At 38.0% G+C, this 62505-nt stretch overlaps 1 protein-coding gene across 6 annotated transcripts; it reads left to right on the top strand.

The window, feature by feature from the left end:
- Positions 1 to 18569: 18569 nt before the first annotated feature.
- Positions 18570 to 50880, top strand: HMGN3 (high mobility group nucleosomal binding domain 3). 6 transcript variants are annotated; one of them, XM_011977616.1, is made up of 7 exons: positions 18570 to 18864; positions 37109 to 37159; positions 43539 to 43568; positions 48479 to 48529; positions 49724 to 49837; positions 49958 to 50044; positions 50398 to 50880. In XM_011977616.1, exons 1-7 carry the CDS (start codon positions 18850 to 18852, stop codon positions 50434 to 50436), a joined length of 387 nt encoding a protein of 128 aa, XP_011833006.1. In that variant the 5' UTR covers positions 18570 to 18849; the 3' UTR covers positions 50437 to 50880. The 6 variants fall into 6 exon arrangements, 5 of the variants coding, with proteins under 5 accessions (XP_011833006.1, XP_011833005.1, XP_011833007.1 ...); XM_011977615.1 differs by having other exon boundaries at positions 49958 to 50050; XM_011977617.1 differs by having other exon boundaries at positions 49958 to 50057.
- Positions 50881 to 62505: the final 11625 nt, after the last annotated feature.

The following is a 62505-nucleotide window of genomic DNA, read 5'->3' as shown; positions in this document are numbered from 1 at the left end:
CCAGGAGCTCCAAGTTATCTTGGGACCCCGAGAGGAAAGGAATTTACCCAGTTCATAGGTATTTGACAATAGAAACTCATGGCTAGGCTCAGGTTTAAAAACCATTTTATCTGAGATTCCTTTTATGGAACAAAGTTCCATCAAAGTCAATGTAAAAAGCCTATGTGAAAAATAATTATTCTTGCTGCACTTTATACCAATAATCAGGCCAAGTATAATAAAGCAAATTGGTCTTACTATGATATGTCTTTAGTAAAAATGGGAAACTGGAAAGAGGAAAATTATATTTCAAGAACTAAGGTATACCTGTTATTTGATTCTAGTCTCATCAGTTGTTTTTGAGGGTTTTTTTTTCCCAGCAATTTAGACTAACCCTGCTTATTCCTGTGAACCAACCAGTGATCTCTGGCCAGTGCTCAAAAGAAACAGGAGGAATGGGTAATGTAAAAATCTGGATTCATATTCTAATTCGGGTTATGTATTGGTATCAGCTAGCAACCTCACATCAGCTTGTTGACAACAGTTGCCCAGTTCATAGAAAGCCTTGTTATTTAATTTACTTGGGATAATTTTACTTACTTTGCTTTACTGTTGTGGAATATATTCCTGTTGTACTTGTTGTGCAGGAATGCAGGATAAGCTTACCAAACATTTTCTTAAATCGAACACTTATTAATCTTCCAGATGTCAACTTTTGTTGGAACTTGGAATTATAAATGGCCATACTGATACTTTCTGACTGAGTTCCTCTCTACCCCAAATATAAAAGACCCTAATAGTTAAGCAAGAATATCATCACCCCTATTCGGCCTGAAGAAGTTACAGAAGATAGATCTTTGCCGCTCTGCAACCCTTAGGATTAAGGGTTCTCTTGTAAAAAGGAAGGAGGAAATATGTCAGAGGCGTTCGAACCAGAGCTACTCCATCTTGAATAGGGGCTGGGTAAAAATAAGGCTGAGACTTATTGGGCTGCATTCCCAGGAGGTTAAGTAATTCTTAGTCACTAGATGAGATAAGAGGTCAAATTATATTTTCCAGCAAAAGTAAAACTATTAATAACATTAAATCAGAGTGAACAGGCAACCTACAGGAAGGTCACAAAGACCTTGCCAATAAAACAGCATATAGTAAAGAAGCTGGCCAAATCCCACCAAAGCCAAGATGGCAACGAAAGTGACCTCTGGTCATCCTTACTGCTCATTACATGCTAATTATAATGTATTAGCATGCTAAAAGACATGCCCAGCAGTGCCATGACAGTTTACAAATGCCATGGTAATATCAGGAAGTTACACTACGTGGTCTAAAAAAGGGAGGAACCCTCAGTTCTGGGAATTGCCCACCCCTTTCCTGGGAAACTCATAAATAATCTACCCCTTGTTTAGGATATAATCAAGAAATAACAATAAAAATGGCAGCTGAGCAGCCCACACTGCTGCTCTCCCTATGGAGTAGCAATTCTTTTATTCCTTTACTTTCTTAATAAACATGCTTTCACTTAAAAAAAAAAATAGACAAACAGAAAGCCAAGTCATGAGTGAACTCCCATTCACAATTGCTACTAAGAGAATAAAATACCTAGGAATACAACTTACAAGGGATGTGATGGACCTCTTCAAGGAAAACTACAAACCACTGCTCAAGGAAATAAGAGAGGACACAAACAAATGGAAAAACATTACATGTTCATGGATAGGAAGAATCAATATTGTGAAAATGGCCATATTGCCCAAAGTAATTTATAGATTCAATGCTATCCCCATCAAGCTACCATTGACTTTCTTTGCAGAATTAGAAAAAACTACTTTAAATTTCATATGGAACCAAAAAAGAGCCCGAATAGCCAAGACAATCTTAAGCAAAAAGAACAAAGCTAGAGGCATCACGCTACCTGACTTCAAACTATACTACAAGGCTACAGTAACCAAAACAGCATGGTACTGGTACCAAAACAGATACATAGACCAATGGAACAGAACAGAGGACTCAGAAATAACACCACACATCTACAACCATCTGATCTTTGACAAACCTGACAAAAACAAGCAATAGGGAGAGGATTCCCTATTTAATAAATGGTGCTGGGAAAACTGGCTAGCCATATGCAGAAAATTGAAACTGGATCCCTTCCTTATACCTTATAAAAAAATTAACTCAAGATGGATTAAAGATTTAAACATAAGACCTAAAACCATAAAAACCCTAGAAGAAAACCTAGGCAATATCATTCAAGACATAAGCATGGGCAAAGACTTCATGACTGAAACACCAAAAGCAATGGCAACAAAAGCCAAAACAGACAAATGGGATCTAATTAAGCTAAAGAGTTTCTGCACACCAAAAGAAATTATCACCAGAGTGAACAGGCAACCTACAGAACGGGACAAAATTTTTGCAATCTATCCATCTGACAAAGGGCTAATATCCAGAATCTACAAGGAACTTAAACAAATTTACAAGAGAAAACAAATAACCCCATCAAAAAGTGGGTGGAGGATATGAACAGACACTTCTCAAAAGAAGACATTTATGTGACCAACAAACATGAAAAAAAGCTCATCATCACTGGTCATTAGAGAAACGCAAATCAAAACCACAATGAGATACAATCTAACACCAGTTAGAGTGGCAATCATTAAAAAGTCAAGAAACAACAGATACTGACAAGAAATAGGAATGCTTTTACACTGTTGGTGGGAGTGTAAACTAGTTCAACCACTGTGGAAGACAGTGTGGCAGTTCCTCAAGGATCTAGAACTAGAAATACCATTTGACCTAGCCATTCCATTACTGGATATATAATCAAAAGATTATAAATCATTCTACTATAAAGACACATGCACACGTATGCTTATTGTGGCACTATTCACAATAGCAAAGACTTGGAACCAACTCAAATGCCCTTCAATGATAGACTGGATAAAGAAAATGTGGTACATATACACCATGGGATACTATGCAGCCATAAAAAAGGATGAGGTCACGTCCTTTGCAGGGACATGGATGAAGCTGGAAACCGTCATTCTCAGCAAACTAACACAGGAACAGAAAACCAAACACCACATGTTCTCACTCATAAGTGGGAGTTGAACAATGAGAACAAGTGGACACAGGGAGGGGAACATCACACACCGGGGCCTGTCGGCAGGTAGGGGGCTGGGTGGGGGGCTAGGAGAGGGATAGCATTAGGAGAAATACCTAATGTAGATGATGGGTTGATGGGTGCAGCAAACCACCATGGCATGTGTCTACCTACATAAGAAACCTGTAGGTTCTGCACATGTATCCCAGAACTTAAAGTATAATTAAAAAAAAAAAAAAAGAGTAAGCTTTTTATATATGATGCAGAATGAGAAGTAAAGTTTTCAAGTTAAAGTAAATTAAAAATAAAAAAAATTAAAAAGGTATTAATATTTAACTCAACTGTAAAACTGAATATGCTGAGTAGCTTCAAATATAATTTATATGCTTAAATAAATTATAGATGCAAATGGTTAATATATAGAATTACACAATAATAATAGCAATAGGATCAATTTAAAAAAATTTCAAAGCATATTTTCCAGCAAAAGTACAACTACTAATAACATTAAATTAATTTCTTAAAAATTATTTTTAGTAAACTTTTTTAGTAGGCTTTTACTTAATATGAGAACATCTTTTAGCTTATTTGGCTGCTAGATATCCATTCAGATATTGTTGGCATTTTTTTCCTTTTAACATTTGACAAAATGAATGATGAATTGATTAACTTTTGTCAAATTAAACAATGCAATATAAAATATTTTAGTTTAATTCTGAAAGCCCAATGCGCACAAAAAGCATGAGGATCAAATATAAACAACATCCACAATGTGGCCTATAGCAGCCCATAGCCATGCTTGGGCCATCTCTTGCAATATGACTTTAAGATGGAATAATCATGCATTAGAAAGTTCTTTAATCACAGTCATCTATTCCACATAGTTTTGTAACACTGATCTTCCATACATTTTGCATATTTTCCAATTATTCAATTTCTATACTGCTAATGTGATACCCCAAAACAACAGCAAAATCCAGTAATAGAAATTAAATACTAAGGAATAAGGTTTTATTATTTAGGGTTGAGATTTGTAGGGCTACAAATCATTGTAATAGCTAAGATTTTTTTTTTCCCTCCATGAACCAATTTTAGCTCTGTTGGGGGTGATATCACCCCTGTTGAGAGGTCATGGTCTAAATAAGTATCATTTGTCACTCCTGTTTCTAAAATAATCTCCTGGTAGGCCTCAATACCTCCTTTCTGCCTCTCTGCTCTGTTCTGCACAATGCTGTCACATGATTTCTCTAAACATAAATCTGATCACCCCACCTCCTTCAATGCTTTCAGTGCTTTCAGAATGAAGCCACAATGCCCAATGCTCCTTACAAATCATGCATAACTTGGTCCTAACTCTGGTTTCATCTCATACAACATTCTCCAACCCTCTCTGCACTTCACCAGCACTAGGCTTCATTTCACTGAACCAATTCATGCCACGGGGACTTCATACATGCTGCTCTTCTGCCTGGAAGCCGCATCTCTGCCTTTTTTGTTTAGTTAAAGGCTACTTCTTCAGATTGTTGCTTAATTATTCCTTCTTCAAGGAATCCTTTACTATTATCTTCAATTTCATCAAATCTGCCTTTAATAAACTGTGATACAGGCATACCTTCCCTTCAATAGCACTCATCACAGTTGTAATTTTATATTTATTGTGCTATAAGTGTTATAGTTGCTATACTTTATAGTTTTTTTCCCATCAGTATCTCCCCAGTATCTAGCACAAGTGTGGTACATGGTAGATGCACAACGAATTTATTGAATGAATGCATAATTGATGAATTAATTATGTTTTAATGAACTTGAGTAATTCAAAGAGGTAAAAAGTGAATGACATCCATACCATAATATTCAGCAAAGGCTTAATGAGGCAAAAGTAAAACTATTACAATAAGTATAAACTATAATAACAAGTAATATGACTCTATGCCTTGCGTCTTCTACTAAATTACATGCCAGAAATCTTATTTTCAAGTCCAATTAAATAAATTGTGTAGGTTGCCATATTATCACCTTAGAATGCCATCATATGTAGTGAATGCTAAGACTGTTCTAAATATAACTACTTTTTGATACGTCAGATCACATCCTAAAAACTTGTAGTGCCTTAGGGACATCATTGTGAACCACAATTATCGTAGCACAACTCAGTAGTCACAGACAACACAGGCTTGCTTTCAGGATCTATCAAAAATGCTGCACCAGCATTTTGCACTTCAGCCTTTTGCTGTGCTCTGGGCTGAAGACAGTACCCTGGCATACACCAAGCAGGCAAAATTAGCTCTCACAAGCCTTATCCATGGGAAATGGATAAGGCAACCACTAACATCTATCCATAGAAAATGGCCTTCATGCCATTTATGGTACAAGTGTTCAGCGTTGTTCCTGCTGAGGACAGCAATAATGTAGTGAAACGTATAACAGGTTTTAGTCAGAAATTTGGGACTTAATCCTGCCTCCATTATCAACCAGTTGGATGATCTTGGAAAATGCATTTGACCTCTTTATACCTCAGTAGAAAGTTAGGATAAATCAGTAGTTGAAACATTTTCACTGCTAAGCTCTCCTGTTAATAACTTTTAGCCTATAAACCTTGTGCTTCAAAATATTATATTTAGAAAAATTCACTTACTGAGCAGTAAATTTTGTTTTGTTAAAAATTCTGACAAATATCTAAGGGGGTTAGGAATGGCGGCAAACAAAAAAGGGGAGCTGTGGGAGGCAGAAGGCAGGGTACATGAATGGGCTGGAAGGAGATCTCAGGGAATTAATGTCCTGTTTTTATAGAACAAAGACCTATATGACTGAGTACATTAGGGAAACAAACTCCAGCAAGAGTAGGATTTTCTCTAGGTATTTTGACATGTTAAAATTAGCTTATAACACCCATTATTACCTTTGTAATTATCCAAAGATCTGGGGCTAGACACTATAGCACAAGATGATTCCTGAGGTGCCTAGGAAAAGTGTGCTTCAAAATGAATTTCTATTAAATGAGTTTTGAGTCACTGACTTCTGTAATCAAATTAGGGAAATTTGGGGTGGGGGGGGCAGACAAGGGGAGTTATCTCTTGTAAAAGTTAAGTTACATGTTTAAAAAAAAGTCATACAATTCAAGGGAAAATATTTCTGTCTTGCAAATACACATTCAAAATATTGTATTAATATGTCCTATCACTGGTTCAAATTCATTTACATTATACATTCCCAGTGAGTACACTATTACACTCAATTGGGCAAAAACTATTTATTGGGGGATGCTCAAAAAATCTTAATATTGCAATGGAATATGGGCTGCCAAAGCTCAACCCTACCTGGTAAAATCTCATTTCTTAATTCTATTTAATTCCTCTCATTGGGTTTTGGATTTGAGAGAGGTATCACATGAGCAGCATGGGCACTGAATTCACCGAAGGTACACATAATACATGCCAGATCAATGCTGCAAAACTATACACGTAGACAGCTGCGAATTGAAGACTTTCTCTCACTCGATGGCTCAATCTCAGACTCCTATTTCAAGAAGTGGCCTGCTCATGGCTATGGGTTGCTGTTGGCCTGTGGATATTGTTTATATTTGTTCCTCATGCTTTTGTGTGTGAGTTGGGCTTTGAGAATTAAACAAGAATAATTTACATTTTATTATTTAAGCTGAAAAATATCATGTGATCCATTATCAGTTATGTCAAGTGCTAAAAAAATCAGTATCTGAATAAAATCTAGCAACTACATTATATTCTTATATCAAGCATAAGCCTAAAGTTAACTTATTAAGAATAGTTTTTAAGAAATCAATTTAATATTTTTATTTTGGCTGGAAAAATAACACCTTGGAATGATTTTTCAAAAATTTGATTATATTTCTATCATTCTTACATATTTATATAAATTTCTGGGATTTGACACCTCTTTCGAATTTAGTTCCTTTAGAATTTTTTGTATTTAACAGCTGTCATTTTAAAAATTATTTTCTTTGTTTATCCAATTTTTTTCCAGTTAAAAGTGAGAGTGACTATCATAACTTTCTACATTCTAACTGGAGCAGAATGTTATTTATTTTATTGTTGCCATATTGATAGAGGAGAAAAATTAACAGGATACGGGGATCCTATATATTTGAGAAAGAAGAAGGGGTATATCAGTATCTGAGGTGAAGATTATGTCTCCAGGCTAAAGATACAGACACACTAGGCACTTTATTCTGAAGGGGGTCTCTATATAGGGGAAAGGAGCAAATGTATTTCTTACAAATGGGCTCCAACACTGGGGATGACGCTGATTCTCAAATTGTGGGGCTTAAGCTCTTTAAACTCTTCTTATGTAAAGTCAGTTGATCCACGCCTTTGAACTAAAATTTCTTATAGTTTCATTTTAGGGTCAAAAGCAGATGTGAAACCTCATTCAAGACTTTTCTCTTTGGTCCAGAAAGAGATGTTAGCCAAAATGCTAGATGAGATCAAAGATCTAGGAAGAAGCTCTAGTTTCTAATGTCCATGTATAGTCACCCTGTGTGGGGCACAGGTTGCAGATGCCTGAAGCTAGGCAGAGTATGTATCTTTCTGAAGTTGCATATTCTGATAAATAATGGTTTTCCGTAGCTAATCACCCCGAAGAGGAAAACCTGTCATCAAGTCTGCTAAATGAGCCAGTCAAGGAACTTTGTGCTAGAGAATGAGTTTTTGGCTGGGCACAGTGGCTCATGCCTCTAATTCCAACATTTTGGGAGACCCAGTTGGAAAGATAACTTGAGTCTGGAAGTTCAAGAACAGCCTGGGCAACATGGCAAGACCCTGTCTCTATCTTTAAAAAAAAAGTTACCAAAAAGAGAGCGAATGAATCTTTCTACTTCGTTGCAGTATATTAGGTATTTGGGGAGCAGATAACTTAGCTACATCCAGACGTGATGGAAAGGACTAAATATTTCCTGGAGGTGTTAGACCTTGAGCTGAACACTGTAACTGGAAGATGTGGATGGGTTTCTCCTTTGGACAGAAGGATGTTCTATGTGTCAAAAAAAGAGTATGAATATTTGGGTGGCCAAAGTGGAGGGCATTGTGGCTGAAGCTGCTAACGTATTATTTTTTGATTGCTGTCATAACAAATTGCCATAAACTTAGTGACTTAAACCAGTGGTCCCCAACTGTTTAGGCATCAGGGATTGGTTTTGTGGAAGACAATTTTTTCACAGACTCAAGGGTGGGGTGGGAGATGTTTCAAGATGAAACTGTTCCACCTCAGATCATCAGGCATTAGATTCTCATAAGGAGGGTGCAACCTAGATCCCTCACATATGCAGTTCACAATAGGGCTCATGCTCCTATGAGAATCTAATGTCAACACTCATCTGACAGGAGGTGGAGCTCAGGCAGTAATACTCACCTGCCCCTCAGCTCCTGCTGTGCAACCCAGTTCCTAACAGATAACAGATGAATGAACAGATAACAGGCCATGGATCCATGGCCCAAGGATTGGGGACACCTGGCTTAAACAACAAGAATTTATTATCTTTCAGTTTTATAGACTAGAAGTTTGACATGGACCTCACTGGGCTAAGGTTAGGGGTTAGCTGGGCTGAGTTCCTTTCTGGAGATCCTAGGAGAAAATCTATATCCTTGCATTTTCCAGTTTCTAAAGGCCATCTTCAAAGCCAGCAATGGTGGGTTGAGTCCTTTTTACATGGAATCTCTGACCCTCATCTTAGCTCCCTTCTTGCCATAGCTTGGACAAATTATCTGCTTTTAAGAATCTATGTGATTAGATTGGGCCTATTGGGATAATCCTGGATAATCTGCCTGTCTAAAGGTCCTTACCTTAATCACATGTGAAAAATCCTTTTTCCCATGAAATATAATATATTTACAGAAACATTCTAGTATTAGGATGTAGACATCTTTGGGGGACAATTATTCTACCTACCATAGCTAAGTACACTTCAATACTAATGTTCTTCTTCGTCAAAAGTATTTACTAAAAACTGGGAATATCACTATAAATGTCCATGTCATTTACTAAAAACTGGGAATATCATTGCCCAGAATAAAGACCATGTTTCTCCACTTCTTTTGATGTGACTAAATTCTATGATGGGATATAAATGGAAGCGATATATGCAGCTTCTGGAAGTTGCCTTAAAGAGGGAGGGCATTTCTTTATCTTTTATCCTTCCTGTTGGCCAAAATGAACATATGAGGAATGAAGGTGGATTAGACATCTTTGGCCAAGATATAGAAGGTGCATAATGAAGGTGAAAGAGTAATGAGACAGAAGAGTATGTCTCAGTTAGCTATGGAATCACTGTATCAACCCTGTGTTCTTAATGTGAGGGAAAATATTAAGTCTATTTTCCTACCCACTGTTACTTGGGAGTTTTGATACTCACAGCCAAAGCTACTCCTATCAAATACAGAGTACGATAAAGTTGCCAGTCCAGTGTACAGAAAGTGAGATAAATGGATGAGGAACGAGAAAACAGGATTTGAGATTTCTCCAGATGTTGGCCAGTTAAAGAAGGAGAAGCTATGGGTATGACCATCTTCCCTACCCTCCTACCCCCACAAACTCAAGAAGAAGGTGTAACTGCAGGACACAAGAGAATTACAGGGCTCAAATAAATCAGCCTTCTCCATTATGGGAGTCCTTCATCAAAGTTCTTCTCTGCAAAATTTGGAAGAGTCAAGTTTTAATTTTAAACCTTATCAGTTTTCACTAGGAAAAGAAGAAGGATGCCCAAATCTCTGTGACTTCAAAACAGCAAAGGCTTATTTCTCATTCACTCTACATGTTCATCTTGGGTCAGTTGGGAGCTCTGCTCATTTTAATAATTCAAAAGCCCAGGCAGAGAGAAGCCCATCTTTGCATGTGCTTCCTTGCTCATGGCAGCGAAAAAAAGGGGCAGTATGGTGAATCATGCACTGGCTCTTAATGATGGTGCTCAGCACAGCAACACTATTCACAATAGCCAAGAGGTAGACGCAATCCAAATGTCCACTGATGGATGAGCAGATGAATAAAGTATGGTATATTTATACAATGGAATATTACCCAGCCTCAAAAAAGGGAGGAAATTCTGTCACATACTACCACATGAATGGACTTTAAGGACATTACGCTAAGTGAAAGAAGCCAGTCAATAAAAAGACAAATACTGTATGATTTAACTTATGTGAGGGACATAGAGTAGTAAAATGCATACACAGTAAGTAGATGGTGGTTTCCAGGGGCTGGAGGAGGTGGAAAAGGGAAGTTGTTTGATGGGTATAGAGTTTTAAGTTTTGCAAGATGAAAAGGTTTTGGAGATTGGCTTCACAACAATGGGAATTTACTTAACACTACTGAACTAAAAATGGCTAAGATGGTCAATTTTATGTTATATGTTTTTTTGCCACAATAAAAAAAAATGATACTCAGAAAAGACATAGATCACTTCTGTTCACATTTAGTTAGCCAAAGCAAGTTACATAGTTATGCCTACCTTTAAAACATGGGGAGGTGAAGTACAATCCTGTCATGAGGTAGTAAAGCAGAAATATTTGGTGAATAGTACTAATGATAATTGCAGTCTTCACTTCAAGGCATGAAATATTTCCTTCATCTTTCTTCCCACATACAAAATGCATTCATTTACTTGCCTCCAAGGGAAGAAAACTCAAAAGTCTCAGTGATGGTATAAACTTCAAAACCCCAGATCCCTGGAAGATGCATGGCAGTCTTTACATCAGGAGATAATGTGAAGGAGCCTGTAAAATAGGTCTGTGTATATCTCCTTTTGATCCAGAGACCTGACCCTCCCACCTCCCACTCACACATTATCCAGTGGTAGAACAGAGTCAAGATACCTTCAACAAATACTCACATTAAAAAGCAGAAGAATGGGAAACATATGGCAGTCATTGGCCTGTCATTGGCAGTCATTGGCCTTTTAATATTAGACTGGGCAGATGTTTTAAACCTCCTACCCAGAGGATGGGAAATGTTCCTTGAACAGGCTGGCTTTCCTGAAAGGAGCTCCCCTGTCCACTGATCTCTGTGATTCTTGGATTCTCCCTTTGGGAAAGTCCTCTTTCAGCTTTCTCTGAACAGGCACCCTGCTTCCTGCCTATAAATGGTGGAGAGTCCAAGAGCCATGTTAAGTCTCAAATTGCAACAATCACATTTAATCCAGGTTAGAGACTTTGTTTAGCAGTAAAATTGTCTTACAAAATTAACCTTGGTTGTCTTCTGACTTACTCGCATGATTCTTTCCAGACATATTTATTTGCCATATTTCTGTGTTTTCTTGCTCCAGCAGTTCTGTTTTCCCTCCCTGTCCCTTTTCTCCCTCTGTCCCCTCTCCCCTAGTTATAGATTCCTTGAACCTAGCAGTGACAGCTACAGCTTTTCCCATGAACCAATGTAAGTCATTCTGGGCCATTTGGTCTAATTGAAGGAATGACTGGGCACCACACCTTAATTCATGATCAGTGATCTGATCCTTGCCACAAAGCTGAGTTTTAATGTGCTTTTGTTGCTCAAAGGATCGATTTTACTTTTCATTATTTAGACTGAGAGGCAGTTGCCTTTTCCAACCTTATAAGTTCTTGACTTTGTAGATTCTCTAAATCTCTTTCATCTATCCTTACAAACTGACCAAGTCTTTTCTGAACATATCTTTTTCTTATAATATCTTATTAAATACAATTAATAATAGGCAATAAACAGTAATGATAATCTGTTTTCAACCTCTTCCCCAAAATTAGATATGCCTTTTGCCTTCAAATTACTGTAGGCAATAGTCTTACGAAAGTTTTCTTCACTAGAAAAATAATTTCCATTCTTCCAGGCTTCAGTAATAGTTTGCTTGATTCCCTCTGACCAGCTGTTAAGCCAATGCCACTCATTTTAGGGTTTGTTTTATTATTAAAGCAGAACCTTTCTCTTAGGATCTAAGTTTTATATCATTTCAGGATAAGATAGAAAATCCTGCAGAAACAAATTTCCCTCAAATCTCAGCAGCTTAAATAACAGGTTCATTTTTAGCTTTGACAGCTCTATGTCCATTGGAAGGGGGTCTTCGAAGGGTTCTGTTCACTGTGATCACTGAAAGAAACACATGGGCAATCTCCATATCAATATCTGTTTCCATAATCAGCTCCAGTGAGAGTGTGACTCTTTTTTTTGTTTTCGTTGTTGTCGTTCTTTGATTTTTTTTTTTCTTTTTTTCTTTTTAGACAGGGTTAGGCTCTGTCACCCAAGCTGGAGTGCACTGGCACAATCTCATCTCACTGCAACCTCCACAACCTCTCTGGCTCAAGCAATTCTCCCACCTCAGCCTTCTGAGTAGCTGGGACTACAGGCACATGCCACCATGCCCGGCTAATATTTGTGGGTTTTTTATTTTTGGTAGAGATGGGGTTTCACCACGTTTCCCAGGTTGGTCTCGAATTCCTGGGATCAAGCAATCCACCTGTCTTGGCCTCCCAAAGTGCTGGATTACAAGCATGAGCCATTGAGCCCAGCCAAGTATGTCTCTGAAAGCCGGAAATATTTGGTAAGCAACACTAAAGGAAGCACCGTGGTTCTGGATTCAGTTGTACAGAACAGAACCCACTCTATCTAATTTAAGGAGAAAAGGTTTCAAAGATTCAATAGCCTATGGGATAGCTCAGAAGATGAAAGAGACAGACTGTAGGTTGAGCTTTCAGAAAAGTCTATCTGCCAGGAGCTGGAGGAACTAAAGACTGTTTTGTTTTGTTTTGACCAGGCCTATTGCCAAAATCAGAATTCTGTTAGTAGGAAGAAAGATAGTGTGAATATTGGGCAGGTAACTAGCAGTATCTGCCTTGAATAGACATTATTTTTCTCATTTTACAATAAGGAAACCAGGGTTCAAAGACGTTAAGTAATGTAATGCTAGCTCAATAGCTTGAGGTTTGAATTCATGCCTATGACTGCAAATTCCAAACTTTTTGATAAACATTTATTTTTAAAATGGTTAAAACTTAATATTTTTTTGACATGTTAAGAGGTAAATTGGATTATTTAGGGGAAAAAAAAAAAGAAAAAACAACGCATTTGCTTAAGATTCCAGAGAGCAGAAGTAGGAGTGGGAATGAGAAGGCGGAAAAGGATGAGAGATTTTCTGTGAGAGTAGCACAATTCCATGTTTTAAAAACAACAAAAACCCTATGCAGATAAGCAGCCTTGAAAATTATGGCATATTTCCAGGCTAGTTTTCCACTGCTGGGCAAAAATTTATTACCTTGTGGCTAGAATTCATTCTGACCTGGCCAAACTCATTTTATTGGATAACTCTTTCTTAGTGCTTGAGAATTATAAGAGTTATTAACCAAGCTAACCCGAAAATCGTCTCCAGTTGCTACATAGTATTTTTCAGAATGATTCATTCGACTCTTATTTCCCTCAAACTAGCATTTTCTTGCTTTCATTGAGAAAAGGAAAATGGTATGATATCTCTGAAAGGCAAGACCACTGGGAGTAGTGACAGAGATGGGGTTACTGGATGTTCCTTACAAGCTCCCAGGGATTCTGAGATTTGAAGGACATGCAGAAGACACCAAAAATAGGTAGTCAAAATCACTAGCTTAAAGAAGAGGGTGTGGTCCTATCTGAGAGCGTACTGGCACTGACAGTAGTTTACGAGAATGTGCAATTCAGTCAGAGAGCTCTGCAACAACCACTAATTGGTCTTTGGCACCTTGAAGCTTGTGGCTTTTTACCTAAGGGGATGGGATGGAGTCCTTACTTTGCTGTGAAGTCCTTACACCATGAACTTTGGGGATTTCCTTCCCTTAACTTTCTCACCTCCTTGAGCCCGGATGGCTCTTGGCACCAGCCATGCTAACAATCTGACAAAAAGGAATGGCTAAACCAATGTAGCCCAATCCCTGGTTGTATCTGAGCATATCTATACTGAGCATATCTAATTCATCCCCAAATTGTCATTTGGGAACTACAAAAAGCAAATTAATCACACTCCTGTGAGTTTAAGCAGCAGGAGCAAGAAGGAGAGGTAAATAGCACAGAGATTGAACTTGAAAAGTACCAGGGGTAGGAAAACTGTGTAAAACATACCTGGGGTAAAGAATCTGCACAAATATTAAATTTGATTGAAGGTTGGGAAAACAAAGAGTGGTTTTCTTGGAAGGTCACAGAATGCCCTGGTTCCTCTTGCTATTAATGCAGTTGTGAGTTATGCTTACGCAATCATTGACATTTAGCCTTGAAAGGGTGTGGCTTATAGGGCTTTGGCCAAGGTAAGTTCCCTTTGAGGATTTGGGGTCAGGGATTTTCATCTCCCAGGGGCCCAAGGAGCTGCCTAGAGGGCTGCCTGGGGAAAAGACACTTCTAGGTATCTGGATGTGTGCAGTTTTTAATCACTCTTCAGGTTCCTTGCAACTAGAGAAAAGGAAGAATGTGAAATCAACAGGTTGTGCCCAGCAAAACTGAGATGGAGCAAAAGCACAAAGTGAGGTCTGTGGGGCAAGTTTCACCCACAGAATTATGCTCCTGCTTTGGAAGTGTGTTGAGAACTCCACAGGCTTTTATAGATCTCTGTCATCAGAATCCAGGTACTGGCATTCAGCAAATATTTGTTGAGAGCAAGGGCCTAGTCTATTAATTACTCTAGTCCTCAAATTATAGTGTAAGCAACATGTGAAAAGCTCCTTTGAAAATGCAGATTTCCAAGCCTAGCCATTCAATACCTTGGGGTTGGGGCCTGGGGATCTGCACTATTATCAGGCAGCTCATTTGATTTGGGACCATTGGTTCTTGGACTCTTCTTGTTGCTTTGTAAAAACTAACCTTGGTCTCTTCAAAAGTTAGCACCCAATCAAAGTAGAGACTTGACTGGAAAATACAAACAAAATATTCTTTTGCCATCTCGTATTTGTTGTTTTTGATGTTGTTTTATTACATACCTGAATTCTTCACTGCATATTTTTTTGGCCTATTTATGGAAGAATAGTAACTTAATCTGGAATTACAAACTATCAGAAGCAACACATTATCATTTTCACTTTTCCCCTTCCTTCCTTTCTCCCTTTGTCTGTCTGTCTGTCTCTCTCTCTCTCTCTGTGTGTGTGTGTGTGTGTGTGTGTGTCTGTCTATGTCTCTGTCTCTTTCTTTGCCTTAATGATAGTCATGACTATCATTTGTTTTGCCCTGCTGTCTGAAAAATGCAAAGTAGGTGTTCAGTTGCAACTATCAGAAGCAATAATGTGTAGATTCTGAATCTGACTTCTCCAGTAATTTGTCATTACTTACAGCAAAAGCCTAAGGGACCCTGCCTGTGTCTGCCTGAAAGAGGGAAAGAGGAAAAGAGGGAAAGTTCAAGAGGAAGGTGATTTGGAAGTCATTCTTTCCTTTGAAAACTTCCTCTAAGTCTGGTGTGGTGGCCTGCACCTATATAACTACTCAGGAGGCTGAGGCAGGAGGATCGCTTTAGCCCAACAGTCTGAGATGCAGTGAGCTATGATTGTGCCACGGCATGCCAGCCTGGGCAACAGAGTGAGATCCTACCTCTAAAAAAAAAAAATATTAAGCATTTGTTTTGGAACGTCAAAGAGTCACAATATTCATTAGCAGTGGCATTAAATTTTTTTGACCAAGACCATACTAAAAATATATTTCATGTCACAATTCAGCATACACACATACATATGTGTGTGGTGTATGTGTTATATGAGCACATATGGAAAATGGAAACAATTATCTTATGAAACATTACTTACCTTTACGATGTGAAATACACTCTGCTATTGTCTATGCTTGGCCCTTTCTTTGCTTTTCTTATCCTTCCCTTCTCCCTTCCTTCTCTCTCTCTATTTCTCTGTGTGTGTGTGTGTGTGTGTGTGTGTGTGTGTGTGTGTGTGTGTCTGTCAATGTCTCTATCTCTTTCTTTTCCTTAATGATAGTCATGACACCATAAATGGTTTTGCCCTGCTGTTTGAAAAATCTGAAGTAGGTGTACAGTTCCAACAGTTTTGAGTAAGAAAAAAGAGGAGAGGAGCTGGAATTGGAAAACAAGTTTGTTCACTATTTTTTTTTTCTTTCTTTCTTAGTCAGTAACTCCCGTTAATTTATCCAGGTCTACCTTAGTTACGATAGCTAAGATAGCTAAGATGCATCCTACTTTTACTGTCTTAGAGGCTGATATTCCAAAGTAGTAGAAATGCTCAGTGGAATATATTGATAAACAAATGAGTCTGTACTTCTTACCAGCTTGATCTCCTCACTGTCTTATATGTGACATGCTCATTTCTGCCCAGATGTCTTTATCTCTTAACCTAGAATTCTAGCTACGCACCAAATCATTCTCTTTGCCTACTCCTCTTACCTCCAGGGCCACCAGTAGAGGCTTGCTCTGACATTCCTAGATCTTGAAGGCTACCAAAGGTATAAGGGAGAACACTTCATTTCCTAGAGTAGTGCTCAGTCAGGTGCAATCTACATCAAAGGAAAGATAAGCGATGCTGTTGTTTTTCAACCAGAGCTGTTATTTTCATAACTTGTAAATGAACTGAAGATTCCAAGGACTCAAGGTCCTCACAGTCAGCTTTCCTTATCCAACAAGCAAGCTTCAGTTTCACTGTAGCATTTTTATTGTGTGCAGTAAAAACATTCACAATTTTGTTTGCTGTTGTTGATCTGTTTGGTTTTGAAAAAAAAATTAACAAAGAAGCCAATTTTCTGAGTTATTTTTCATGTTAACACTACCTTTGTTGTGGCACCTTTCCATCTCCCTGAAGAAAAATAGCCGTCCGGTCCAGATTGCAAGTGCTACTCAATATCCTTCTCACACATATCTTACTAAAAATGTTTTCACTGACTTTTTCTTTATTTAACTATCAAGCACTTAGCAAATTAATCTCTTGCAAGACATCTTCATTAAAATATTATTTTAAGGATAAAATTATTAACCTGTAAATTTTTATCTAGCTGTAAGTAATTAGTTTTTATCTTAGTTCATTTCAGTATACTATTCTCATTCACTGAATGCCCGAGAACAGGGAATCTATCAAAAATAATTCAGATCATGTCAAAAGGACACAAGCACTAATTTGAAAGGGCATGCATTGGCTAAGATGTGGTAAAGGAGCATTAAAAAGGTAATAATAATGATAGCAATACACTGATGCACACCAAATATGTAAAAATCCATGAGTTCATAAAGATGTTCCAAAAAAGAAAGTAATTAACCACCTCTGGAGTATGCTAGATCAATTAATGTATTCTGAAAATCACTAAAGAAAAAGTGAAATATTAAACTTCATTGCTTGATGATATTTTTGATACATATTTGCAGCCTCTTGTTACCAAAGTGGATTTGGCCATATTCATAATGTAAGGCTTCAACACATTTTCCTACGATGTGAGCTTTGCCTGCTAAGATGATTCTGAAACTAACTTTGTCCAATTTTGCTTTTTCTATAATTTCATATGAATGAAATCATTCAGTGTGGTCTTTTTTATTTGGCTTCTTTCATACAGCACTTTGTTTTTGATATTCGTCCATGTAGGAAAATTTATTCCTTTTTATTGCTGAGTAGTATTCCACTGTATGTGCTCATCACAATTTGCTTACCCATTCACTAGCACTTTTCCTGTATCTGCTGAAAGGATTGTTTTTGCCCTTTATTCTATTAATTCTGCCAATTACATTGATTGATTCTCAGATTTTAAAAAAGCAGCTTTGCATTCCCAAGATAAGCCCCACAGGTCATGATGTATTGTCCCTTTAAATGTTGAGTTTCATTTACTAAAATTTTGTTCATGACTTTTGTGTCTGTTTATGAGCGATATTGGTCTGTAAGTCTCTTTTCTTTTGAAGTCTTTCACTGGTTTTGGTATCAGAGTAAATCTGTTCTCATAAAATGAATTCAGAAATACCTTTGTAATGCTCATTTTATGCCTTGCAGAACTTTGAGAAACATTATGCATAACGTGTAACATGACAGGTGTCATTCAAATATATGTTTCAAATATAAAATAATCAGTTTTTACCTTATTTCTTTTCTTAATTTCCATAACAAGCATGTCCTATTTGTCTTCACATCTAATTTGAAGTTGGTTGAATTAGTGAGTGATTTATAATCACAGATTTTAGAAAATTAGAGCTAAGTGATTTTAGGGACTATTGTCACTATATATCTAGAGGGGGAAACTGAGGCCTTTAGAGGTTGCCACGCTCTTCCAGAAGAGAGTACCTTCCCACGCTTTACAGGTTCCCATCATGTAACAGTCACTAAAAGCCTTTATGGGTAGGAAATGTATGAAGTAACTGCTTTGTATATATTTACATTATAAAGTTTACGTATTCATTCTTACTTTTTCCTTCCTATGAAGGCACACACTGTTCTTATTCTTACAATCTCAAAGAGAGAGCAGCGAAACAATGAAACTTCAGGATTGTGTGGCCTGGAGGCTACTAGTTGAACTGGGCATGCTCAGTCGCCAGGCAGATTTTTTCGGTGAAGTGGAAACTACAACAGCGCGTACCGCGCGCGGAGGTGGGCGTGCCCTCGTGGAATTTAGAACGTTGCCTCAGCCAATGGGGCCTCGCGGCTGGCTGGCGGGGCTCCTCATTGGAGCAGCAGGGAGGCTAGCAGAGGGCCCCCGGAGGGAGCCGCGGAGGTGCAGGTCGAAGAGGCCGGGCTACGTCGTGCCCTGCGCGTGAGCAGCTGCAGCGGCAGAGGCAGCATCCAGCGGCGGCGCCAGCAGTTCCAGCCCGTTGCTTTACTTTTTGCTTCACCGACATAGTCATTATGCCGAAGAGAAAGGTAAGTCTTACCAAAAAAGATTTCAAAAGCCTTCAAATTGTGCTTACAGTAAATCCTGGCATTGCAATGGCTCGCGCAGAACGCGCGCGGTGGTAACCCGGGGATTGGGAATCTCTTTGCTCCTCCACGCTTGTTTTTAGATGCCTGTTGCAGACGTTCCTCTCTCCCTCTCTCCCCCGCCCCCCCCGCCCCGTCCTCATCGATCTCTTAATGTTACTTTCTCTCCAGTGACGCGGTTTCCCCTCTTTTTGAACTCATTCACGCTGGAATGTTTTCCACCCCCAACAACAAGAAGCAAAAGCGGCTTTCTATTCCAAAAGGGAGTTTCCTCTTTGCAAACTGCCAGGTTGCGAATTAGTGTGAAGGGAAAACAGCGAGAGGAGAAAAACAAGTACAAGCGTATGGAGAGGGAAGAAAATAAATCAGGCAAATGTTGAGATTATTCCCATGCGGCTGTGCCCGTGGGCTAGGTGCGCCGCGGTGGCTTCGAGGCTAAGGGAGAGAGAAAGCCATGTTTAAAATAGCGCTCACCCTCCTGCTCGCCTCCGCGGCAGACCCGTATGTACCAACTCCAGTGTCAATCAGGGCTGGGGCCAGCGAGGCGGGGCCTGGCGGCCTGGACCTACCCGCAGTTCGGGGCGGGAGCAGCGGAGTTGGCAGCGTGGAAGACGGGACGGCGCTGGGGCGTCCAGTATGGCTCGTCCAAGGTCGGGGGGCCACCAGGTCCTCCCCAGCGACTGGAACTCACGCTCGGTTGGGGAAGGCGGGGTCCGCGCGCTATCCGCCTCTCTGCGCGTATAGCGAACTGGAGTCATTTTTGTCTTGTCTTCCGCCCCTTGCGGACTGTCCCCTTCTGCGCAGGCCCCGGACACCAACTACCACATTCGGGGACTCAGATCTCCCTCGGGGTGGGGCTTCGACTTGTCCCAGGGAGGGGAGAGAAGGCTTTCCTCCTCCCTGAGAAACCAGTGTGTGATGGCTGGTTCCTAAGTAAGTGCTTTGCACCCTCCCACTGCCAGCCTCAGTGTTTCCAACAGTGTCAACCAGTGCGGGTATTAAATTTGAAGCAAAATTACACCTAGTATCCTGCTTTATCGAAGAACATGGACTAATTTGTGTGTAAGAGTGACTGCATTATTTTAAAATGCTGAAGTTTTAAAAATTCAAAAGCTTTTCCCTTCTTATACGTTATTACTAAGAATTGGGTGGAAACTTGTCTCCTACCCCACTTTTTAAAAATGATAATAATTGGAAGTGTTCAAAAGCCTTAGAGTTTGTTGTGCACATACTGTGTGCCTCACGCTGTGCACAATTTGACTTGCATTATCTCATTTAATCCTGAAAACAGCTTGAGCGGTGTTACCCGCATTCAGCTGGAACTTAAAGACATAAATTGCCCCGCATCTCACCAACCAATAACTACTAGTAAAGATTTAATCAGATGCTATAGATGCCAAAGTCTTATTCTCACCCATATCGTACTCATTTACGAAAGGGTGGGTCAAGAGGAATTAAGGAAATCCAAAGGTACTCCCAGTTTAAGAAGACAGATGGCATATTAAGAGCACTAATACTTGAGATTTATTATTTAAACTTAAATTTTATGAAGGTATTTTCTAGCCCTGTTTTATTAGAATTAGGATATTAAGTGATGTCACCATTTTCAGCATTTTGACTGATGGTTAATGATGGGTTGGAAATTCTAGTAGAGACAAAGGAACTAATCATCAAGATATGGGTTACAGAGTAAGTGAGCTGGGGGCCATCCTTTTTTCCTGGGAATTTTAAACAAATGTTTACATAAACAGTAGGTTAGGTGTGCACATGTGCACACTTTATGTATAATGGACCCTGACTATGGAACCCTTCCTTGCTGTTTATCCAAGGGCCAGAGTTGCTGAAACCATTATTCTTACTTCGCCTGTCTACCTCTCTCAAGCAGACAGAGGGGAGGAAAAAACAAACAAAGAAAAAACAGTAAAATAACAATTATGGTTTTGTTTCCCTGGAAGGCAGGGAACCCCCATACATAAGCTAGCCAGTGGTCCTGAGACTAGGGGCAAAACTGTACAGGCACCTGTGTATCATCCCTCAAGACATCAGAGTGTTCTCCGGTGATGGAAAATCTCTCCTTGATTAATAGGAAGACTTTCCATCTATACCTGAAGCCTAACGACCAGGTTGTACCTGGGCAGGAACAACCTCAGATTAAACACAGCTATCATGGCCATCCCATCTATCAGTCAAATCTTAGAGCAGCCTCATGGAATCCTGAAGTTCACTGGAACTTATGTGAGGAACCCTTGTCATTAGGTAAAGCCTGCTTAGATACAAAAAAGAACTGGAGACAATCCATGCATAGCTCTTCAAGATCTTTAAAGCTGGGGTAACTGCCAAAGCATTTACATACTACACAGTATTTTTCTTGATTTCTTGTAGAGCAGACAGTTCTTTAGAAACTGTCTAAAGAAACAATGTAATAAGCCTTAAAAATGTCTCCATAGTACTTTTTTTGCCTTCTTAGCCCCCTGTATCAACTTTCCCTAGAAATCAAGAAATGTTATTTAATGAACATCTGAGTAAGTTGTTCTGCAGAGCAAGAAGTGGTACAGATAAAGTCAGTGAAAACATCTGGAATCTTGCCCTGTTGTAATGCTGTAGGGACATTACAGTTTTTGCCCTCTTGGAACTTGTGTTTAATTCAATGAGGTGATAAGACTAGCAGCACAAAACAGTTGAATAACATTAGAACTGTGTCTATGTTCCAGAATGTGTAGTTACAGATTCCACAACCGGTAGGATAGATAAGGAAAGTTCACTTTAGGCTGGTCTTAAAGTGTGGGCAGGACTCAAATATACAAAGTAGAAGTCAGAGTCATTTTTTGTTACCAGGTATTCAAATGTGTCTCCTGATTGTATCTTAACATGACCAGGCCTCAGTTTTGCAGCTTCAGGGCTGCAATATCATTTCAATTAATATTAAAATGTTCTTATGACATTTCTTTGTAAGTTTTATGTGTATCTTTGTGTGTGATAGTCATAGCTACATTAAGCCAAGTGGTTTTTTAATAAATGCTATAGTATTTTGTGAAGTAATAAGCACTTAGTGAAGAGTTCTTCAGTGCATATTAATCTGTAAGTTTTTGAGATATAGATGTCAGTTTCCTGTATTTATTAGGTAATGGGTGGTGGGTGAGTGGAATTACAGGAGAATTGATAACATTCATGGACTCAGTGGTGAAACAATGAGTGATGGAGTTCTAGACTGTTCTGGCCAGACATCCACAAATGCCCGCAGTGGTCATGTTGTTATGTGATGATTTGATGTTCTACGGAGACACGAGCCAGCGAGGCCTAGAATCACAGTCCTGGCATGATTAGCAACAGGAGACATGTTTACATCTTTCTTTTTATTAATATTTTCCTGTTCCTTATCACTAGAACTATTTTAAATGTCTAGTGTATCACATCAGAAATTCTCTAATGAGGCAGTTTTCCATGAATGGAGCATGTAAACAGTCATGTCTCTTGACACTTAAAATAAAGGTTTAAGGAAGGAAAGCCCATCTGCCTGTAGCTTTGAAATTCAAAATTAGGTTTTTATCTGTTTCTTTAAAATGGAAGGCCCAGTAGCAGTAGCATTGGGCTTATTAGCACAGTGGATGCTTAACTAACCATGATCAAGGTTTGTGATAGTTAATTTTGAAATTAGTATTACTTGTCATAACACCAAAAACAGAAACTGTAAATGAAAACACAGACAAATTTGGCTACATGAAAATGAATATTTCAATATGAAAAAACTTAACTAAATTTTTAAATTTATGAAAAACTGGGAAAAAATATTTGTACCACATATCACTGAAAAATGTTTGCTATTTTAAAAAGATAGTATTTCACATTTCCTTATAGAAAAGATGTATACCTTTATAGGAAAATAATGAAGACTCAAGTAGACAAAAATGTTTAGTTTTACTAGAAATCAAAGAAACGTACATTATTAAGAATAATGAGATATAATTTTAAAAATAACCAATCTGGTTTAAAAAAAAGATTAAAAGTACCTACTGGCCGGTGCTGAGGGATAAAGACACTCAGCACTCTCAATTATGAGAGTATAATTTCCTTTAAAACATTTGTTGAGTATAATCTACTTACTATAAAGTCCATTCATCCATTGAAAGTATACAATTCGGTGATTTTTAGTAAAGTATAGAGTTGTGCAACCATTATCATAATCCAGTTTTGAGACATTTCCATCATTCCACAAAGGTCCCTCATGGAGTTTTTAGCCAATCCCCACTCCCAGCCTGGCCCCAGGCACTAATGTACTTTTGCTGTGTCTAGATTTGCCTTTTCTGGAAATTTTATATGAAAGAAATGATACAATATGTAGTCTTTTTGACTGATTTTTTCACTCAGCATGATGTTTTTGAGATCATTTTGTGTTGTAGCATGTATCAGTACATCATCCTTTTTTATTGTCCAATAGTATTCCATTGTATGGATATACTAGTGTTTGTTTATCCTTTCACAAGTTGGTGGACATTTGGATTGTTCCGGGTTTGGATTATTATAAATAATGCTGCTGTGGATATTTGTAAATAAGTTATTGCATAGATATATATTTTCATTTTTCTTGGGAAGATTTCTAAGAGTTGAAGTGGCAGTTGGTTTGAAAGTCTATGTTTAACATTTTAAGGAACCTCCAAACTGTTTTCCAAAGTGCATGAGTTTTAGTTTCAACATACTTGTTCATACTTGGTATTGTTGATTTTTTGCTTATAGAGATTCTGATGAATTTTAATTTGTATTTCTGTAATAACTACTGACAAGCATCTTTTCATGTGTTTGCTAGCATAACATGTATCATATGTGAAATGTCTATTCAGATATTTTGCCCATTTTTAATTGGGTTGTCTTATTATTGAAAGAGTTCTTTATAAGTCTGAGATACAAGTCTCTTATCAGATATATGATTCATAGATATATTCTCCCAGTTTGTGACTTTAAAATATTTTTTTTTCTTAATGATGTCTTTTGAAGAACAAAAGTTTTTACTTTTGATGAAATCCATTTAGTGTTATATCTAATAAATCTTTGCCTAATTCAAGCTTACGGATATTTTCTCCTAGAGGTTTTATACTTTTCACTGTTATATTTAGGTGTGTTACCCATTTTGAGTTAATTTTGTGTATCGTATGACATAAGGTTTTAAATTCTTTTTTTGCTGGTAGAAATCCAATTATCTCAGCACCATTTGTTGAAAAGACCATCCTTTCTCCACTGAATTGCCTACGTACCTTTGTTGAAGCTCCTTCGTAAATGTAAAACTTTATTTCTGGACACTCAATTGTGTTCTATGGCCTGTATGTCTTTTCTTATACCAATGCTACACTATCTTGGCTAGGTGCAGTGACTCACACCTGTAATCCCAACAGCTTGAGAGGCTGAGGCAGAAGGATCACTTGAGGTCAGGAGTTTGAGACCAGCTTGGGCAACATAGTGAGATGTCATCTCTACAAAAAATTTAAAAACTACGCTATCTTAGTATCTTGATTATTTAGTTTTATAGTAAGATTTTAAATCTGGTAATGTCAGTCCTTCACTTTTTGTTATTTTTTCCCCAAATTGTTTCTAGCTATTTGGTCTTTTATGTTTTCATGTAAATTTTAGAATCACCTTATACATTTCTACTAAAAAAAAAAAAAAAAAAGCCTGCCATTATTTTGATAGAGATTGAATTGAATCTATAAATCAGTTAGGAAAGAATTGCTTTCTTAGCAATATTGAGTTTCCCAGTCTGAATATGAAAGAGCCTGACATCCATAAATGCTTGCTGCATTTGATTGAGTTAAATATTGATATGGAATCTATATTTGAGTAAAGGCTCCAAAATGGTAGGGTTGTACATTTACTTATTCATTCAGTCCATGTTAAACATTCATTGGGCATCACCTTTATGCAAGATACCATCACCTTGGGAAATTAAATAAAAAAATTACTGTTTTTTTCAACCCGAATGAGTAAATGCCCTTGTATTTAAGGATTTTTCAGTCTGATGGGATACGTAGAGCACATACACAAGTATTTGTAATTCATGCCAGAAAGTGATAATGAGCCACAAAAGAAGCTATGAGCATTCAAAGGTTTGTCCAGGCTGAATGTCCAAAGTAGAAACACTGAGAAAGAGTGTTGTTTGGTTAAAAAGGTTGGGGGTTACATCTTTTAACCACCCTATTGTGTTTAAGAAGTTGTCTGGAGCCATGTGTCTAAATCAGCACAAGTTATTTGATTAGTTACCTATTTGTGAATTAATTTGGTTTTGTAATCCTAATTTGACTTTACCGTGAAGTCATTCATGGCTCTGATCTTCTTTTCATCCCCCATAGCACCCAGCACAGGTAGTGTAGATATTTGTAGAACAAATGGATGAATAAATTGTTTTCAAAGGAAGGAAGTAATAAATTTAATCATTTTATAGTAAGTAGGTTTAATATTTCATATAGTGGGAGCAGCTCCAGTATGGTTCTGGCATTCGCTGTGTTTTATTAGCTGTATGATCTAAGGTGGGTTCCTTAACCTCTGCCTAAGCTGCTAAATTCCTAATTCTCTAATTATTAGATTCAGTTTCCTCATCTGTAAAATGGGAATAATTGTATGCTGTATTTCATTGCATTATTATGAGAATTAATTGAGATGGTGAATACAAAGAACTTAGCCCAGTGCCTGATAGGTGTAAAACAGTCAATGGATGTTTGTTGTGATGATGAGAATTTTAATTATTAAGAGAATCACAGGCTTCTAACAAGCACTAGGCCTCCACTTTGTGGGATGACAAATGGTGCACACAGTGAGTAGTGGGGAGCAAGCAGATCCCACCCTGATGTCAAATTCACTGCAATTATAGGAATACATGTTTAATCACCAAATAACAAATGGAGTGTTTTTGAAAGAACATAAGCTTTAATCTTGTGCATTTTTACATGGTTGATTTGTCTCACGGAAAAAAGTATGTTTAAAAATATCTTCATATAACATTAAAATTCCCTTGGAAGATCAGTTACCAAGTGATCCTCTTTTCCTATATTTTTCTCCTAAAACATTGCTTTTGTTTACAACAGAGTTAAATATATTCCACTTTCCTGCAGGGTACAATTTGGAAATGGTGACTGAAATAAACAGCATTTAAGCTGTCTGCTTTCACAGTACCTAGTGTGTTGAAATATGATGTTAGTCTCCTGAATAATTTAAAAATCACTGTCGAAGTTAACAAACCAAATCAAAATGTTGAATTCCTTTTCACTGGTTACTTACTTATTGTACATTTCACTGTCTTCTTAGAAGAATTCAGTCAAATCACGTAGGGGTTCTTTGTCAAGCTATTTATTGAATCTAGTATTCTTCTACCTTGTGGGCATAGCCAGAGACAGGGCTATTGAGATATGCCCAAGGCAAATACGTATTCAGTCACACATAAAGTAAATGATGTGCACATTCAGAAGTAGGAAGATAGAAAAATGGTTTTAAATTTCAAAATTGGCTCCGAAATTTAATATTTCAAGAGAAATGTATGTCAGTAATTAACACAAATATACTTACTACTATTAAAATTGAATGAATATCAAAATCGAGCTATTTCTTGAATACCTGGGTGTACTAGACCTGATATATGTGTTCTATATTCATAATGCACCTTAGTTTAAATAAAAATGTGAAATTATTAGAAATAAATGCAAGGGAAGTATTATTCATTTCATTTTTCATTTTATTCTCACAACAGTTTAATGAAGCGGTTTCATCTCACAGCTAAGAAGGTGGTCTCTTTCTATGAGTCAGACTGTTCTTAGCACTTTGCATTAATAATGTTAATTCTTCCAACCACCCAGTAAGGTGTGTCCTCTTCCGGTTCTCATTTTACATATGAGAAAATTGAAGCACCAAGAGGTTAACAGACTTCCCCCAAAGCACCTGTGATAAGGAATGGCTGAGTTGGGATTTCACTCCTGAAGTCTGGCTCCAGAGCCTGTGATCTTAACCAGTGAGCCCTGCAGCCTTTCTCAAACGCAGGGGAAAATATTGGGATTTAGTGAGATTAACAAATTTCCTCTGGGTAACACAGCTAGGAAGTGATAGAACCAGCATTCTAACCAAGCCCTCTTTTACTGAGGAATTTTGCTGTTAACTATCACACCATAATACTTTCTGCATATATTTATTTCTAATAACCACATGTATTTTTATTTTAACTACAGTGCCTAATGAATGAAACATGGAGGAATCAAGAGTTACGTAAACATGAGTGTTCATTTGTTTAAAATATCTTTATTACAATATAGGCTGGTGCCATGGTTTCTAAATGCCAGTCATAGAAAGAAAGTTACCCAACAAGTCATTATTATTTGTGATCCTGCCTTAAGGCTGGCCTCAGGGTCCACTTCTCTTCTTGGTAAGAGAGGAGCATTACCATGAAGTCTTCTAGGTATTTCAGTAACTAGTGGACTGTAGGGTTATATACAAGATACACATATGCAGTTTCCTCACCTAAGTATTGATTGTTTTGAGTATTAAAAGTCTGACTGTTTATAATTTTCTCAGATTCTACCGTGAACTGCTGGATTTGCTATTTCCATGATATATTGTCTTCATCAATTTGCTATATATGGAATAATGGGAATACTCCCTTGTGAACAGGAACATGTATTTACACTTACATATTATACAGTATATTGAGGGATTTTAATGTAAATATTAAGCTATCATTACTTAGGGACTGGGTTTAAAAAATCAGTAGATGCTTTTGTTTTTGGAACTCGTCAAGAATAAAAGCTTAATAGCTAGGAATATCTACTGGACCTAGGACTGGATGGATTTTTATTTAGGTGTTCTAGATTATCAATTGACTAATGTTTTATTATAGGTGTTATTTTTTAAATGTACAAGTGATATTTTAAAATTGTATCTTGATTATTTTGACCCCATGCAATGAAATACAAAATCTACACTGAGAGGTATTCGTTTCCTTATTTCTTTTACTTTTTGCTCTTTTTTTGTCTCTTAGGTGTAAACTGTGGATGTTTTTATAATATTGGACAGAATTAGTTAAGTTCTACATTGTAGAAATTCATGGTATGAAAAGTAAGGCATGATGTATATGGGAGATAAACGTACTAAAGACGAAGTGATCAAAATATGAAGCTTTAAAGACTCCTTAAGTTCCATATGTATTTTATTTAATACATTTTTTAACAAACTGCATTCTGACTACTCATTACTTTACCCCTTAATTACAATTTTTAATCTTATTTCCCCTTAAGCAACCATATGTAGATCACATTACAGCCAGCTGATTAGTTTTGCAAAAATACAAGGAACATTGTAACTGTGTTTACCATTTGCCAGAAGTTAATGTATGTCCGAGCAAACAGGAAAATAATAAAGTAACCATCTGGTAACATCTCTTTTAAGAGCCCCGGTATAACAATACAGAGACTTTGGTCTAGTGTGAATTCTGCCATTTTTTTACCTCGGGAAGGTCACTTGACCTCTTGGAAGCTCTACTCTTCATCTGTACAATGGAAATATTAAGACTGTGCTCCTGTTTATCTCAGAAATATTGAAAGCATCAAATTCAACAACCATATGGAAGCACGCTGCACATGTAAAGTACTACAAAAAATTATAGATGGTTTGGTGTATGTTTTTGGTTTTAATACGGAGATAAAAACAACCAGATCTGTGTCTGACTTTTTAAAAACCCAGAATAGTACTAAAATTTTGTTCAACTCAACATAAACTATTTTTAATAGGTTATTGTTCATTGTTATTTCAAGAGGCTCATGAATGATGGAGAATAGGAAGCACTCCTTTACATATCCTTTGCTCTTTGGCTAGGGCTACAGGTTAAAGCATTTCCCAAGCTGGAAGTCTTTTGCTCTTCTTAGAATCCCAGATCTGCACCCAGTTTTGAAATTAAGACCACTAACACAAACCACTTTGAATGGTGGAGTGGATAAGAGTATGAACTCTGAGCCAGCCTAGAAGAGCTGAATTCCAGCTCTTCTGTTAATACTTACCAGCAAGATTACCAGCTGATTAATCTTGGGCAAGTTACTCAACCTCTCTGGCCACAATTTCTAGTTTATAAAATGGATATAATCATGTTTTACCAACCTCATAAGATTGTGGTGAAGATTAAATCATTTCAATCATTGCCTTGCACATAAGTGCAATAGCCGTCTTTATTTTTCCGTTGCACCCCTTTTCCCTTGCTTTCCCGATACCCCAGTGCTTGGCATTCCCACGATGTACACGTGGCACTTGTATAATGTGATAAGTACACAAGTAGCTAAGTCAGTCAGGTGAGTGAGATCTTAAGGTCCATCTTAACTAGTTTTACTGGTGAAGAAACTCAAGTCCAGAGAAGTCAGGTGTGAGCCAGACTGGAATTCAGGCTTCTGATTGAGCCACATGCTTTCTCCATGGCCATGTTTGTACAAAACCACAGCACATAAAAAAAGGTAACTCTAGTGAAAGGGACAGCTCAGACCAAAGAGGTTTAAAATATTTAAACTTCTTTCTTTTTTTTTTTCTTTTTTTGAGACAAGGCCTCGCTCGGTCACCCAGGCTAGAGTGCAGTGCAGCCTTCACCTCCCAGGCTCAAGTGATTCTCACACTTCAGCCTTCCAAGTATCTGGGATTACAGGCATGTGCCACCATGCCAAGCTAATTGTTTTCTGTGGGTTTTTGTTTGTTTGTTTGCTGAGATAGAGTCTCGCTGTCGCCCAGACTGGAGTGCAGTGGCGCGATCACCGCTCACTGCAACCTCTGCCTCCCGGGTTTAAGCGATTCTCCTGCCTCAGTCTCCTGAATAGCTAGGACTACAGGCACGTGCCAACAGGCCCAGCTAATTTTTTGTATTTTTAGTAGAGATGGGGTTTCACTGTGTTAGCCAGGATGATCTCTATCTCCCGACCTCGTGATCCGCCCACCTCAGCCTCCCAAAGTGCTAAGATTACAGACCCGAGCCACTGCACCTAGCCTTGTGTGCATTTTTAGTAGCGGCGGATTTTGCCATGTTGGGCAGGCTGGTCTGGAACTCCTGGGCTCAAGTGATCTACCTGCCTCAGCCTCCCAAAGTGCTGTGATTACAGATGTGAGCCACTGTGCCTGGCCTATATTTCCTTAATATTAAATATAAACCCTCATTATTGAATTGTGTGTATTTACACTAATAAAGTTTCACTGAACACACTGGCACATGACTTTTTCTTTATTTTTAGTTATCTTTTATATATGATTGCAAGAGAAATATTTTCCCTACAAAGTGGTCCTCAGAAAAGAGAGAGATGCTATTTATTTCAGTTCATTCAAAGTCTTCTAAAGAAGCGTTCTTTGTTACTACTTTTATCTTGAACAGTAAAATACCATTTACAAAAGACATAGTAGCCTGCAGTGACCTTAATCAATGTAATTTGAGTTTATAGAAATCACCTGTTGGAATTGACAAGCCAAGTAGGGGAGCATATGGAAAATAAATTTAACGTAAGTTTGATTATTAATCCCATGAAGGGACCTCTCAATTCCAAGTATTGGATATTTAAAGATTACTTTAAAAGCAGTGCAATAATAGAGGATCCCAGACATACAACTACAAGATCAATGAAAAACAACCAAGCCGTTGTTAAACATGGCTTGGTGGTTTTGAGTAAAACTTCCAGTGTCTGTTTCATGTGTCATAGAAGTATTTGAATTTCAGGAGACTACCTTTTAACTCAAGAACCTTATAAGAATTTCATGTACAGTGCCATCATTTGTGGAGAGAATTAACCTTGTGTTAAGTAGTTATGTGTTCGTTTTGGCTGAAGAGTGACAAGAGTTAGGTATAGGCACATTTCAGACCTTTCTCTTGGTGTGTTATTTGAATTTTTTGGTCCCAGAGTGGTTTTCTTGTTAACCAATTTAATACTGGACTGCTTTTTTCTCCTTCAAGAGTTCTGAGTCCAGTGCCTTCATTATCAGTACAAATGAAACAGTTATATTACATGTCTTGTTCAGAAGAGGTGGCAGTATAAACCAGATTGATAAAACATTGAAGAAATAGAAAAAATGCTGAGTAAACCTAGTTATGTAATTTGTGTTAGGGAATAGATATGGTACTATTTAACTGGGTTTAATAGAGCAGGTTTGCTTCTAGTCTTTTTCTTCCCCCCAGTATGGATAATATTTTTATTTGGAAAAAATGTAAATACAGAGAAATCCAGGAAATAATATAACATACCTATTTACCCATCACTGAGAATTCACAAGTTGGAATCTTTTAAAAATCATTGTTCATTTCAGGCCTTTCTAGAAAATAAAATAAATTATTAAAGATAAAGTTCAGTTTCCTTTGAAACATCCCCTTCGTTCCTTTTTCCTTGTCAACCCTCCCAAAGATAACCATCATCACGAATTTGTTGTGTATTATTCCAGTTCTTGTTTTTATACCTTTATGACACATCCATCCATCCACCCATAATACTGATTTGTGCATGTTCTAAAATTTGTGTAAGTGGAGGGACATGGTGGCTCACACCTGTAATCTCAACACTTTGGGAGGCCAAAGTGGGTGGATCACCTGAGGTCAGGAGTTCGAGACCAATCTGACCAACATGATGAAACCCCATCTCTACCAAAAATACAAAAATAGCCAGGTGTGGTGGTGCACGCCTGTAATTCCAGCTACTGTGGAGGCTGAGGCAGGAGAATTGCTTGAACCCAAGAGGTGTAGGTTGCAGTGAGCTGAGGTCGCGCCATTGCACTCCAGCTTGGGTGACAGAGCGAGACTTCGTCTCAAAAAAAAAGGAAATTTGTAGAAGTGTAGTCCTGTTGTATACTCTGTTTCTTCACTCTGTCACTTGACATTATAATGAAAGGGTGTACTATGTCTAGGTATATTGTGATTGCCGATATATTTGTACTTTTTATGTTTTCTGTTCTTTGTTTTCCTTTGTTCTTTACTTTCCTGCTTTTTATTGTAAATATGTTTTGTTCCACCCCTCCTGATTTGGACGTTTATAGATCCTATTTCTGTTCTTACATTTTTTAATGGTAACTTTAAATTTTATTTTAATAAAGTCTAAAATTACTCTCTATATGTATCATCCTCCAGAACAAAACCAGGAGCATCGTATCCTTTAACTTCTTACCTACCGACCCCACTTCTATCTTTCATGATTGTTATTGTCTAAAGCTGTGCTATATGGTAGCCATTAGCTGCATGAGTTTATTAAACACTTAAGAATGAGGAACTGAATTTTTTATTTAATTTTAATCAACTTAAGTTTAAAAACTGATATTAGAATCAGCGATTAGTAAATTATAAATGTTTGGAACAACCTGGGTGAAACTACTGTAAATTTTATGAATTCTAAATACAGATTAGATGTTCCTGATAAAAATTTAGCGTTTGAATAAAGATGTGCTCTAAGTATAAAATGAACACCAGATTTTAAAGATTTAGTACAAAAAAGTCTGAAATGTCTCATTAATTGTTTTTTTTTTGCATTATGTAATTAATGGGTGAAATAATAAAATTTTAAATATATTCAGTTAAATAGCATTAAAATTAATTTCACTTGTTTTTATGCTTTTTTTAATGTGGCAATTAGAAAATCTAAAATTATATGTTGTATTTCTGTAGGACAGAACTGCTGTAGAATTTCCATTGAAACTTAAAAGCACAATAGGTAATGTTTTTTACAATTAGTAGTTAATTAGACTTATTAGTATATTTTTTACATTTTTTTCTTATATACTTTTCCTTCCTTCTAGATTTGTTTTTCTTATTACTAAATTTGATCCTTTAGTAACAGATTCTTGTTGAAAGAAAGACTTTGTTGGAAGTGAACTCTCCTTATGTTTGTATTCTGAAATGGCTTTATTTTGCCATCACTCCTGATTGATAGCTAGGTATAGAATTCTAGGTTGACAGTTTTCCTCAACTCCTTGAATAGTACTCTATATTTTCATACATTTGTATTTGTTGTTGTTGAAGTAATTCTTTATAGGTAATCGGTCTTAACTCTGATAAGTTTAAGGATTTTTCTCATTTTCTTTGATGCTTTGTAGTTTTATTACAATATATCCTGCTGTATTGTCTTGTTCGTTTTGATTTGTTTTCACTTTGTTCCTTGGTGTGAGTGTTCAAATCGAAGAGTCAAGACTTTACTTTGGGAATATAGTCATTGTGTCTTTTCCTTCCTACTGATAACCTCTTTCTCTGCTTCTGAAATGCCTATTAGACGGTTGTGGAGCTTCTCAATTAACCACGTCACCTAACCTCTCTTTTGTTCATCCTTTTGTTGTTCTTTGTTGCATTCTGGGTTAATTCCTCAGCAGTCTATGGCAGTTCCTGCTGTGTCTGGTCTAGAGTTTATCCATGTTTTGAGTTTTTTATTTCAATGAACCTGCTTTTATTTGCTTCAAAATTTCTATTTTGTATGAATCAAAAACATTTAATATGAAACATGCATATGTAGTATCTAGATAAATATGATTTACATAATAATAAACCAGCATCTAGCTTAAGGAATATACCTCTTACCAATGACTTTGTCTTTCCCAGTCAAATTACCCTCCCTTTCCTCAGCAAAAGGTAACCTCTGTCATGATTTTGCAGTTATCATTTGTTATGCTTTTCTTTATAGACTTTCCTTGTATTTGTATTTTCAAACTTTATTTAAAATCATGCCATGACTTCCCTTTTTTGCCCAACATTGTTTGTGCAATTCATCTCTGTTGATGTGCATACCCACAGTTCATTTGTGTTCACTGCTACATATTATTTTATTATATACCACAGTGTATATATCCTCCTGATGACATATATTTAGGTTGTTTCGACTTTTTAATTTTAGCTAAGTATATATTTTTTCAACATCCTTTTATTTCATGCTTTCTATATCCTTGAGTTTTTGGTGTCTCTTTTAAGTATCATATTGTGTAAGTGTTAGTTAACTATATTGTTTATTATTTTTAAGTCTGAAAATCTGATTGAGCAAGCATTCCTTCCCTCCCCACTCCCCATTGTTTTCCTTCTTGGGGTGTGCCAGAGGGGATAAGAAACAAAGCTTAGGGCTGGTACAGGGTAAGAGAACATACAGGAGTATCCTCACATAAGCAGCTTCCTTAAAAGGCACAAGAAACTAACAACAAAAAGTTAAAACATCTCTTGCAGAGATGGATATGTGCATGAGACCTTTTTATTTGACCATGATTTGGGCCCTCTTGACCATTCTTGGTTCAAACTGGATTAGTGTAAGCCTGTTGTGTCTTGGAGAATGGAGCAAGAGCTCCCTTTGCCTTGGCAGTCCCTGCATCCCATCTAACTCTCCTCATCTTTCACATCCACCTGCCAGAAGGTTGAAGTACATCTGAGATCCCCTATATCCACCCCCAACCTTTTGTTTCCCCCTTTTCTTTGTTTTTATTCCTCGCAATCCCTTGGCACAAAAAGCTTTGGGTTTCTGTTTTAATCCCTTAAAACCACGCTCTCTTCCTTCCTGTCTCCAGCCTGTGGCTTAGTGTTAATTGATGGAGAGGGTTATGTGATAAGACAGCTTATAATGGTAGGTCTTTCCAAAATAGTCTACCTGTTACTCTGTGCAGCAAAAACAGATAACCAGTGTGCAGGGAATCTGGATGTAAGGAAATGTGCTCAACTTTAAGGCTCTGTTGAATATAGTTTCATACTGTATAATTCAGTAGACTTAAGATCTTTTTTATCGCATAACCTCTGTATAACAATTTACAGTTTATGAAATGCTTTCTCCAGTATCTCACTTGATCATAAGCAGTACCCTTTGAGTTAGCTGTCATTATCATCTATCATGGATGAAGGAGACTGAGCCACTGTGATCAAGTCACTGTCCCAGATCATACAGCTTCTAGGTAGAGAGCCAAGATTCCAGCCAGGTGTCTTGAGCTCACATCCTGCATTCATACCATTGTATCACACTGATCCCCGGTAAAGATGGATTGTTCCTGACTGCAGATGTATTAAATGCTTGTTAATAGAAAGCTGCTGTGGGAGATTGCCAGAGAAATCAGCTTGGCTAACTCTTCACATCCAGAGCCTTATGTTCATTCATCTGAAGGCATTCACATTTTCAGTGTACCTGCTTTTTTTATACAGTGCCTTTCCAAGTTTCTCTATTTTGAATAATTTGCATCCCATACAAACATTATTAGGTCAGTGTTTAGAGATTGAACTCCATCATATTGCCTGTCACTAATCCACTGCATAGAAAAATATGAAAATAATGTCATTAACATCAGTTTTTCTTATAATAGCTATGTAGTGCTGTGTTAACTGCCTATCAATTACAGGTAAAGAGTACCCTAGACTGAAATCTACTGAGTGACCTGACGGGTCTGAATGAAAGCCCAGCACTCCTAGACAACCAAGGATCTGTCGTAGCCAGAAAGGTTGAGTTTGTAGCCATGGAAGTGAGCAAAGACCAGTGGCCCACCTAGGAATTATCTTCGTATGCTCAGACTAAGATTTTGCCACAACTGACTGATTAACACAAGATCAATGAATGAAATATTCCTGTGCAAGAGAGTAGGGAACAAAAAAGAGAAAACTGTTTCTTCATAGTGGAGAAGGTTCCATGGAGGAGGGGAGATGGTTGATTTGGAAACAAGAGAGAAATCCATGACATGTGAGGTTCTGGAAAGAGGGCATATGATAGGCTATGGGTAACAGGCAGCTCTCAGGAATAGAGAAAGGTCTCTGGGTCCTTTGCCTTGAAGAAAAGCTTTTGTCTTTCCTAAAGACTTTTATGTATGCTTAGGACCTTTGTTTTGCATACTTTTTTTATGACCTAAGTTTTTACATTTAGCATTATTTTATGTGGACTTTTCATGTATTCACATTGCCTAACTTTTTAATGCCATTCACTGTTACATAAATATGCAAATAATAGTTTACTTAATCATTTCTCTATTATTTACTGATACATGAATTGCTTCCACTTATTCCACATTAGAAATAGTACAAATAAAGCCATATTTTTACGAAGAGTTTCTTTTTTTGAGTCCAGATTCCAAAATTGAAATTACTAGGTCATCATATTAGTCCTTTCTGTCTTTTTCATATTGCCAAATTGTTCTTTGAAATGATTATATTAATTTACAGTGTCACTAGCCTCAAACAGTAGGTTTTATGATCTCTTGAATTTTGTTCTCATTTTATCAGATGAGGCATTACCACGTAGCCGTTTTATTTTGCTGAGCCAAACATCGTGTCAAATGTCAGTTTGCTATTTGTATTTTTTTCTAACGGGTGCTCTATTCAGATCAGCAGCCTATTTGTGCCATAGAGACTGAGTATTCACTTTCCAACTTCATGTAGTTTTAAAATGTTAGTCTAGTTTTCTAATTAGTTTGTTTTAATATTATTTAATAACTCTTAGCCAATAAAAAATATTGGGACATGTGGAGTGTCCAATAAATCCAAAGTATATTTTACTTTAAAAATAAAGAAAATATAAGGTATGTTTTTTTCCCATAGTATACACATCCTGTAAAGGAGTCAGTTTTGAGCTGTCACAAGAGGAGACAGGTGCCGCCCCAGGGGATGGATCAAAACCTGGAAATAAATCAGCTGTGGGTGGCACGTTGCCTGGCTGTCATGCCGAGGCTGGGAGTTTAGTAGAGATACTAGAGTTGATAATGGAAAAATAGTAATCTATGATAAATTTGTCAGTTCATATCAAGAAATGGGCTAGAAATCAAGGCTAGGCAAAGATGGGATGAAAATGTGCTTTTGTGGTTGGCCTGGGCTTTACCAGCATCCTGCCCTTATCTTAAAGGAACGGAGTGACTGGAACAAGCAAGTGGAACAAGAGGGTGGCTCCCAGGCATTCCTGCCACTGACCTCTGGCCCCTGTTCTTTAACTGGAGTCGTCAATGATAAATGAAAGTCGCTTAGGGTGAATGCACATTGAGAACAGGGAATCGCATCATTCTTTCACCATTTCTGCTTTAAAAGTCGAGCAGCAGTTACGCAGCTATCTACTGTGTGTGTGCATGCATGCACGTAGGTGTGTACAAGACATACCCTGTTGTAACTTAGTTTTTCTCTGTAAAAAAATCTGTTGGCTTATCTTGTCCTGGGAATGAGGTAACTTTTTAAAAACATTTTTCTGATATGTGTTTTCCAATTTAAATACAATTCACTGAAATGTTTTCTTTCTAGTCTCCAGAGAATACAGAGGGCAAAGATGGATCCAAAGTAACTAAACAGGAGGTAAGTATATCTTTGACATCCTATATTTAATTATTTACATTAAAATGTTTAATATCATTAGGATTGTCTGCATCTGAATGAAATGGGGAGAATCATATGAACAAAGTTTAATATGAATGAACAAGGTTGTTAAGACTACATAAAACAGCGATAAATGTCTATATGTAGTCTCGCTTGGCCTAGATTTGTTTCAGTTGGATATATTGATGAGGCATTTTCCACTTACTGTGTTGTTTATATTTCTACCTATCAGCCCTGCTTTCCGTTAAAGCAGATACTGAGAATTCCTTCTGGGCAAAGAGTAATATAGTAGGTAAATTCATCAAGGAGAACAAAGTCTGCCTTTCACAGCAAGAAAATGAAAGACTGTAGATCTCATAAATTCTATGCTCTAATGAGTAGATTATAAATCAGTTTTTAGGTTCTGAATATTTTGCCTGAGAAGGATCATCTCTAAAATCAAAAACTATAGGCCAGGCGCAGTGGCTCACACCTGTAATCCCAGCACTTTGGGAGGCTGAGGCACGCGGATGATGAGGTCAGGAGATAGAGACCATCCTGGCTAACACAGTGAAACCCCATCTCTACTAAAAATATAAAAATTTAGGCAGGCGTCTGTAGTCCCAGCTACTCAGGAGGCTGAGGCAGGAGAATGGCATGAACCCGGGAGGCAGAGGTTGCAGTGAGCCGAGATCGCACCCCTGCACTCCAGCCTGGGCAACAGAGTGAGACTCCATCTAAAAAAAAAAAAAAAAAAAAAAAACTATAGAGGGATATACAATGTGTCAAAATATTAAAGCTTTTTTTTTTTTTTTTTTTAATTGGGGACACTCTTAGGATATTAGGATACTTAATTAGGCAATGATCCAAAGATATTTTGTATTAAAATTCAGAAACTTCCAAAAGTCCAGAAACTTGGAAGAGATTCTTGGATTTGACCCTCTGTGGTTATTACCATGAACCTCTAAAAAAAGATGGGCGAAACAGTAGGAAATGAGATATAACTTTGATGGCAATCATTCCCTTTGCACAAAGCTTTAGAATAGGTGGAAAACTGCAGCTGTTACCCTTGAACTTATCAACTAAAAGGGGTCATGAGTGAGACAAAAACAATATCTAGTTACAGGTTCTTTGATTGGGTGATTCATAATGTGGTTAATAATTCAGAGGAGTTTGTCATGATACCAAAACCCCTGCACAAGATTTGTACAAGGAAATTCATTCTGCCAAAGTGGAAAATCTTCAACAGAACCTATAAAGAAATAAGTTAAAAGCAAAACAAACAAAACCATCTGTCCCCATGATCCATGTACCTAGCATTCACTGTTTAACAGAGTTTGGAATAATCATGAAGTTTTTTATCCAAAGCAGAGTCACCACACATATGCGAGAACCAACCAAAAAATGATAAGAACCAACCAAAAAGTGATAAATGCTTGAATTTTCTTGGGAAATGGCAAAATGTGATTTTTAGAACAGTTGGCTAAGTATAACTAACCTTAATGTTTTTAAGATTTGGACGCCAAAACAAAAGCATTTGGGTTTTTCCTTAGGGACTGGCATTTAAATTGATTTGTCAGTCAGAAAACCTAGGAACACCATGGCACCCAGTAATCTTTGATTGTCTTCCCAATTCCACTACACCAAAAGCAAATCAAGCTGGTGAGAATATATATATAAAGGATATGTGTGTGGTTTTGTACAGCTGTATTATACATTTTATTTTATTTTGTTTTATTTTATTTTATTTTATTTTTTGAGACAGCATCTCACTCTGTCATCCAGGCTGGCGTGGGTGAGGTGGCGAGATCGTAGCTCACTGTAGTCTCTATCTCCCTGGCTCAAGTGATTCTCCCATCTCAGCCTGGGACTGTAGCTGCATGCTACCACACCTGGCTAATTTTTTTATTATGTTATTATTTTTGTTATTTTTATATTTTATTTTATATCATTTCTATGTATTTTATATATTTTTTGTTAATAAAAATGCTTTCTTAACAAGGCTCTACCTGTCATTTAAGCCAAGGCCAGATTAAAACTCATGATAATGACTTCAGAACATCAACACAGTTATTTAAAAAGTGAAAAGGTCAGTTAGTTTGCTGATGGTTTCGGGTAAAAACTGTCAGTATATTGATTTTTTTTTTCTTTCCCACTGGATTGACTGAATTTTTCAGTTATGTCATCGAGTATGCACCATCTTGACTATGGTAAATGGATAACAGTTACTAAGGGGGATTCTCTTTTGAAAATCCTTTTCCACTGCCATATTAGAAGGCATTGTGCAGGGGACTTGGATGGTAAACAACCAAAATAATACATTATAGTCATTACCATCAACAGTTACAAACCCTTTTACATCCATTATTTTGTCTGGTCCATATAGTAATTCTAAAATGAGAGGAAGCAGATTATTCCTCGATAAAAATGTATAAGCACCTATAATGTGCCAAGCACTGTTCTAAGCTCTCCAGATCCCACAGTGAACAAAACAAGCAAAAATCCCTGCTTTCATGGCACTTCCTTTTAGTGGGAGAGAGAGTAAAATAAAATGATTGAATATTAACTATGAAGATAAACAAAGCAAGGAAGGCGAATAGTGAATGTCAGAGAAGTGCTATTTTGGAGGACAGATTGGCAGATGTTATCCCTATTTTAACTAGAGCAAAGTTCTCAGAGAAACATGATTTTCCCTGGGTATTAGAACTTGTAAATAGCAGAACCAGGATAGATATCTGCATCTCCTGCTCCAAAATCCGCTATCCCTATGGCCCTTTTATGGCAGTCCTAAAAATCTGGTAATCCAGTATCCATTTTTCTGTCTTGTCTATTCCCAGCCAAGGCTCTGAGGTACAAACTTTTCTACTTCCCAGTTTTGAAAAGAAGGCAATTTCTTTTTAAGTTTTTTTTTTTTTTTTTTTTTTTAATAGAAGCAACTTGACTTTTGGGTTTTGCTTGGAGGTACATGGTCAGGCTCAGGAGCAAAAAAATCTCTTAAAAATAAAAATACTCCCACATTCCAAAGGAATGGTCCGTGTGTTTCAAGCAGTATCCAGCAAAGTACAGTAATTCTATTGAATGTAGCTATCCCCGTGTACTTTGTCATTGGGAGATTAGACTTCTATGTTTTGCAACCAGGATATTAAAGTAGAAGATTTCATGTCTTTCAGAGTAGGCTTCACCAGAATTTTCCCCAACCTAAAGGATGATCATGCCTATGGGATGATGCCTATGGGATAATTCCATTGTGACCAGCACCTATATACCGTAGTGACAAACCCTCACATTTGTCATATCTGTTTGTCATATTTATCAATGATGATTTTTCATTCTAAAAGCCCTCCTTCCCTCCCTGAGAGGTAGTAAAATAATTGGATATTGGCAATTAAGAAAAACAAAGCAAGGAAGGGGAATAGTGAATGTCAGAGAAGTGCTGAGGAGCAGTCTCTGGACCACTTTTCCTGAGGATTCACAATAAAAAAAAAAAAGAGAGAAATTCTTAATATCTTTTTTTTTTCCTTAGCAGTCCCACCCAATCTGAGTCTCAGATGAGTACTTCACATGTTAGTGTTTTAACAGGGAAAAAATAGCAGTCTCATCTATTTCATATCCAATAAATATAGTCCCATAGTTTATAGATTTTAAGGCTGTGAAAGCTGATGGAACTTTCCAGGAAGGTGTCCATACTTGCATGCATAATCAGTACTGCTGACTGTGAGTGAAACGTTCATCTCAGCCTCCACTGTTTGCAGTGAAAATGAAAATGTCTTATGATGGCTACTGGAAAAGAAAATGTAAGAAAGGTCTTTTTTAATGGCATAGAAAGAAGAGCTGGGAAATTTTAGGTAGCAAGTCATAAATTGATTTTATAATAAAAGATAGGATTTTTAGGGACTGGCTACAGCTTAGGCTTTTGTTTTTGTTTTTGTTTTTTCTCCCTCATTAATTTCCTAGGCTTTTTATTTTGGAACTCCTGTACTGGACCTGAATTTTTAAAAGGTATTAAGTCCTTTGGATCAGAACAACTGTTAGGCTCTGCAAAGCAGTGCTTAGATTGGAATGTCTCTGGAAATCCCAAAGAGCTCTCTGGCATCACTTAGTCTTCAGCATGTTCAGGTGTTCACATGGAGAGGAACAACAGTGTCACAGTTGGGGAGCTTTTCTCATGATTTTGCCTCACTTCATGGAGATTTTATTCAAGACAACTAGATGGCAGATAGGGAGGCAGTTTTGAGTTATGGCTAACATGTTTGGCCCCTTTTCAGGCCCCAAACTAAAGAGTAACTGAGTAGTGGCTCTAGGACTTCTTCCCCTCCCCACAAGTTCACAGTTGCTGTATGTTTCTGGTGCTTACTCCTTCTGTTCATCTCAATACTTATTGAGGGCCCCTGCTACATATTGGAGCCACAGAAATACAAGAGAAGGTGGTCCTGTGCAAGAGGGGATGGAGACATGAGTCAGATGAAGTGAATGTGAGGCAAGACCAACATGGTGCACATGAGTTGACATCAAGTGGAGAGGGAGTCAGATAAGGTTCTTTGACCTCTCTTTAGCAGGGAGACTGCCACTTTCATCTTGGAAGGTGTTGTTCTGCCTGCTGTAGTTTGTCAGACATGGGTTGTCCTTGAGGCCACACTGAAGCTTCAGAGCTGAGCTCTGTTGGGTAATTGGAAGGTGCTCTTTTCTCCTCTATGCTCAGAAAGTACATTAAAAAAACACAAGATACCCTCTTGTTGCCCGGTTTACTTGCAAATGTTGTCTTTTCTTCAGTATACTCAATACAGTTAACCATCCTAGGAAAAGTATTGCAGGATTTGGATTCTGGTTCCCAGGGACTTGTGGGTGCACTGTCAGGAATACACCCTTGAGAACCATAGCAGGCACTGTAGTTCCTATGGAGAATCTGACACACACTCCCCCTGTACTAATTCACAGGGCTATGTGCTGAGCTTACATGCTTTTACTCTGTGCAGTGAGTGTATCCCACCCAACCACTTAACCTGCACAGCCTCTCATTCTCAGCACATTCTCGTAGCTGGCCTTAAGTCCAGCTCTGATTTTTCCTCGAGACCCCAGGGTTAAAAGTATTCATGGAGGCTCTGGCCCTTCATTTCCTTCTGTAGTTTAAAGAAAGATGAGTTTAGCTTCTCTGGCTATTTTCAGCAAGAAAGTTCTTAGATGTGGAGATGGCAAGAAATATTTCTTCCAGTTTGGCCTGACTGGCTGACCTAGACTGACCTTAGCCCCACTTCAAGAATTCCATGATTCCTCATAATTATGGCATGGGTTCCTACTGACCATTTTTGCTGTCCCCCTTAGGAAAAATTATTTGAAACATTTAAGCTATTATACTGAGGCAAATTCTACATGAGGAAGTGAGAACTAGGGAAAGGCTTGGATTCATTTATTCAGCAAATACTGAGTTTATACTGTATGTTGGCCAGTACACTACTGTACTGGAGATGGAGCAGTGAATTAACCAGACAAAAAGTATGGAGTATTTATTTCTGGAGCACTTTTTTAAAAAGGCAGTTATACTTTTACAATGTGAAATCCCTTGGGGAGCCACTGTAGGTTGGATGGTAAGTAGAATATCAAATTTTGTGTGTTATTGCTGAAATGCCTAGGACAGTTCTTTCAATTTAGATTTTCTTTGCAGGGTCATTTGCTGTTAACTTGTAATATCCTTGAAGAAAAAAAGATTTCCCCAAAATATCAATCTCTACACAATTTCTCTGTAAATTTTCTAAACTTTGAAATTAAAAGAAAAAATTAATGCACTTTTAATTCTAGTTAAATCCTTTGAACGTATACTACTAGATAAATGTGTTTGTTTTGTTATCGGTAAAAAGAAGGCTTTCTAGTTAACTGCCAAGATTTGTAATCATTTTCATTTCTAACATAGCAGCAAGATGGGGAACTCCTGCTATTTTGGTTTCTACACAATTGCATAAGTCTCTTCTTGTATTAACTTAAAAGCTTTAGTTCCATTTTTAAGGAGCTGGAGTCAGACTGAAGACTAGCTCTTAAATAGCACCTCAATGTTCTTGCTGTTGATTTTGTCATAAAAGTAGAGGTTTTAATTCGGGATAAAGCCTAAATTGATCTTCATTTCCCTTACTTATTCACCACACCCTGAGTTGGGAGTAGCTGTTTATTTGAACAGTGTACCTACCCCTTTTTAGAAATACTTCCTCTTGAGTGTCATGGTGCCCAGGGGACTTGGGATATGTTTCATTGTGCTTACCTGGAGAAGGTGATGGGAATCATACATTATAGTCATTCAACAAAGTAAGGTATATTAAGAATAGATTTTTAAAAATCAACTTCGTTTTGTATAATCACCAAAAAATATGTATATTTTCCATTCCCTTTGTAGCCCACAAGACGGTCTGCCAGATTGTCGGCGGTAAGTACCTTAGAACCACTTTAGCGTTAGTTCTTATGAGTACATGGTCCCTTTGTCCAAAGTGAAGCAGCAAAAGGAAGATTAAGATGGTTTCCCATGAGTTTATTTTCTTTTTGAAAATTATCTAGGGTCCTCACATCTAGCAAATTTGACCAGTGTTACCAAGCAATTGACTTGATCAAATGTGTCAGACAGTGGCCAGCCCCATTACGAAGGATATAAAGCAGGATGTTATTTGACATTGCTATATCTCTGACACAAAAGTAGTATATTAGGCAAAGTTCCAGTCTTCAGATTCTACCTGTGATGCAGTGAAGTGGACAGAATTCTTATTCTCTGTCCACAACTCATACTTTAGAATGTTTATATGAGAATGTTCTGAAAGTTGTCTGAATCCATATACTGTAGCCTCATTTCAGACCTTAAGAATCTTTGTAACAGTAATAATTCTACTTCGCTATTTGGAGTCTCCTTCTGTGAGCCAGTAAATTCTTGTGGGGTTAGGATACAAGCTGAGATGGGCAGATGTGGCTGAACCTCCAAGGTGGACATCCTCCAGCTCTTCCTCATCAGCCTGTGCTCCCTACTGGCTCTTATGCTCTTCTCTTTCGCTGCCCTGCTAAGAGATTAGCTGGACTCCAGCGGAGGATTTTGTTTAAAATTCCTGCAGCCCAGGCTTTCCACTAAGAAGGTAGAGGGAAACGCACTGGTATTTTGACTGACACTATATTAGTATATCCTCATACTAGCTATTACAGAAGCTTCATGCTACTTTGGTCTTCAGGAAAGCATGGATTTCATTCTCAACCCAAATCTGTGTCTGGTACAATATAGGGAATCAAAGCAAAAATAGGTATTAGGACCACTCACAAGTTCGGAAATACAGCTGTTTGGATCAGGTGAGCCAGTGTTTCACGTGAGTCTCATAAGGAAGTGTATTAGTCTGTTTTCACACTGCTGATAAAGACATACTCAAGACTGGGCATTTTACAAAAGAAAGAAGTTTAATTGGATTTACAGTTCCATGTGGCTGGGGAAGCCTCACAATCATGGTGGAAGATGAGGAGCAAGTCACATCTTACGTGGGTGGCAGCAGGCAGAGAGAGAGAGAGCTTGTGCAGGGAAACTCCCATTTTTAAAACCATCAGATCTCATGAGACTCATTCACTTTCATGAGAACAGTGCAGGAAAGACCTGCCCCATAATTCAATCACCTCCCACCAGGTTCCTCCTATGACACATGGGAATTGTGGGAGTTACAATTCAAGATGACATTTGAGTGGGGACATAGCCAAACCATATCATTCTGCCCGCAGCCCCTCCCAAATCTCATGTCCTCATATTTCAAAACCAAACATGCCTTCCCAACAGTCCCCCAAATCTTAACTCATTTCAGCATTCACTCAAAAGTCCAAAGTCTCATTCAAGACAAGACAAGTCCCTTCTGCCTGTGAGCCTGTAAAATCAAAAGCAAGTTAGTTACTTCTAGGGTAAAATGGGGATACAGATATTGGGTAAATACCACCCTTCCAAATGGGAGAAATTGGCCAAAACACAGGGGCTACAGACCCCGTGCAAGTCTGAAATCCAGCAGGGCAGTCAAATCTTAAAGTTCCAAAATGATCTCCTATGACTCCTTTTCTTGCATCCAGGTCACGCAGATGCAGGACATAGGTTTCCATGGTCTTGGGTAACTCCGCCCCCGTGGCTTTTCAGGATACGTCTTCCCTCCTGGCTGCTTTCACAGACTGGCATTGAGTGACTGTGGCTTTTCCAGGCACACAGTGAAAACTGCCAGTGGATCTACCATTCTGGGGTCTGGAGGGCAGTGGCCCTCTTCTCACGGCTCCACTAGGCAGTTTCCCAGTAGGGACTCTGTGTGAGGGCTCCAACCCCACATTTCCCTTCTGCACTGCCCTAACAGAGGTTATCCATGAGGACCCTGCCCCTGCAACAACGTCTGCCTGGGCATCCAGGTGTTTCCATACATGTGAAATCTAGGCAGAGGTTCCCAAACCTCAATTCTTAACTTCTGCGCACTCGCAGGCTCAGCACCACACGGAAGCTGCCAAGGCTTGGGACTTCCACCCACTGAAGCAACAGCCCCTGTACCTTAGCCCCTTTTAGTCACAGCTGGAGCGGCTGGGAGACAGGGCACCAAGTCCCTAGACTGCACACAGCAGAGGAACCCTGGGACCCTGGGTCAGGCCCACAAAACCATTTGTCCTCCTAAACCTCTGGGCCTGTAATGGGAGAGGCTGCTGCAAAGCTCTCTCACATGCCCTGGAGACATTTTTCCCATTGTATTGTGCATAGCATTTGGCTCCTCATTACTTATGCAAATTTCTTCAGCCGGCTTGAATTTCTCCTCAGCTCAGAAAATAGGATTTTCTTTTCCGTCACATTGCCAGGCTGCAAATTTTCCAAACTTTTCTGCTCTGTGTCTCTTTTAAAACTGAATGCCTTTAACAGCAGCCAGGTCACCTCTTGAATGCTTTGCTGCTTTGAAATTTTTTCCACCAGATACCCTAAATCATCTTTCTCAAGTTCAAAGTTCCATGGATCTCTAGAGCAGGGGCAAAATGTTGCCAGTCTCTTTGCTAAAACATAACAAGTCACCTTTGCTCCAGTTCCCAACAAGTTCCTCATCTCCATCTGAGACCACCTCTGCCTGGATTTCATTGCCAATATCATTATAAGCATTTTGGTTAAAGCCATTCAACAAGTCTTTAGTAAGGGTCAAAGCCGTTCAGCAAGTCTCTAGAGAGTTCCAAACTTTCCCACATTTTCTTGTCTTCTTCTGAGCCCTCCACACTGTTCCAACCTCTGTCTGTTACCCAGATCTAAAGTCACTTTCACATTTTCAGTTATCTTTCAGCAGCGCCCCACTCTTCTGGTACCAATTTACTGTGTTAGTCCATTTTCACACTGCTGATAAAGACATACCCAAGACTGGACAATTTACAAAAGAAAGAGGTTTTATTGGACTTACAGTTCCATGTGGCTGGGGAAGGCTCACGATCATGGAGAAAGGCAAAAGGAGCAAGTAATGTCTTACGTGGATGGTGGCAGGCGAAGAGAGACAGAGCTTGTGCAGGGAAACTCCTGTTACTAAAACCATCAGATCTCATGAGACTCATTCACTAATCATAAGACCTGCACAGGAAAGACCCACCCCTGTAATTCAATCACCTCCCACCGGGTTCCTCGCACGACACATGGGAATCGTAGGAGTTACAGTTCAAGATGAGATTTGAGTGGGGACACAGCCAAACCATATCAGGAAGACGTGTCAGTCACTAGGAGGACTTAAGAGCTGGGGTTGCTGTTGTGAATCTCCAGGCAGTTAAGGGAACACACCTTGTAAGTCAAATGAAAACCAAAATTTAAAACGAAGCTTTTCCTGAGCACCAGAAACCAGCAATATAAGCACCTTCCACTGAGATCATTCCGTGTGCTACGGAAACAGAGCCTCCTCAGAGGCCAGCAGGATTACGGACTTCATAACCTCATTTCCTGGTCCCATCAAAACACTTGAATGCTGGGTCAGAGGGAAAGGTCTGCCCTACAGAAAATAATATAAAAGGAAATTGTTTACTGTAAATGGAGAAAACATGTATATTAATACAGTATATCAAAGCTTAGGATGACAAAATGTTTTAAATTCTGAAAATGTAAGAACCATGAAAGCTGCTATATTTGGGCTGCAGATTTAGGGTGATAAGAAGATTAATAAAAACATCTCTTACTTTTCAAGCTCAATTTTCTTTTTATTTGAAAGGTCATTTCTAACAGCCAATCTTCTGAAATCGAACTGTCTACAATTTCCCTTTATGCACTTGATGAAAAGGGGCAGATTCAGTGTGAACCTGAATTACCTAGAGGCAGTAGGGAGGAACATGTATTTTTCTCCATAGGGGGAGACCCTGGCCAGTGTTTTCTATTTTAAAACCATTCTAGTGCTGGGAGAGATGTACACTTTTTTCTAGTTCTATGAGAGAAATATTTGCCCTAAAGTATCTACAGAAAACTCCTGGAGTCAAATGGTTATCTTTTCCAGTTATCCGCATGTGCCACCTGGTCTCAGGCCCCTGGGAAGCTGGCCAGGGCTGAAGCATTGTGTGGCAGAGGGACCGTGGTCACACGGTGTGTGAGTGCTGCTCATGGGAACTGGAGGGAGGACCACATGAGGCAGGAAAAAATAGTTTCCTAGGGGACTCTTTGGCTAATAATATCTGTGAAAAATTTTAAACTTTGGGAGCTAACAGTAGACATTTTATCATTATAATTATGTTCTCAATGAAAACCTCTAGGGACAAATGAGCCCAGCATATCTGGTTAGGCAAAAGATTCTCACCTTGAGCTGGCATTGGAGAGAATAAAAGTAGGAAGAAGCTTGGCAACAGAAACTCGAAATCTACATCAGAAGTGGAAGGATTTGGAAGTGATTTTGAAATACTTCACAGGCAGCAGTCTTCATTACCAGCTGGGCTTTGCTAGTGATTGTGCTGTGATTTCTAGATTGTTAGGAAGGCCAGTGCAACTGAATTCACTGAGTCCTTTGGCCACGGGCCTGAGTCATCCCTCTTGCTGCTGTGCTGTGATAAAAGGAAGAACAGACACGTAGGAGATAGAAGCTTAGACCTGTTCCCGGAGAGCTATTCTGGACCAGGGAATGAGGAGTCAGCTTTTCGATCTCACCTGCAGTTCCCTTGTGAACCCAGGGTGAAAATAGTTATGAAATGCAGAGATCTTTATGCTGTTACCTGGTGCTGAAAATAGGATGAAATACTTTTTAATGACCAAGGCCTTGTCAAAATGCATAGTTGTCTTTGTTAGTCTTTTTGCGTTTCTTTTGGTGCTGACAGTTGTCTTTTTCAGTATTTGTGTAATTTAAATTATCTTTGCAGAAACCTGCTCCACCAAAACCTGAACCCAAACCAAGAAAAACATCTGCTAAGGTAAGAAGTGCTGTTTCCCACTTTTGGCTTTTTAAACAATGAACAAATTATAATTCCCTACCTCAGAATCATTCAAGGAAAGGCCATATTTAATGATCCAAGCTAAAACCGTTACCACTGTTATGGGCTTTCTTAAAGGCATAAAGCACAGTTTTCTGCCTTAATAGGAGTGTGTTTTCCATTTGGTCAGTGAGGCACAGGAAGTCAGAGATGTTGCTCTGAGAAGCCTCGTGTCCAAAGGGGGTTTGGCAGCAGCAGCCTCGTGAACATGCGGTTCACATGGCGCGCAGCGGGGGTGAGTTTGGGCCCTGGCAGCACTGCCTTACTATGGGAGGAATTTGGGAAGGGGCTTCTGACTTCATCTAACTGGATTTTGCCAGCCAGTCTGAGGTCTAATAATAACAATATAATAATGCCAGCAGGTAATACTAGCATTTATAAGGCCCTTAGAGTATGGCAGATATGGTTGATTGCTTTACTCATACGACCTTCACATAAACTCTATTGAAGTAGATACAAATATCCTGTTTTGCAGATGAGGAAACTGAAATACAGAATTCTTAGGGAACTTACCCAAAGTGGCTTTTCTGCTCTCTACCCTTCGGTATTGTCCCATGTGAATTGTTTGAAACTTACGTGTATAGTGGTGTGAGTAGGTGATTTCAGAAACAGAACTCACTTTTGTTGTTTGGTCTTAAAATTAGGAACTTTGCTTCATCTGGGCTGCATTTCCTGGCACCTTCCCAGCTTTCTAGTCATGCAAGCCATGTGTCTCCACGTGAGGGGTTTCACTGGAAAGCAGCAGCAGAGCCACCCCCTGGCTGGGTTCTCCCCCAGCTCTGCCTCCTCCTTCCCCAAGTCCTGCTGCTGCTGTCTCCATGGCAGAACCACTTCTCCCCTTACTGGAGGGGAGGTCCACTGAACAAATCCAGGAGAGGAATCATTGTGTTTTCCACAGAAGAGAAAGTACACTGGACTTTCTGTGCAACCTGTTATTACATTTTCACAGAGACTCATATTTGTGCAGTACAGCTCAGCTGAAACCCAGCAAAATTGGGCTCCCGTGTCTCCATAAAGGCCACCATGATGGTGATGGTTGTACTTCACCTTGTGTTTGGACAGAGGCTGATTGATTTTGGCCATCATCACACCATGTCTAATATTCTCTTCCCCTCTGCTTTGATCCCCTGTTAGAAAGAACCTGGAGCAAAGATTAGCAGAGGTGCTAAAGGGAAGAAGGAGGAAAAGCAGGAAGCTGGAAAGGAAGGTACTGCACCATCTGAAAATGGTGAAACTAAAGCTGAAGAGGTACTTTTCATAAATACCTCCCACTGATTGAATCAGTGTCTTTAAAGAAATTTCTCAATCCTTCAGCCGGTGATAGCACGTTCTTAATGTCTCTTTTTATTGCCTGTAATGTTATTGCAGATCCACATCTCTCGCTCAACTGTTAATGTCTCAACCTCCAGAGGCACCCCACCCAGCACACTGTCAGTAAAGGGGCAGATTGAAACAGTGAGAGTTAAGGGTACAGTAGAAAATTCTGCATGTTTGCAGTGACTAGAATCAGATAGTAGTGTGGTGGTTTTTTGTTTTTTGTTTTTTTTTTAATTATCATGAAGAGTGGGAGCTTGCAGGTAAGGCTTCTGTGGTTGTTTGAAAAGCAGAAAGCAATAAATGCAAGAAAGTGTTTGTGTAATGTATTCCTGCTTTGTCTCTTCTTCACTCAGAGTTGAAATAGGTTTTGCAGTAAAGCTGGAAGAAAAAAAGAAAACAAATGTTCAAAACTGTGTGTTTGTGTGTGGAATTTCCTTTGCTTATAGTAGTTTTAGTAGTAACTATATTTTTTTTTCCTTTCTTTTTCACAGGCACAGAAAACTGAATCTGTAGATAACGAGGGAGAATGAATTGTCATGAAAAATTGGGGTTGATTTTATGTATCTCTTGGGACAACTTTTAAAAGCTATTTTTACCAAGTATTTTGTAAATGCTAATTTTTTAGGACTCTACTAGTTGGCATACAAAAATATATAAGGATGGACATTTTATCGTCTCATAGTCATGCTTTTTGGAAATTTACATCATCCTCAAGTAAAATAAATATCAGTTAAATATTGGAAAGCTGTGTGTAAGATTGATTCAGCATTCCATGCACTTGCTTTAAAATTTAGTCCTGTGCATACTGTGGTGTTTTTACTGTGCATATTTGAATTTTTCATGCAGTTTTTCTAGAGCAATAATCAGTGGTGCTTTTGTACCTAGGTTTTATGTGATTTTAATGAAACATGGATAGTTGTGGCCACCTGCTGACTATTTGTGGTTTAAAATAAAAGGTTTACTTGTCTGCAAAATACCTGACTTTTAGTATCTTTACTGCATTTTGGGAGTGTTTCATTTTATTGTTGCAGAAGATATAAAGAATTTTGATGGACCTTGCCATAGCGGTATCTCCAATAAGTCAAATAAGATTGTTTCTTAATTTTCTGGCCTTTAACGTTGTTACTATTTTAATAAAATCATCTATGAATGCTGCTGTAGAAGAATTACATCTAATTCACTTTATACCAGAAGTGGCCAGCAATGATTACTGTATAATAAAACTTCATAAAGCACTAATTTTTTAAAATCCTTATAAATAGGATATAGTTCTGCTAAATCAAAGCTAGTAAAAAAAAAAAAAAAAAAACATAAACTGAGGCTCAACTTTGAAAATCTCCCACTTTCAAAATCATAAATACTAAGTCACATTTGTATAAAATCCTTCGCATTCAGTTGAGGACTTCACAGCTTTGAAAGTGCTTTACCCAACATGAGCATGTTTCAGCCTTGCATCAGTTTGAGAATGGAGTTGGCACGGGTGTATTAGAGCTCCTTTCTAGGATAAGAAATGGAGATGTGGAGTGTATTTGACTTACTGGAAGGAGAAAATCCAGGCTGGAGTCTTTTGAATTTTAAACAGTGTCTTTATGTCTATGAAAGGACATAGCAGTGCCAGGAACAGAGGAGTTATTTTATATGTGTTATTTTTTGTTGTTGTTTGCAACCTGAGAAGTTTGGTAACTGCATCAGCACCCCAGGAAAGCTGAATTATGGGCATTCGGCTTAAATGAAGACTTGAATCTTTTAAGATGGCAAGTAGTGCCTGTGCTGCTCAGGGACTCCTGCAAAGAAGCTGTTGTTCCTTTGGGCCTTAGGTGCTTTTATGTTGTGCTTATCAACAAAGTTCCTCCTCCAGATTATATTTTGGGGCTAAGAACTTAAACTTGTCTCCTTGTCCCAAGTCTGTCATTAGTTGACTGCATATATCAACCGTATTATATACAGAATAATCTTGTTCATAGTTTACTTGGTTTCTGAGTATGAAACATACCTTAATTCATGAGTTTTGGACATGCTAAAAACTGCTTTACCTCGAAGAAAAATATCTAGTATGCAGTGAACACTTTACAAAAATATTTTCAGTATACAGTTAGTACTCAGTTGGAGTATATTGCTGGCTAGTTTCCAGTCCAGAAGTGAACCATAAATTCCCTAGGTTTACTTTTTAAAAAATTAAGTAAGTGATACCAGTGATTAAAAAAAGACCAAATACTACAATAATACATAAAGCAAAAAGTCAAAATCTTTTTTCCTCCCATTCCTACATCCCAGAGATAATCACTGCACACTATTTTGTCTAGTTTGTCTTTCTCGTGTGTGTGTGTGTGTGTGTGTGTGTGTGTGTTAGGGTTATGTATATACACACATACATATGTATATATAATTTTTAAAAGAATGAATCACTATCCTATTTTGAATTTATTCAATCTGTAGTTGGAGAAATAGATCATTTCTAATATTACAGTGCTGCCAATACAAACATGCCTGTATCCAAAGCTTTGCCTACCTATGTATTTCTTCTCTCAACTAAATAACTTCCCAGAAGCAGAATGTCTGAATCAAAGGGAATATACATTTGACATTTTGACTGCCTCCAAAAAAGATGTACCAATTTCCCCTTCCATCACCAACATATGAATACCATCTCTTTCCACCTTTGCCAGCACTCATTTTGGTCAGTCTAATAAATGAAAATATGCCTCACTTTTAGTTTTAAATGTATTCTATTACTAGTAAAATTGAACTTTTTCTGTTTAATGGTCATTTGAATTTCTGTGAATTCTGATTTTGTCTTTTTCTATTGGGGAGTCAGTGTGTTTTAAATCATTGTTACTCATAACAACCATTGATGCTATTACTATTATTAATAGTGTGCTATTATAGTATGCTATTATAGTAATAGTAGCATCAACTATTACTATTATTACTGTTAGTAATAGCATCAAACACACAAAGATCAGGGGTTCTATAGGCTATTGATGTCTACTTAAGTACAATAAATGGATATCATGGCCACATTGACAAAATGAGCAGATACCATAGAGACCACAGCTACCCACAATAACCCAGGATCCCCCAAATTGGTCCCCCAGAACTTGAAGATTTGATGAATATACTGCCAAAGATAAGGACACACTACCTTCAACTACATGGAAGTTGTGGGACTCTCCATGCACTGCCCCACTGCTACCCCTTTGGTGAATTTATAGAAAATTAGGAAAAGGTTCTCCTTCTCTAAGACACTTGTCTGCTAATTTTCTGGAGAATTATAAAAGCCCTATGAATCTACAATCGCTTTGAGTCAAATGGTGCCCCCTGTAATTGAGTTGCACTATTTGTACACTTGACATTTACTGCACACTTAAAATTCTCTCTGGAGGCTACCCCATGGATTCTGGTGCAGCAAGAGTGGGCATGTGGCCCTGGAATCCCCAACTGTAAGTTCTGTGAAAAGTTAATCTGAACCAAAAGTCAAGATACAATGGTCAAACAATAGGTGAACCATCCCATAAAACCTTAAATGTGTGTTTACATAATTAAGAAGTTGGAAATAGGTATGAAATGAAGGTTTCTATCCCCAAATTTTAGGGGACATAACTGTTGGTTAGAGGTACAAATGCTATCCCTTAGGTTGACCAAAAATAGTGCGCTTAGAAAAGCTGTCTCACCTCAGCTATCACATGCTAACATGTCTCTTTTTTGACTGTGTTTCCTTTATCATGAGTGCCAAACTTTCATTATTTTCTATTTATTATTTTATGCAGAATATTGATTTAAAATCTTAGCATGGTTATAATGATTAGGATAATAATAGCCAGAATGTGTTTAAGGTCCTGTAATAAGCACTTTACATAAATAATTTTAATTTAGAAGAAAATGTTTAATTATTTATCTAAATGTAATGTTCCTGTCCCCTAGTAAAAATAAGCCCAATTTTACAACACCAAATAGAGACTTAAGCTCACTTAAAGCCATAAAGGGAACTTTGTGATTATGCATCTCTTCCCTCATGGGAGAAGAGAAAGTCTTTGAAAGCCCAGTTTTAAAATGATACTTACATGTATATCTTCATGACTTTAAATTAGGCAGTGATTTCTTAGGTTTGACATCAAAAGCACAAGAAACTAAATTAAAAATAAGTAATTTAGGCTGGGCATGGTGGCTCACATCTGTAATCCTAGCACTTTGGGAGGCCGAGGGCAGATCACCTGAGGTCAGGAGTTCGAGATTATCCTGGCCAACATGGTGAAACCCTGTCTCTACTAAAAATACAAAATTAGCCAGGTGTAGGGGCGTGTGACTGTAGTCCCAGCTACTAGGGAGGCTGAGACAGGAGAATTGCTTGAACTCAGGAGGTGGAAGTTGCAGTGAGCTGAGATCATGCCATTGCACTCCAGCATGGGCGACAGGAACAAAACTCCATCTCAGAGGGAAAAAAAAGCAAAAGATTTCAATAGACATTGCTCCAAAAATGGATACAAATGGCCAGTAAGCACATGAAATATGAGAGGATAGTCAACATCATTAGTAGGGAAATGCAACTGAAAACCGTAATGAGGAATCACTTTATACCCACTGGGATGGCTATTATAATAATTTTAAAGGAAAAATAGTGAGTACTGGAGAAGATAGAGAGATTTGAGCCTTCGTTCACTTCTCGTGGGACTGTAAAATGGTAAGCCTCTTTAGAAAACGGTTTGGCGGCTCCTCAAAAGTTAAACGGTTACCACATGATCCAGCAATTCCACTCCTAGGTACATCCTCAAGAGAACTGAAAGCATATGTTCACACAAAAACTTGCACATGAATGTTCATAGTAGCATTATTGCTAATAATGAAAAAGTGGAAACCAATCCAGATGTTCATCAACTGATGAGTAGATAAACAAATGTAGTATGTCCATAAAATGGAATAGCCATAAACAGGAATGAAATATTGATACATGTTACCACACAGATAAACGTTGGAAACAAAATGCTAAGTAAAAGAAGCCAGATGTAAAAGGCCACCTATATGAAATGTCCAGAATAGGCAAATCCATAGAGACACAAACTAGAATATTGGTTGCCAGGGGATGGGGGAGGGAGGAAAGGCAGGTGGCTACTAAAGGGTGCAGGGTGTCTTTTGTAATGTCCTGGAATTAAATAGTGGTGATGCTTGAACAACTTCATAAATATACTAACAACTACTGACTTGTATTCTTTTTAAAAAATGACTTTTCATAAGCCTACTGAGAGCACAGGACTTAGAATCAGGAGGCCTGAGCTTAAATCCCGGTACTATTTCTCAATAATTGTGTGAACTCAGAAAAGTCATTTAAGTTCTAGCTCTCAGTTTTCTCTGTAAAATAAAGATAGTATCTGTTTGACAAAGCTGTTAGGATTGAATGAGATAGTCACTGTGAAATCACCTGGTGCAGTGTCTAAAATACAGTAGGTTTTCCACAAATAACAGTTGAACTCATTGGATGAATACAAACGGGCTATGTAGCCATCTTCCGATGAGTATATACCATGTATTTTTGTCAGAGGCAGTGGGTATCTCTTGAACAATGCAAAGGAATTGTGCTCCTCTTAGAAGGCAATATATTATAATCGTTAAACTTGTGAACACTGAAGCCAGGCTGGGTTCAAACTTGTCTTGGTTACTTACCAGCTGTATGACCACAAGAGTTTACTCAGTTATTTATATTTTAGTATTTTTATATATAAATGGGATTTAAAATGGTACTTACTTTATAAGGTGTTTAGAAGTGTTAAATGGCACAGATTTAAGTGTTCAGGGAGTGATGTGGTTTGGCTGTGTCCCCACACAAATCTTATCTTGAATTGTAGTTCCCGTAATTCCCAACTGTTGTGGGAGGGACCAGGTGGAGACAGTTGAATCCTGGGGCAGTTTCCCCCATCCTGTTCTCATGATGGTGAATTAGTTCTCATGAAATCTGATGGTTTTATAAGGGGCCTTCCCCGCCACCTTTGCTTCTGACCTCTCTTGCCTGCCACCATATAAGATGTGCCTTTGTTCCTCCTTTGGCTTCCACCATGATTGTGAGGCCTTCCCAGCTTTGTGAAACTGTGAGACCGTTACACCTCTTTTTCTTTATAAATTACCCAGCCTCATGTATGTCTTTATTAGCAGCATGAGAATGGACTAATACAGGGAATATTAATATTTCTAGCCAAAACATGGAGCATATTAGTTCCTTGAGGAGTGGTTACATTGTCTCATTCTCCCTTGTGCCTCTAGGACATGACAAACTAAATAGACTCAGTAAATACTTGTTGAACTGAATTTAGTCTTTTATGGACAGGAAATGACCAAGCTCAGGGTTGTTACCACTGCTATATCCATCTCCAACTGAAGCTAATTGGAAGCTATATGTTTGGTGTAGCCCAAACATATAAACCATGATTCTGGCAAGTATTCCTTGGAATTAATGCAAAAATTAATCTTTATCTAATTTAGCTTGGATTTAAAGCCTTTTAAAACACTAATACCACCAATTAGTGAAAAATAAAATATTTCAGTTGGTTGTGGTCCTGTTCTTGTGATAATATTTGTTCACCTTTGTGTACACACATTTATTTTTAATCTAGACCCAAGTTCACTTTTCTAGAAAAATTATACCATGATCTGTAATACCTTTCTTTTTAAATCATATAATATTTAACAATTGAATACAGAATATCCCCTTAGAGATAAATACACCTGGACCTACATTAATGGGTCTCACTGGGTTCCTTGAAGCCAAATCATAAACTCTAAAGCTGAGAAGAGCCTCTGAGGTCATCTAGTCCCTCCCTGATGTGGCTTAGATTTCTCTTTACAATAGGATCAAGCAAAGAGTTACTCAGACTGATTAAATTCATCCAGTTTGAAGAAGTATCATCCAAACAGCTCTGAAAGAAAGTTCATCCTTATTGCTGAATTAAGAACTGTCTCCTTGAAGCTTCCAATTATTGATTCCAGTTAAACTAGGATCAGACACATACAAGCTAATTTGATCCTTCCCCCAACAGCTGCTCAAATATCTAAAGATGTCTATGACACCCTAAAACAACTCTGTTTCTCTTACCCTTCCAGATTATGGTCATAGGACATAAATGTCTTTTTATTTTATTTTCTTTTATGGAGATGGAGTCTCACTCTATTACCAGGCTGGAGTACAGTGGTGCAATCATGGCTTACTGTAACTTCTGCCTCCTGGGTTCAAGCAATTCTCCTGCCTCAGCCTCCTGAGTAGCTGGGACTATAGGTGTAAGCCACCACGCCCACCTAATTTTTGTATTTTTAGTAGAGACAGAGTTTCACCATGTTGGCCAGGATGATCTCAATCTCTTGACTTCGTGATCCGCCCACCTCGGCCTCCCAAAGTGCTGGGATTACAGGTGTGAGCCACCACGCCCGGCCAGATGTCTCTTAAAAGTGTGATGCATTTAAATGAGTCTTATAAACTCAGATGGTTGAGAAATGGGAGCAGGAATATTCAAAACTGTCACATTAGGTTGAACCAAAATAAACATTTATCTTCTCTTCTCATTTGGACCTGCAAAAACAGCATTTTCCTATGGCTCAACCTACGCTTTCCCTAGCTGTTCCCCCCTCTGCAAATTTGATTAGTGTGTCTTCTGTGAGTTCATCCTGATCTCTAAGAAGTATGTTTTACTGGGCAAAGAGTAATCCAGGAGTGCACCAAACTCTGTCTTCCAAGTTCACCAATTTATCAAAAATATATTGAACTCCTAGGTATCAGGCATTTTGCAAGGTACTGGGGAAGCAGTAGTGAAAAGGTTAGTTTCCCTGCTCTTATGGTGCTTAGAGTGTAGTGGGTGGGGAAGCCAACATTGATTAGATAGTAACACAAATAAACATACATTTACAAGAGCCATTATGGAATCCTAACCTCTTTCATGGTACACCTTTAATGTAGTTTCTCTAATGGATTTCATTTTGAGAACTATATCTCCATGACTTTAACAGATGTTAGCCATAAACAAACCCACAAGAAATTAAATAAGTTAACTTAATGAATAACATCTTAAGAGTATTATTCATCTGGTTGCCAGAGAGCGCCTGCCAAAAATGACAATTTGGGTTTGGCGTAATTAATGTTTAGTTGTACTTCCAGGAAATAATTCATCCTGAGTATTTCTTGTGCCTCTTCCACTAATATATTTTTGTACTAGAAAACCCTAGAATGTCACACAAATTGCCTTTGGAATTTGAATTTGAGGTAAAATAGAGTTTTGGGGGAATAAATGATAGGAGGAAGGTAGCCTCAGAGTTGAGAATCATAGACCTGGGCTTGACCTTAATAATTATCTGATGTAGTTTTATGCTTGGAGCTGAGTCTCCTTTGAATTCCAAAAGAATTGCTTTTTTTCCTGAGAAATTTTTGAACTCACCTGAAGGTAGGATCGAATCAGAATAAGGTGATTTTAAAATATGCTTTTGCTCTTCAATGGAATTCAATGTAGGAAATTGACAATGAATGGTACTCTTAAAAACTGGTTTACTCAGTATGTACAAAGCACCACAAGCTGCTTTTAACAAGCAACTGTTAAGCAGTTACTGTGTTCTGAGCCCTGTGTTACAAGAGTAATCACAACCCCAAAAAGAGATTTAATTTTTGGCTTTGTTCTTATAAGGCAAAACAGGCCTTTGGCCATATCCACTTCTGGATTTTTTTTTTTTTTCCATCAAAGTTGAATACTAATTCATCAAAACTGAGATAGAGTAAAACCCTCTGTTAATCAACAGCACTTGTCTACAGGGTGCCCCATGATGGATGGAAACAAATGGAAACTTTATTGATCTTTTCTGTTACAATGAGTTGCATTTCCTCTTGCATTGTCACAGCACCTTTCTTGGCCTATATTTTGTACTTACTTCATTCACATTGTAGAACATTATTTCCTTGTCTCTTTTCACAAATAGAATTTGAGCCTCTGGAAGCAAGGAGTTGTTCATCCTTGTGTTCTTCAAAGCTCCTCAACTAGTGCCTGGTACACAGTAATTATTCAGTGAATGTTTATTTGTGTGGCGGACTAAAAAGTCCAAGTTGTTCTCCCGAGTTCAAAGTACCATTGACCTTGAAAGGAGAAAAAACTAAAACACACAAAAAAAGAAAGAAGATTTTCAACAGCACAGAATTAAATGTTGAATGTATGCAATTCAGACTAAAAATGCTTTAGGAAAGCAGAGAAAGATACCACCTTGGGCAACTTGTGGGAGATTTAATGGTAAAGAAAGGGTAGATGTTGCCAATGCTTTAAGGAGGTCAGAGTGGATCTGAGAGGAGTTTGAGTGACTGTTCAGACAAGGGGACAACCTTCCCAAAGGCTAAAGGTAAGCATGGGTACTCAAATATCCCTGAAGTACGTTCTTCTCCCCAAACCCAAGTTTTGGATATCTGAGCAAATTGATTCACTATTCTTCTGTGAAAGGATTTGGTTGGATTAGATTAATGGATTGTCAAACCATTTTTTAAAAGTGGTAGAATACTAACAATTCTTTCTTAGTGGTAGTCGGGGAAGCTATAGAGAATCTATGACCCACCCTCTTGGCCATCACCTCAACCTCAAGGCCACTCCTGGGGCTCATCAACTGAATCCGTGGGACACAATTTGAAGACTACTGAACCAGGAAACTCTAAAGGCTGAGAGGACAGAATAACTCCTCTCAATGATCAATGCACACAGTTTTTGCAGAAAGATAGGGAGACACCATTTCTGAGCAGAAGGTTGATGGTATGAGGCAGTAGGAACCGACTGTGAACACAAAGCAATCAGCATCATGCCTGGCACACAGTAGGCACTCAGGAAATGTTATGTAAATGTATGTGGGAACATAGGCAACACACAAAAGACCCACAAGATCATAGAAACCTTTGAAAGTCAGGCACCAGTGTTTGGACTTGATCAGCAAGAAACATGAAGCCACCCTAGATTCTTCCACAAGGGAGATACAGGATGAGCATGGTGTCTGGAGAAAAGGAATCTGGCAACTAACTGGATCCCTCAATTAACTCATATTTTATCTTTAAGTAGAATATAGTCTGGATATTACATATTAGGAAATTATTGTTAGTTTTATAAGTTATAATAGTGGTATTGTAGTTATTCATAGGGAATGTGTGCTGAAGTGTTGAGGGATAAATGGTTGTGATCACTGCAACATATTTTCAAATGATTTACCAAAAATATTACCCATACATAATATGCCTATTATATATGCATACATATGTATACACATATTCATCCAGATAGATACATATGGCAACATGTTAATTGTAGGATCTAATGGTGGTCATATTGGTGTTTCTTACAATGTTTTTTTCTGTATGTTTGTATATTTTTATAATAAAAAGTTGGAGAAGTGGGAAAAAATGTTTTTCTTTGATCTTCTTACAAGAAAAAAAGGGCAATTGCTATGATAATCATAAATATTAGGAGAAAGCTTACTCTGCATAATAAAGAAATTGGCCTCAACCAAAGAGAGGTCTGGTCCTGTCCCTGGCTTCTGGGAGGTAACCTTTAAACACTTGGAATTTTCCAAGTGAAAGGAACGTCTTTGGTATTCATGGCCAACTAGACAACTCCTGGTAGTTTATGCTAACAAGGTTACCCATGGTGTGGCCCTTGAGCCATGTGGTATTAGCTTGACATTGGAGAGTGAGGGGAGAGACTAGAGACTGAGTTTAACCACATGGGCAAACAATCAATCATGCCTACATAATGAAGCTCCAATAAATACTCTGGACACTGAAGCTCAGGTGAGCATCCCAGGTTGGCAATATTCCATGTGTATTGTTGCACATTGATACCAGGAGAGTAGAATATCCTGTGGATAATGGAAGCTTTGTGTTTGGAGCCCTCCTAGATTTGGTCCTATGTATCTCTTCCTTTAACTGGGTCTAAGGTGTATCCTGTAGTAAACTGTAACAGTTATCAGTGTAATGGCTTTCAGTAAGTTCTGTTAGCTCTTTCAGTGAATTACCAAAACTAGGCATGGTCTTAGAGACCCACCCTGGGCTTGCAGTTAGTGTCAGAAGCAAGGACAGTCTTGGAGACTGACCTGTTAGACCTTGCAGTTTGCCTGATTTCAGACACAGACATTCTCCTTAGTGCTTTAGTTTGAATATTTAATACTCATAACATGAGTAGTAATGGGTTGTTGTAGGTGCTACTATTTTGCCTATTTTACAGATGAGGAAACTCGGAAACAGGGAATTAACTTGTTCAACATCCTGCAATGAGTAAATGGTAGAACTAGAATTTAAACCCTGGCAAGCTGCTCCAGAGCCTGTGTATCTTGTTGATTAAGAAAAGAAAGAAAGAAAGAAAGAAAGAAAGAAAGAAAGAAAGAAAGAAAGAAAGAAAGAAAGAAAGAAAGAAAGAAAGAAAATAAATAAAAAACATATCAGAGATACAAGTGAAAAGAATTCCAGAGTAGGTAAGTCCAGGAAGCAATGAAGGTTGAGTCCTGTTCCCCCTGTTCTCTAACTATAGTTTTGCAGAGCAATCATGGTCCTCCTGAATGAGGATCCTGAGGCATAACAATACCTTGTTCTTTAAAAGAAAGAATCAGTGATGTTTAGTACTACATACTTTGTTTTCTAAGGCCATTAGGAGGGCTAGTTAGTTTTACAAAGAAGGCTAAGAGTTCTAACAGAATGGGCTTTCTCATTAACTCTTTGCTTATCCAAGTAGCCAGACATCCACATTCTCTGACCATTCCAGTTAATACCAAGCTTCCTGTAAAATTTCAGTGGCATGGAAAAATGCTTTAAAGGAGAGAGGAGTCCCACCTCTCCCCACTAATTGATAGTTGAAAATAATCCAAATCTAAATGGCATGTGCTTCAGAATTCCAAAATAGGGGTGGTAAGAATTGCAATACCCTAAGGAAATTCTATTACAAAAGATTTATCTAATAAGTGAAGCTGCCATATACTTTTCTTTTTCAAAATCTAAAATGCTCCAGTAGGAGGGTTCTAATATTAACAGACCAGAAGTCTCAAGACTTTGCTAGCACTATGATAGTTTTTTAAACCAACTAGCTGGATATTCATTAAATCAAATTGTCACAAAAGCTTGCAGATAAATGGTACTATATAGGTGCAAGCAAAAAGTGTGAATGACCGTAGTTGGACATTTGCTCTTTTAATATGTGCATTGGTGTGTGAACAACAGCCTTACACAGGTTGTAAGGATGCTATTCTTCTCTTGCCACCCCCCAAAAGCCTAGAGGTTCACTAGTGGGGAAAAAAATTAGGCAATGCCAAGAGCACAAAAAAAAACATGAGAAATTCAAGAGATTAAAACCTCTGGTGCTGTTTCATTCTCCTAAATTAGGCCTAATGGTCAAATGAATCTCTAAGAGGTTTTAGTTTATGCCCTTCTATGGAATTCCTTAAGTAGCTCATATTTCACTAGAACAAAAAAACTCACAACTCTAAACATCATGTTTTGAGATTATGCTTTGCTCTAGTCATTTTATGATTTTTTTAATCATTAAAAAAAGTTCTACAAGAAAATTATGCATTGTCCTAAAACCTTATGTAAGGAAAAAAAAAAAAAAAAAAAAAAGTAGAAA

Source organism: Mandrillus leucophaeus, unplaced genomic scaffold (assembly GCF_000951045.1).
Source record: "Mandrillus leucophaeus isolate KB7577 unplaced genomic scaffold, Mleu.le_1.0 Scaffold1819, whole genome shotgun sequence".
Taxonomy (NCBI): domain Eukaryota; kingdom Metazoa; phylum Chordata; class Mammalia; order Primates; family Cercopithecidae; genus Mandrillus; species Mandrillus leucophaeus.
Note: the sequence above shows the minus strand (reverse complement) of the source record. Positions and strands in the feature narration are given on the sequence as shown.

Excerpts from the sequence above, each read along its gene's own strand:
- HMGN3 (XM_011977615.1), top strand. Across the intron at positions 43,569-48,478 it reads GGTCTGCCAGATTGTCGGCG|AAACCTGCTCCACCAAAACC; the intron begins GTAAGTACCTTA and ends TTATCTTTGCAG. Across the intron at positions 50,051-50,397 it reads GGCAGATTGAAACAGTGAGA|GCACAGAAAACTGAATCTGT; the intron begins GTTAAGGGTACA and ends TCTTTTTCACAG.